The sequence below is a fragment of the Polypterus senegalus genome, chromosome 14, assembly GCF_016835505.1.
Source record: "Polypterus senegalus isolate Bchr_013 chromosome 14, ASM1683550v1, whole genome shotgun sequence".
NCBI classification, from domain to species: domain Eukaryota; kingdom Metazoa; phylum Chordata; class Cladistia; order Polypteriformes; family Polypteridae; genus Polypterus; species Polypterus senegalus.
This window is the reverse complement of record NC_053167.1, coordinates 124,303,141-124,375,229: the sequence shown is the minus strand read 5'-3', so window position 1 is coordinate 124,375,229 and position 72,089 is coordinate 124,303,141. Positions and strand designations below refer to the sequence as shown.

Sequence of the window (72,089 nt, the reverse complement as noted above, 5' to 3'; positions counted from 1 at the left end):
TGTGTTTTCACTGAACTCAAGGCAAATCGAATTGAGTGGGGTTCCATCATTACTATTCGCCATACCTGGATGCTATATTCATTCAGTTGCAACCACATGATTGAATGTTTGGAAGAGCAAGCTGATTGGCTGAAATATGCAGTGAGACTTAATAAAATGGCCAGTGTGCACTGAATTAAAGGAACTAAACAAAAATTCATTTTTGTAATTGTAAAAATAAGAATAACTTCTTACATTTACAGTATATAGCATTTTTCTCACTATTCAAAGTGCTTTACATAGAGAGTGGGGAGCCACTTCAACCACTACTAATGTGTTATATCCACATGGATGATGCGACGGCAGCCATTTTGCCCCAGTACGCTCAGCATACATGAGCTATTAGGTGGTGAAAGGGTGAAAGATAGTTAGTTAATTAGAAACAGGGGATGATTATGAACAAGAATGACTAGGTCATGGAGGGCAATTTAGCCAGGACCTCGGGATACACCCTACTGTTTACGAAGAATGCCCAGGTATCTGTAATGAAAAACAGAGTGCCAGGACCTTGATTTTACATCTCAACTGTAGGACAGTGCCATTTTTACAGCATAGTGTCCCCATCACTGCACTGGGGTATTGGGATCCACACACAGACCACAGAGTAAGCACCTCCTGCTGGCCTCACCCACACCTCTTCCAGCAGCAACCCAACCTTTTCCTAGATGGTCTCCCATCCAAGTACTTGCCGGGTCCAAACACACTTAGCTTCAGGTGAATTACTTGTTCTCAAGTGCAAGTGGTATGGCTGCTGCCATGTTTCAATCCATGTTTGAACACGCCATGAGTCATGTTTAACACCTCTGGGAAAAAGGAGCAAAGAAAGTTAATGAGGCTCAAATGATGCAAACACACACTAGAGGGTAAAACAATAAGAAGGACTGGTTAAGGTAATCAGTTTCAGGGATGCTCTTTAATTATTATGTGACCTTATCATGAAGGGTTTATGTCATGTTCTCAAATTGATCATTATTCATTGCAAACAGTAAGAGACAGCTACAGGTCTGACAATTATAAATACAATAATGGAGCCCATCACTTAAAAGCTCTCACAGTTCCACCAATGTCACCGAATATCAGGAAGTGTGTGAATGCTAAAGCGCTTCCAAGGAGAATCACCTGCTATGCACAATGAGATATTGACAACTTGTTACAAAAGCCAAACAAACAAAAAATGCTTTTTAAAAAATGTTTTTAATGCTGTATACTATGAAAGCTAGAAGACCAGTGAAGTGAGTTAATTTATAGATAGAGTTGGTATGAAGGAGCTCCCACTTTGCTTCTTGACACACGTCTGTTGAATGATTTGTTAGCTAATAGTCCTCAGTGTTTGTGTGTCAGAGAGAGGATGTCAATGTCAATATCAAATTTATTTAAATAGCACATTTAAAACAACATAGGAATGCTGTGGCCAAAGTGCTTTACAATAAAGAAAAACATGCAATTATTATGAATAACATAAACAGAAATAAAATAAATAATAAATACAGTCATGGCCAAAATTATCAGCACCCCTGGAATTTTCCCAGAAAATGCACCATTTATCCCAGAAAATTGTTGCAATTCCAAATGTTTTGTATACACATGTTTATTTCCTTTATGTGCATTGGAACAACACAAAAAAACAGAGAAAAAAAGGCAAATCTGACATCATGTCACACAAAACTCAAAAACCAGGCTGGACAAAATTATTGGCACCCTCAACTTAATAGTTGGTTGCATGCCCTTTGGAAAAAATAACTGAAATCAAGCGCTTCCTATAACCATCAACAAGCTTGTTACACCTCTCAACTGGAATTTCTGACCACTCTTCTTTCGCAAACTGCTCAAGGTCTCTCAGATTTGAAGGGCGCTTTCTCCCAACAGCAATTTTGAGATCTCTCCATAAGTGTTCAATTGGATTTAGATCCGGACTCTTTGCTGGCCACTTCAGAACTCTCCAGCGCTTTGTCTTCAACCATTTCTGGGTGCTTTAAGAGGTATGTTTGGGGTCATTGTCCTGCTGGAACACCCATGACCTCTGACACAGACCCAGCTTTCTGACACTGGGCCCTACATTGCGCCCCAATATCTTTTGGTAGTCTTCAGATTTCATGATGCCTTGCACACAATTAAGGCATCCAGTGCCAGTGGCAGCAAAACATCCCCAAAACATCTTAGAACCTCCACCATGTTTGACTGTAGGTACTGTGTTGTTCTTTTCTTTGTAGGCCTCATTCTGTTTTCTGTAAACAGTAGAATGATGAGCTTTACCAAAAAGCTCTAGCTTGGTCTCATTTGTCCACAAGATGCTTGCCAAGAAGGATTTTGGCTTCTTCAAGTGCATTTTGGCAAACTCCAGTCTGGCTTTTTTATGTTTCAAGACGAAAGAAGATAAAAGTGTTAGTAGCTTTCTCAAGATCCCTAGAAGATAAAAAAAGGCTTGATCTTACCTAACAGACAAAGCTGGAAAAAGCAACTCTTGATTACAGATTTAATCTGTTTCTCAAAAGAGAGGTTACTGTCAAAGATAACACCAAGATTGCGGACTTGAGGTTTGCAAAAGACAGAGAAAGAGCCGAGAAGTCCAAGACCAATTTGGGCTTTAGCTGATGGACCCACTATAAGCACCTCTGTTTTATTTTGATTCAGATCAAGAAAATTATTAGTCATCCAGGATCTTAGTTCAGAAAGACAGTTGTGCAGTTGATTTATTGCAGAGTTGCAGACGGGAATATAAACCTGTGTATCCTCAGCATAGCAGTGAAAAGAAATGTTAAATTTCCTAAAAATAGCTCCAATGGGGTGACGGTATATAGAGAATAAGACAGGACCCAAAATGGATCCCTGAGGAACACCACATTTAAGAGGAGCAGTAGATGAAAAAGAGGAATTTAAAGTCACTGAAAAGTGTCTACCAGTTAGATATTACCTGAAACAGTTAAGAGCATCCCCTTTAAGCCCAACAGGATGTTCAAGCTGCAACAGCAATAGCTCATGGTCAATAGTGTCAAAGGAAGCGGGCAGGTCAAGGAGGACAAGGACTGCAGCGCCACCTGAGTCAGTAATAATAGAGATGTCATTGAATACTTTAAGGAGGGCCATCTCAAAACGATAACGTCTAATGCCAGATTGGTAGATCTCAAATAAATTATTGGAGTTAAGGTGATCAACCAATTGATTATAAATAATTCTTTCTAATATTTTAGCCAGAAATGGCAATTGGGAAATTGGGCGAAAATTGGCTAAAACTCCAGGATCTAATTCTGCCTTTTTTAGACGGAGACATACTGCAGCATGTTTAAAAAATGAGGGCACAACCCCCGTACTTATAGAATCATTTATAATGGCTAGTGAAGATGGACCCAAAACATCAAAGGTTTCCACTACGAGGCGTGGTGGTTCAATATCAAGAGGACTGGGAGCTGGTTTAAGGGTGTCAGTGGTTCTTTTTAACTGTGAAAGTGAGACAAGATCAAAAGATTCCAAGACAATGCCATGATTAGCAATAGGAAGTTCACAGCCAGTTGGAACAATACCACAGTGAATTTTATCAATTTTATTGACAAAGAATGAAAGAAATTGCTCACATGAAAGAACAGTGCTATTTAATCCAATCACAGAATGAGGGTGAATGGCCGAATTAATTGAATTAAATAAGACCCTAAGATTCTTAGAATGACGGGATACTAAATCAGCGAAGAAATCATGTTTGTCTTTCTTAACTGTAACCTGGAAGATGAATAGAGAAGTCCTAAAAATCTGTTTAGAAACAATCAATCCATCTTTTTTCAGGAGCGGCGCAGCGATCGCGTAGTTTCATTTATCCAGGGAGGAGGTCTTCGCTTATTACAGAGTATCTTGAGCAGAACAATTGAGTCTAAAACCGTTTTACAAGAAGAATAAAATTATAAGACAGAATCATCGATACTATCATATTGGACATGCACATCAAGACTAGAGAATATGGTTTTAAAATCGGATATAATAGAAGAATTTAAAATGCGAGAGCAGCGTAGAGCACAATTAGTAGTAGGGACATCTACAGTAATATTCAAATCCATCATTATAGAAAAGTGATCAGTTAATTTTGGCACTCAGTTTTGTTTTCGGGTGGCATGGTGGCACAGTGGGTAGCGCTACTGCCTCGCAGTTAGGAGACCCAGGTTCACTTCCCAGGTCCTTCCTGCATGGAGTTTGCATTTTCCCCGTGTCTGCGTGGGTTTCCTCCAGTTTCCTCCCACAGTCCAAAGACATGCAATTTAGTTGCATTGGCATGTGTGTGCTTGGTGTGTGTGTGTGTACCATGCGGTGGGCTGGTGACCTGCCCGGGATTTGTTTCCTGCCTTGTGCCATGTGTTGGCTGGGATTGGCTCAAGCAGACCCCCGTGACCCTGTAGTTAGGATATAGCGGGTTGGATAATGGATGGATAGTGTTTTATTTTCATTCTCTCCTTTGCTATGACCTTCAGGGGGTTCACAGTGTGTCTAATAACTGAGCCTGACCTTTTAATTAATGTAGCTTGTTGAGCTCTCTTGAAGTGATGTTACCAGCCCAGCACACCACAGAATAGAAAATCGCTTTGGCCATTACAGTGTTATAGAAAATGTGAAGGATGTCACTTCCAATATTAAAGGAATGCAGTCTCCTATGGAAAATAGCCTGCTCTGCCCTTTCTTCTACAGTTCCTCTGTTTTTTATGAGAACAGTCCAACCTGTCATTGATGTGGACCCCCAGGCTCTTGTTGGAGAGCACCACCTCTACATTCATTCCCTGAAAGACATAGAGGCTGTTTGGTGTGGCACAAGTCAATAACTAGTTGCTTGATTTTGCGGATATTAAGATACAGACTATTCTTGAAGCTCTCCACCTGACTCCTCTCCTCTGTCTCATTCCCTTTATCAATAAACCTCGTAAGTGCAGAGTCATCTGAGAATTTCTTTAAGTGACAATATCTGCTGTTATACTTGTAGTCAGAGGTGTGCAGAGATTTAATCAGATTAAATAAACATTGTTAATCCCAAGGGGAAATTTAGATGTATGTTCATGTAAAATAAAACAAAGATAAACTTAATTGTAATTCATTTGCCTTCTATCACATGACTGGAGGCATACAGGCCAAACAGACATCACTCATGTCTAGTCTTATGTTGCTCCTGTGCCGTCACTCTCCTTGTCGAAGAATGCAATCCTGGGAAAGATTAATGTTCTCTTGCACATGGATGATTGGGTGATGGCCAAAACTGAATCATCCTTTAGTCGCTTAGATTTGAACCTGCCACAGTTCAAGTAACATTAAAGGAATACTCCAAGTAAAAAGAATATTTTTTGATATGATACTTGCCCCATGTCGGTTGTAGTGATGTCAGGGGAAATTGTTAATCTCATGCTTTCATACAGAATGGAGATAACAAATTAAAGTAGTTTGCCATGGGTGGACTCCATTCAAGTTCTAGACATATCTCACGGATAATTAAAGCAAACAGGATGCAAATATTGATACTGAACATCTCAGTCCACTTCACCACTTATATATAAAAAACGTTCTTCAGGCTCCAGCAACATATAAGTGTAAGACATTTGTTTAATAAAGACGACTTCATGGCGCCCCTACAAAATGTGCTATTGTTGTGTATAATTGTGGGCCTTGTATCAATCCTTTGTTAGATAAAGCCTTTATAGTGTACAAGAGAATATCTAGCATATGACTGACAACTTATTAATCTAATATACAGTAAATATGTCCATATACAGGACATTAGATCATCCTGTATTATATTACGTGGAGAGATACCTGATACCGGAGTAATCTTAAGGGACTGCATACTGGAATAAACTCATTACCTGCTTAGAGCAGTTAGACAAAAATCAATATAACTGAAAAGCTTAACAGACTAAAAATGTTATATAAAGGTTTTCCGCTCCACTGACCACAATCTGGTGTACCACAGCAAAGGGTTGAAACACTTACAGAAATGAGAGAGTTCAGTGTGTGAGTTTTAAAAAATTTGCAGACCTCTCCAAAAACATGCTTTCTCTTTCTCATTATGGACTATTCAGTGTAGATTATGAGTGAGCATGTCACATTTACCTTTTTTAAAATTATATCAGTAACACAATAAAATGAGCAGAAAGTAAGGTGGTCTGAAGATTTAAGGAATCCACTGTAGACTCGATATTGGGACAACTTTGTAATTTGATGACTAAACAAGTCTGATGAACTCTGTGTTCCAGGTCGATTGCCATATCATGTTTTTTTGTCAGGTTCTCCTTGTATTTGTCACCTTTTTATATTGTTATATTCTTTGGATGTAAAAAGACATCAGCTACCTAAAAGATCATAACGCTTGAATAAATACACATTTCCCCCCATCATATGTTTCCTCAGTTACCAAAGACCAGTCAATCTTTCATTTTATTTAACTTCCCAGTTTCCTCTTTTCTTTTCATCTCCAAATCTAATATTTTTGCAGATCTCTATTTTCAGTCGACTTTTGTGTTTCTGGCCCATTTCTCCACAATACACACCACACTTCTCTAAATTTAGGCTCAGTAAATATCTCACAAAACCGTAGTGTATGACCTACTTTTTCTATCCCCCATTTATTTCTGTGTCATGACCAACAAGAGAGCTGGAGTATCATATCAAAAAATATTTTTGTAGAACAAAATAATACAAAAGGACAGCAAACAGTACGAAAAGTCTTTCTTTGTGGGCTGAAAAGGGGAGTCATCAGTGTCAGTAGTGATGGACGAAACACATAAATTGTTACATCTGTACCCAGAATTAAAAGGACAAAACATAAATCACAGACTTTCTTTAATGATTTTATGTGGTTCTTTGAGCACAAGTCTGTTGCAAGTGTCTTGCCTTTAACTGAATTCAGGTTTGGATGCTGTTGAATGTAACACACGCCTAGTGGCCACATAGCGTCATATCGACCAGATGCATAAAATAGCGTCTTGTAAAAGAGCTGAGGCTTTTCAGTTTAAGCAAAAGGAGATTAAGAGGACACATAATTGAAGTGTTTAAAATTATGAAGAGGATTAGTCCAGTGAATCGAGACTTTAAAATGAGTTCATCAAGAACACAGTGACACAGTTGGAAACTTTTTAAGGGTAAGTTTTTCTTTACACAGAGAACCACAGACACATGAAATAACTTACCAAGTAGTGTGGTAGACAGGTGGAATTTAGGGACCTTCAAAACTCGACTTGATGTTATTTAAAAGAATTAAGTGCTTGGGACTGGCGAGCTTTGTTAGGTTGAGTGACCTGTTCTCCTCTAAATTTTTCTAAGTTCTAAACGTCTCCCATGCAATAGAAATGCTCAAAAGGGAACTGCAAAGTGACCAACAGCAAAACATCAAAAATTTACACAATAAGAATAACAAAGAAAAAAGAAAACAGCAAAAATGAATTAATGCTCTACTCTTGACAGCTGATTAGTAACACGCTGTCTACATACGCAAACACCTTGAGTTATCGCTTCAATCTTTGTCTTTTCTTATCCTGCATGTTAAAGGTTCAGTTGCAACACACAATGAATAAGGCAGATAGGAGGCATCCACGTCCAGTTTCAGTCTTAAGTTCCATAGTTTTTAATTTGCTGCACTGGTTTTCTTCTAGAACCTAAGAATTTTGATAAACAAGAAGAGAGCACTGAGTCCATCAAGTCTACTAGTTTAGCTATTAGATAAGCTTCTCCAATATCTCATCCAGATTCTTCTTTAAGGTTGGGAAGGTTTCTGCTTCAACTATATTTCTCAGTAGTTATCAATACAATAATAAATAAGAAGAGTGATGTACAGTACATAATTTTTAACCACTGAAAGTACTCATGTGCCAACTTGTTGAAGGCTTTCTCTAAATCTCAAGAAAGTCATAACCTATTCCCCCTCTTTTGCTAGCTTTATAGAGACTCTTATAGCATCAGATTGTGTACTTCTTTGATTACTGTAAATTACTTTATTAGTGACTCCTCTAATTCTACTTGTCAAAACTCTTGCTAATATTTTATGATCTCAGAGTAATAATTTTAAAAATATCCCATTCTTTATGTATTTCCACATGATGCCATTACCTTCTTTCTTCTGGTTTATCTTTAAATGTATCCACTATATCTGTCTTTAGCAATTTATATTTTGGTATACAATTCTTTCAGAAGGCCATCAAAGCCTGGCAGCTTTCCCAGTTTATTGTACTTGCCTTGGTCACCTTTACTGTTTTAGTTTTATATGTTAAAGGTTTGACTACACATTTTTAATCTTTCTCATTCAACACCCTACTAGTTTTTGGGGTTTTTTTTTTTGCTCTTTTTCATTGATAAGTAGTAATTCTTTATAAATCACTTATCTGTGACATCCATTATAGCTTTATTGCTAGATAGATAGATAGATCTTCATTCATCCCAATGGCAATTGGGCAATTTTGATATGATATTGTAACTAATTCAGCTTTAGGTACAGTAACATGTAACCCTCCTCAGGAACCTTTTGCCATCCTGAGAGCAAATGATTATAATATGTGGCAGCGATCCCTAAAGTGGCAGCAAAAAGGAAAAACATTATTAAATAGTCCAGTGCGCGAGTGACCAACACTACTTTCCTACTAACCACAAAAGCAAGTATACAGCACACCAATAAAAGCAAATGTAAGCATTAAAATAAAATTATTATTGTAGACATTGAGAAATACACACAACAAATACTTTGGCTATCTACAGAATCCCATACTGCAGAACATCCCACACACTCATAAATTACAATACAAAACACTTAACAAACTAACAATACACAAATATCAATTATAGTAAAGAATTAACAGAGAATGAAAAATGTGGGTAACATTTTAGTTTAAGTACTACAAAAATGCATCTCTTACTCTTTTACTATCATGTAACAAGACCTTAACAAACACTCATTTGGGTCTTTATAATGTACAAAGCATTGGTGAAGTGTTTACTCATTTGTGCAATGTGACCCACTAACACAACTTCACTTTGGAGTGGTCTTGGGTGGCTTATCTGAGACACTTTTCTCTTGATATTACATATTGTGGTCAATGGAAATGATGCAGGTCCACAAGTTGAAATGGTGTGGCAACCGCCCAATCATCCCCATTTAATCAATGCATGTTATAAACAAAATATGTTCTCAAAGGAGCCAAAACATATAAAAAACGTATTACTTACTTCAGGAACCTCTCTTGGCTAACAAAGCCTGCTTTACTTATTGTAGGAAGGACTACCATCTTGCTGTGCACTCTCGTATCGAGTGACGCCACCTTCCAGGTACCATTGGGTGTAGAACTGGAAGGGGCGGAGCCAATTGCCCGCACTGAGTGTCTTAGCAGTGTGGAAGGAATAGAAGGAGATAAAGTTAGTGGCAGAACCCCCTCTCAATCAGAGGTGGTAGTACATAATTTAGTTAAGCCCGGCGGAGGATCCAATGATGCGCATCTGTGACAGTATTTAATACAAGACCTGTGAATCCATATTAACAAGTAATTTATATGTCAATATACCACACTGCACAGAGATTAATAACCGATCTACTGAAGTTTTATATCTGTTATAAAGATTAAAAGAAGCCATTGTTAAGGTCTTTTTCCATAAGAGGAAATGAGTAATAGATGCTTTTTTCCATTACCTAAACTAAAGTGTTACCAAATAGTCATTTAAATGTCTATCAGTAGAATTATTATTTTCTTCATTTCCATTATTGCAAGGGTTTCACTAAGTCATACCTTAAATCCAGGGAAACATTTATTACCCACCATCTCCTCTTGCAGGCGCATCAGGCCTACTCTGAAATTCACCTTGAAATGGACCTTCCATCTTTTGTTTCACTAGGTGGCACAGTGGCAGTACTGCTGCTTTGCTATCTTCCCTGTGTGGAGAGCGCTTTGAGTAGTGAGAAAGGTGCTATATACATGTAAAGAACTATTATTATCACTGCCACTTTCCCCTTTTTAGGTATGATCAGCTCCTCTCCTTTTAGCTTTCATTGGCCTATTGAGTCTGGTGCTGCTTCTCAGGTTGCCCACAAGCTTCAGACATTTTTCTATTTACAGCAAAGATGAAAAGGTACATCCAGACAATGGCACAAAACACACATGACGACTGTTACAAACAAACACAATATAGGCTCATGGTTTACCATAATATTACGTTGCTGAAAAATTGATATTTGTTTATTTTTTTCTAAAACCTATATTTTTTTTATAAACATACAGAGAACTGACATGAATATGACATGTAAATATTTACAATAAAAGCATTGAAAAGTGCCAAATTAAGCTAGTGGCATCAGAAAAGCATAGGGCATGGAGGCTACTGTGATAGATTTAAACACGTACAGTAGGTACAGTGCCTATCAAAACTATTAACACACTTGGAAATGCTCACATTTACTTCTATACAACCTTGAATCTCATTAGATTTAATTTACCTTTTGTAACACTTTTTAAAGTAAAAGTGAAATTTAATTGCAAACATAAAACACAAAATAAATGATGACATAAGCATTCAGCCCCTTTACTATGACACATCTAAATCATTAACACTCTCAGTCTCTAGTTCAATGGAGATCACCTGTCTGGAGTTTCAGCTGATAGAAGTCTAAATACACCTGATCTGGAAGGGCCAACTTGTGATGAGTCAGTATGGTGGGCTAACCTTTAAGGAACTCCATTAAAAGGGGACTGAAAAGCACTAGTCAGGGGATGGAAACAAAACCATGGACCGTAACAGGTCTCTAAAGGTTCATCTTCTGCATTCACACTTGGAACTTCTTCTCTGCTAATTTTGGTGCAGTCAGCGTTGGACATGCTGATGGGTTTCATTAGGACATTTCAACAATGGAAAAGTGTCATCAGGACAACTGGAATCCTTGATGCTAGCTACTATTGGCCACGAAAAGGAGAAGCTTTAGATGTATAAAGTCAAGTTTCAAGAGGTTTATTTGTCACGTGCAAAATCATACAGGAGTATAAAATGCAGTGAAATGATTATTTCTAGCAGATTTCCAACTGTGCCTAAAAGAAAAAATCTAATACTAACCTATACCAAACATATGCCACAGCAATAGTAAAATCAAAATGGAATCTAATACTGCTCTTTATTTCACAATCAGATGGAATATGGATAGAAGCTTGTATAGAATCCTTCAGAGTTTTTAACTCTGCAGAGACATCTGCTTAAATTCAGCGGCTTAAAGAGTTTATTTCTGGGATGACTGGAGTCATTGGATATCCTTGGAGAGCTGACCAGACACCATCTCATGAGGATATCATATAGAGCGGGAAGTGGAATCTCAATAGTGAGCTCAGCAAAGAACACAACCCTCTGTAAAGATTCCCGTACTTGGAAAGTACTGCTGCCATGCCAGGAAGTGATCCACTTGGTGCGGTTGCTCTCACTGGCTCAAGCGTAAAAAGTCTTTAGAATGTGAGGAGAGAGTCTAAACTTCCTCAGCTGCCTAAGGCGTTCAAAGTCTCTGCTATGGTTTTACTGATAACAGACGCTGTATGGTGATCTATGTCAAGTCCGCAGCAATATGAACCCTGAAGTCTGCTTACTGTCTCCACAAGTGCCTGTGGTATAGTGGGTCCGCAGCTCTGAATGAATGGCAGTTTTTTAAATAATAAATTTGGCCGCGTCAGTCTCCGTGGGTGCGATCATGCATCTGCACGCAAGGGTACAATCGTTCTCAATTGCTTAATTGGCTTCCTGCATTGCGAGATTGAGACGCTGCACCCACGGAGCCATATAAATACAGGCTGGCACAGAAGAAACAAAGAAAAACAGAAAAGAGAGAGAATGAAAGAAAGAGAGTGTACAAGCCAGCCAGCTGAAAAAGAGAGTTCAGCGCGGTCAGGGGTCCAGTGTTAGAGCAAATGATCGGCACTCGTGGTACGGATTATGTAGAGGAGTGGGTTCGGTCAAGGTGGGATCCTTCCTAGAGATCCTAGGGATGACTGTGTGTGCGAGAAGGAAGATGGGAGTACAACTGACCCCAATGGAGGCAGCCAAGACAGGGGTCGGTAGCGTGAGGACCGTGGCGGCTGAAGTCTCTACAGCTGAGCAAGTCTTGGGTGAGCAGGAGAGACAGGGTTGGCTGATTTGCCCCAATGTCTGCTGCAGGTTTTTATTCTCATGTTTTAGCCTTGTTTTAAACATTTAGGATGTTTACCTTTTTTTTGATTATTTATTTATTGAACTTTGAAGCACTGCATTTTGGACAGTATTTTGATTTTTGGTTTGATTTTTATTGAATAAAAGTACTGTTGCTCTTTTCCACCATCCCTTTACTCCGTTTGATTTGTCCCCATCAGACCAGCTCATCCAGTTACATTACCAACGGTGTTGGGTTCAAGGGCTACCAAATCTGGAAGAGGAAGTATGGAGCAGGACCCACACACCGTCACAAACCCTCCAAATATTCACAACTTGCTCACATTCACGTTCAAATAAATGACCCACTGACAATGCACGAGTTTGACCACTTCATCCAGGTCAGTAGTTGTCGTCCTCCCCTGAGATACAGACAGCCACAACTGTGTTATCCGTACAAAACTGCACAACAGAGTTAGCTGTGCAGTCACAAGTATAGAGGAAATACAGCAAAGGACACATCCCTGAGGTACCCCTCTATTGAGGGTCATGGTGTTTGAAGTGATACTGCCTGCACTTACCAATTGAGGTGACCTTAATTAGAAAATCCATGACCTAGTAGCATATCCCAGGTCATCGAACCTAGCAATTAGAATGTGGGGCACAATAGTATTGAGATATAATCTATGAAGAGCAGTGTCACATTGTGCCCACATACACTGTACAGGTGATTTAATGTGGTGTGCAGTACCCTGAGATGGTGTCAGTATTCACCCAATTCAAGTGATAAGCAAACTATTGAGGATCTAAAGTGCTGGGTAGTGATAAAGAGATTATGGACTTTAACAAGCCTTTCAAAGCATTACAGATGGCAGTGCCACAGGTTGATAGTCAGTCAGGTGGGGTTGCTGGACTTGAGGAGAGGAATAATGACTTTTTTTTTAAAACAAGTCAGGAATCATTGAACATAGAGGTAAATAATGGTGCAGGCTGGTCAGTACTCATCTTGGAAAGCTGTCCATTCCTGCTGCTTTCCAGATAAAAATAGGCAGCAAAGCAGTTTTGGTCAATTAAACTAATAAAATGTAGCAACATCACTAGGTGATTAAAACACTAAATTATGAAGTTAATTTCATATTTCTCCAAATTGCTATGTGATGCAGAAAGGAGTATCAGAGAAGTTTGTGAACCTTGTCCAGGAGATGTATGAGGGAGTGAGGATTTGATTTAAAAGCAGTGTTGGGCTCACAGACAAGATCCCAGTTAGACGAGGTCTGCATCAGGGATCTTCTTTATATCCTGACCTCTTTGATCCTGTTATGGAGGTGTTGACTCGTGCGATAAAAGACCAATACCCAACAGTGCAGGCTTTTTGTTGATGACATTGTTTTGTGTAACACCAGAACAGAGGAAGTGGAGAGGAAGTTGCAAGAATGGAGAACGGCTTTGGAAGATACTGGATTGAAATTAAATAGTAAGAAGAAGAAGACAGAATATATGAGGTTTAATGAGGATTAGGAGTCAGAAGTTAGCCTACAGGAAAAGCTTTTGAAAATTGTGGATACATTTAAATATCTAGGATCAGTGGTAGCTCAAGATAAAGAATTAGATACTGAGATAATCAATAGAGTGCAGCATGGATGGAACAACTGGAAGAAGGCATCAGAAGTATTGAACAATAAAGTGGTAAGACTAGCAATGACATATGGAGCTGAGACACAGGCGGTGAAAGAAGTGCAGGAGAAGAAGTTAGATGTAGCAGCAATGAGAATGTTGAGATGGATGTGTGGAGTTATGAAAAAGGACAGAATAAGAAATGAGACAATCAGACGTACTGCACAACAAAAGTGAGAGAGACATCTAAGAAAGAACAGGAAAGTAGGTTGTAGTGGTACGGACACATGATGAGAAGAGACAATGAATAGGTGGGCAAAAGAGTGATGGGAATGGAAGTACAGGGGCAGGGGGAAGCATAGGAGGCCAAATCAGAGGTGGATGGACAAAGTAAAGGAAGATATGAAGGAAAAGAGGAGGTGCAGGACTGTGGTTTTTGAAGGAGGATGATCAAGCACATTGACCTTGCATAGAAGTGGGAAAAGAAAAAGAGAGAGAAGAAGAAGAAGCACATAATCAGAAATGGCATGTGTGTCTATCACAATCATCCATGCAAACTATTTATCATAATCTTTCTATCATAAGCTCTCTATCATAATCATCAATAAATCTTCAGGAAGTAAACCTTTTGAAAAAATATCTTGTCCAGCGTGACGGAAAAACTGAGGATATATTAAAAAAAAAAAAGTCAATTTAAATGAATACAAAAGAAGTTTGTTTATTATTAGCAGCAATTGACTATTAATGAAGAGAGTGGCAGAGAACAAAACCTATAGCTACCCCACACCTTTAATGAACCTCATCTTGCTGTGAGAAGGACACTAGAGTACCCAGAGATCATCCAATACCGAAACAGGGAAGACAACTTAATGACAACTGGATGTCAAAATCCTCTCTTGGAAGTCTCAGTGCCACCATACTGTCCCCTTCAAATCTAGATATCGAAAAAGTTTAAAATGAAAATAGCCTCATGCTTCTCTAGGGAACTCTACATGGAACACACTTGTTATTAGCATTTTTTTAATAAATCTAGATGATACGAGCCAAAGCTGGAGCTGGCCTGTTAAAGAATCATGCAACAGCATTCTTAAGGGTAACCATAACATTAATAGTGCTTGGTTGCCAGCAGTTGCGTCATCTGTACTTGGGAACTCAATCCCCAGAAGACTACAGTTCATAAAGATAAAATCATGTCTCTAGCCGATGTTATTTTAGATTTGCTCTTCTGTGGTGAACTTCTGAGTGAGATTCAATAAGCCATTCCTAATTGTATTTATGAGGTGAATTATGAAAAACAGATTTTAATGGATATCCTTATTGTGCTCCAAACATGAATAATCTAAGTTTTGATAATACTGCTGGCATCCACCCCTGTACTAGAGGTGCAATTGAAGGATGACTAAGAAAGTCTAACGAAAGGAAGTTCACAGATCAGCATAGCAAAGCACTTTGAAATTTATGTGTTCGACACTTTGTGTCTTTATGAGTTCTCTTATAATCAAACCTTATGAATGGCTGAGCATGTATATTAAGTTTTCTTAGGCCTTTTATGTTTGGTTTTACTTAGCGATCAGACAAAAGTAATTGTCTAATAAACAAGAACCATCTGCTCCAAAACAGAAGCAAAGCTTTATAAATTTCAAATGTCAACATAAGCTAATCAAGAGCCCTCTCTCATTCTTTCTTCTGTAACAGGCAATGCATTTCTGAAAGTTACAAGTTGGCTTCCTCCTACATCTCACTCCTCCCGAACATGCTTTTGTTTCTTAACACAATCCTGGGATCCAACTTGTATAAATGTTTCCAAGCACCAATTCTAGAACTTTCTTAACAGTCAATCATAAGAACAAACTCTTGCAAATACATACTGTACACACACACACACACACACGCATGCACACACACACACACACACACACACACATATATATATATATATATATATAGTGACAAAAGCTGCTATACCAGCACTCAAACCCGACACAGACAGATGCAGGAGGCACACTGATAAAACAAATAAATGTTTTTATTTCTTTTCTTCACCTGGGGTAACGCCTTCCCCATTCCCCACAGACACAACACAGTCCCACAAGCACAGTACCACACGATTTTTCTTCTCTTTTCTTCTCCACTGCTCTTCGGCAAGCTTTGTCTCCCTCCTCCCAACTCTGGCTCCTGGAGTGGTGGCTGCCGGATCCTTTTATAGCCCACCCGGGAAGTGCTTCAGGTGTTTGACAACCTATTTCCGGCTGCACTTTCGGGAGTTTTGGAAAAACCGCCCACATGGCTTTCAGCACCCCCGGATCCCAACAGGGTTGTAGAGAACTCCATCTCCCATGGAGCCTTGCAGGAATCCGAGGCACCACTGCCACCCAGGGGGGTTGCCATCTAGTGTCCCAGAGGAGGTACTGTTCAGTCCATACTTGTTCTCCCGGACCATATATAGAGGAGGCATCCTGGCCGTCCTCCACAAAATATATATATATACACAGTGGAACCTCGGGTCACGACCGTAATTTGTTCCGATTTGGTTGTGACCCAAACTAATCCAAACCCATAGGATTGTATGTAAATACAATTAATCCGTTCCAGACCGTACAAACTGTATGTAAATATATTTTTTTAAAGATTTTTAAGGTCAAAAATAGTTAATTATACCATAGAATGCACAGTGTAATAGTAAACTAAATGTAAAAATATTGAATAACACTGAGAAAACCTTGAACAGAGAAAACTAACATTGCAAGAGTTCACGCTACAGCCTTACGAACTTCTCGCTGTAAACACTTTTTTTAATGAGTTTTAAGCACAGGGAAAAAAATGAAAATTTGAAAAATTCTTAATTTATACAAAAACTAACCATAAAAAAACTAAAAAAACTAACCTTGCATGCACACACGTTTGACCGTGAACAATGTACAGGGAGAGACTGAACACGTGCAGAAATCATCGGTGCATACGAACCAGAAGGGAAACTGGCTTGTTAGTCACCCGAGTGTGTGGTCGTGAACAGATGCAAAAGTTTGGTGACCTTTTTGGTCGTAACCACTGGTTCCACTCTATATATATGTATATTATGGTCGGCAGTTTATCCTGGCCAAGACCCCTAAGCCGCCAGATGGAGCCCTCCCTGCAACATTGAGATGCCCCAAATTCCAGCAGGGCATCATGGACTTTGGAGTTTTAATGTACAGCCCTGCTGGATAACGTCGGGGCCACCAGGGGACGCTGCAGTACGTCCCAGTCACGAGAACAGAAGAAATGACGTACTTCCGGGTTGAAGAAAAAAGGAGTTTTGATCTGACCCGGAAGTGATAAGAATCACATGGACTGAGGAATCAGAAACACTTCCGGGTCAGGGACTATAAAAGGACTATGGGAAAGTCCAGTGGGTTGAGCCAAATTGGGAGGAAGGGTGACTGAGCTGCTGGGAGGTGTGGAGGATTATTGTTTATTGAGAATTGAGTGTTAGATAATTGTATACTGTGGAGGTGGAGGTGCTTTGTGCACACTTATTTAAAGAAATTAAAATATTTCTGACTTTTATCTGGTGTCTGGCATCTGGTCTGAGGGTTCAAGGGGACGACAGCGCCCCCTGTCACAATGTACAGTATTGTCAAGCTTGGGTCACAAAGTTGCACAGGAGAGCACAGAAGGGTTTCCAAGGAGCAGAAGCTTTATTGCAGTTCTAGCAGATAGAAACTAGACCCTTTCTGAACCTGTCCGACCACACAGGGTACAGCTGTCACATTTGACGCCTCTGCCCCAACTCCTGGTCAAAAGAACATAAAGTCTTCCTCTTCAAGGGGGTACGGCAGTTCAAAAGCAGCAACCGGAGCAGAGAGAGTCTTGGGGAAGAGAGGACAGCAGAGTGAGACCTTAGGATGGTTTTGGAGTGGTCTTTTAAATGTTTGAAGCCCGGTGCAAGGAGCACATTGTGCGGCAAGTCTGCAGGTGATCCTGCAAAGAGGAGGTGTAAGAGTGGGTTTGTTTTCCATTGAAATAATGTTTACGAGGGAGTTTCTGTAGAGCAGCCACATCCCCCTGTGGCAGCAGTCACAATATATATATGTGATACAGTATCTGCCAAAAAATACAAAGAATACACAAAACATGTTTCACCCTTATTGAAGCTCTTCAGATGTATACACTTTTGCATTCCCTTATGGTGTTCAAATCTCAGGCCTCTCCGATAAGGAGAACTCATGTTTTGTACTCTTTGTATTATTTGGCACTTACTGTATCACATATCTATGGTCTGTTTCTCACAACTGAGAGGACATAGTGGATGTCTGCTGACTGGCCGACCAACCACAAGTGTTAGCTGGTAGGTAACCACCTAATAATCAGATTGAGATTTAGACTTAAAAAGAAAGTTTATCTAATCTAATATGCAGTATATATATATATATATATATATATATATATATATATATATATATATATATATATATATATATATATATATATACACACACTATCTTATATATAAACGTCCACGCATGGAAGTGTGTGTCTGTGTGTTACTATCTGGTGCTCACTTGTTACTTTCTGGAGTGCACCAGAAAAATACGCAGAAAAAAAAATTACACAATGTCCCCTTAGGGGCTCCATAATAAATAAATAAATATAATTAAATAAATGTTTATTGTGCAGATATTTCAAAGTAAACTTAACAAGTAGGTTGGGAGGAGACTGATGGTAGTTGGCAAAAAAGCCCCCCAAAGGTGTTTCTTAGCACACCATGTTGGAATGAGCTTGAGGCTAAAAGTGCTCTAAGAGTGTGCCTCCTGGAGGGGATGGATGGGATTTTTCATGATGGCATCCAATTATGCCACCATCCTCTTTTCAACAACATCTTCCATTGTGTCCAGAGTTCTCCCTGTGATGGAGTAGACTTTCCTGATATGTTTTTTCAGACATTGTGCTTCCCCAGGAGACTGTGGGCTGGCTACTATGAACGGGTAGAATATTTCCAGCAGCTTGCTGCACTCATCATAAGACCACAGTCTCCTTAGGTAGTCCAGTCCCTGACCCTGAGCCTTCTTGTCCAACGCCAGTGTCTGGTCAGACCAGTCCATTTTGTTGTTTATATGAACCCCCAGGTACTTGCAGCTCTACACCATTTCCATGTCCTCCACCTAAATGGTGACAGGTCTTAGAGGCTCTTTGGCACACTGGAAGTCCACTACCAGCTCTTTTGTCTTGCTGATGTAGAGTTGCAGATTGTTCTCCCTGTACCACAAGACAAATTCCTCCACAAGCCTCTGTCACTCTGACTGGTCTTCATTATTAATGACGAGGAATCATCTGAGCATTTCTGTAGATGGCAAGCACTGGTATTGTACTGGAAGTCTGTTGTGTAGACAGTGAACAGAAATGAAGACAGGGCAGTTCCCTAAATTGCTCCAGTATTACACCCCAACATTTCTGACACACAGTCCCTCAGCCTCACACACTGTTGTCTGTTGGTCAGGTAGTCCATGATCCAGGAGATTGTTGGGACATCAAGATGCAAAGTTTTGAGCTTTTTCCCCAGTCGAATGGTGTTAAAGGCACCAGAAAAATCAAAGAACATGATTATGAGTGTGGTGCCAGCTTCGTTCGAGTGCTAGTAGACTCTGTGGAGCAGAACATCCTGTGTCTGATAGGCAAACCGCATAGGATCCAGATGTTCTGAAACCAGAGGTCAAGCTGTTTTAGGACCATTACGATATATATTGTAGTCAAGTGAGATACTACATGGGACCCAAAATAAATTTTAGGGTACCAGCCGGGTGGCCCTGTTTAATAAAAGAATTATCTATAACAGAAATAGAGTTTGGTGGCACAAAAGGCTGCAGTGCCTTTTCAACCAATGGGTCACGTCTAGAGCAAAGCTCCATCCTGGGCTGAGCTTACATCCAAATGAAATGCCACCTTCTGGAAACATCTCAAATGTATAGTTCTCTACCTGAAAAGGGCGGAGTCAGTTGCTCTCATTGGGCATCATCTCAGTGCTATGGGAACAGAATGATATGATACCGTTAGCTTCTCTGAGCTTAAGACAATCCCAGGCTCCGTGTAACCATGTAACAGGTTAAGAACAATCAACAAATGGGAGTTTTCATTTTGTGTTCCATGTTTTCATATTGGTTTTGTAGGAGACAGAATAAATACTTTCTCTTATACTTCTGCCGTAATAAGAACAAGCAAGCACTTCTGTTTGGTAATAATGTCCATGGTTTGTATAAATCATAAAAGGCGACAGTGCTTTTTGTAGAATTTAATGGCTTGCTTAGGAATTTATAATGTAACTTCCTCAACCCCATTTAATTCAATTTTGGGTTATGGGAGCTGAAGGCTATACCAGCAACACCAGACACAAGGCAGGAGCCATCAAATGACCCAAGCATATTCAAATAAGGCCATATTAAAATCACCAGTTAGCCTAACACACACGCACACACATCTCACTTGTGGAAGTGGACAAAAGAATGAAAGAGAAAAATCCATTCAGGCACAGGGAGAACAAGCAACCAAAGGCAGAGACTCATCAGAAATGCCTGATTTGAAGCAGCAGTAGAAACCAAGGTGCCTCCCTGCCCTAAAGGTCAAAATGAAAATGTAATATTAATAAAAGTAAACTATTTTCTAACATATTTTTATTTTGATTTTGTAGGAATCACCATTGCCTTTGTTTTGGCATTAAATTGCTTTCAGATAACTGGCACTATAAACATCCAATTAAAATGGACAGCACCAGAAGCTGGATAAATATAATTTTCCAAAATATTGTTCAAAACACTTAATGACATATGAGAACATAAAGTCACACATAATGACTAGAATTTAGTATTTTGTTTTTACTAATTTTCAACAAATTCAGTACATGAAAAACAGTATAGTTTATATTAATACAAACTAAAGAAAACAACTCTGGCATATTAAAAGAAAAGAACAAGTTCAAAGTAAAAGTCAGCATTATCCACTTAAAAGTAGAATAGCGCTGCTGTCATGTTGCATGCAATGCTTAGTTCTGATTTGTGTAAACTGCAAAGGTTACAGTGCCATCTACTGGTGTGACTGGGATAAGGCATTAATGCTAAGAAACAAGCAGTTCATATTTGTTGCAGTTTCCATTTTAAAGTAGAGTGTTACAAATATATATTAGTAGGTATCAGTTAAATATGCATGGATATACTTTATATATATACGTTATAGTTCAGAGTGTTACAAATATATATATTTGTTATAGTTCAGAGTGTTATAAGTATGTTTCAGTAGGTATCAGTATAATATGCATGCACATACTTATTATACAGGTATATATATATATATATATATATATATATATATATATATATATATATATATATATATATATATATATATATATATATATATATATATAATAAGTATGTGCATGCATATTATTCTGATACAAATATATTTCAGTAGGTGTCAGCCAAATATATAAGCCAAATACCACTAATTCACTCATCACAAAATCTCCCGAACAGTGAGGACTTGGGACTTGAAATTTGGAATGTGGGTTACTAAGTATCATAGTTCACTTGTGGTAATGATTTATTTGCGCAAATCAGAGAGAGAGTCATCGGGCTGTGGGGATGGGGGCAGTGCCCATGTCTGCCTCTGGGCATAACCTTAACTCCGCTTAGCGAACGAGAGAACAACTTAACGGATTTAGATCTTTTGTTTTCTATAATTTGCTTGAACATTCCGGTTTATTTTGCGACTTCTCTCATTGCGCTAAGTAGAGGAGTAGAGAGTTGGGTGGGGCCCTCATCACTGTCCTGTTTTACTAATACACAGGTGTAGCTGTGGCTAGAATATATATATATATATATATATATATATATATATATATATATATATATATATATATATATTAAAGTAGAGAGTGTTACAAATATATATATCAGTAGGTATCAGTATAATATGCTTACACATACTTGAATGTGCACATGTACAGAACATATACATATACACTGCACCTCACAGGACAGTGGCTGAAGTTCTCTAAGCAGGTATCACTTTCAACTGTAAATAGAAGACATCAGGCTGCAGGTTTGACAGATCAAATAACAGTAAGAAAGTCGTTGCTAAAACTTCAAAAATAAAAAAAAGAGGCCTGGGGAAGGGACCACTGCTGTGCTTGAAGCTGTTGTTCCTGTGAGGCGTCTATCACTCAAGCTGTTGATTCTCAGACACTTGTAATTTGAATCTTCTTGGCTTTGGGTCCACCAGACCTGTTCCCGTTAGACTTGTCAGTTTCCAAGTTCTTTTTGATGGTGCAGAACACTGTACCCACAGACATCTTGGTTGTCATTGCAATTTTCTCCACCGTTAAGAGCTATAATGCTATTCCAGTGATAATCACCCTTTTCTTGCCATTATGATAACAATATACAGTACAAGATTGTCCAATTAATGCTTCAGAGGATGTAGTGACACAGTTTATTCCAACATCACTGCTTTTTTACAGACACAGGGATTGTAAAAAATCAAAAAAAAAAATGCCAGGGCACTTGTAGAAGTTGTCTGCATCAGATTTCAAGGCTTTTAACTTCTAGCAGTCCATATAGCATCCATCCATCCATTATCCAACCCGCTATATCCCAACTACAGGGTTACAGGGGTCCGCTGGAGCCAGTCCCAGCCAACAGCGGGTGCAAGGCAGGAAACAAATCCCAGGCAGGGCGCCAGCCCACCACAGCCAGTAGAACATATACATATATAATGTACTGTATATAGCTACAAATCTACAAAGGGAGAAAATGAATAACATATCTTAAAATAGTGTTTCATTTATGAGCTTTCGACACCTATCACGTGTCATCATCACAGGAAAATGACTAGACAAATAGGAATCAATGGCAATATATAATATAGCAAATGAGGAATGGGGGTTAGGTGGGTTAGTAAGGTGGGGTTCAGAGGATGTTGGTCTTAAAGTCTTTTTTATTATTTGGGTGTTCTTCTTTCCAAGCCTGCATATGCTGGGTTCCAAATGTCCAAATGTCTGTTAATGGCGCTTTCATCTGATAGCCACAATTCAGCCAGTTCTCTGGCACTCTTAGTATTTGTCCTGAATCTTACTTTCACTGTGTCCCAGTAAAATGTGTTTTATTGGTAAAGCTCAGGAATAAAGACTATTTTAAGATATGTGATTCATTTTTTCCCTTTGTTGATTTCTAGCTCTAAATATGTAAACTGTATCACAGACATTTTTTTTCATACATATAGTCACTTGTGTGTGCATAGGGAACTGTTTAGGTGCTCTGGTGATGGTAATTCTCCTCCGCTCCAGGGGTTGGCGCTGTATGATACCACATTCTCTTTACCTCCTTCTGCAGACCTCAAGATTGACGGCTTTTCCACCACTGGCATTACTGCTGGTGTCTGGCTGTCTGGACCCGCCTCTTCCTGCCTGAAGTCTACTTAAGCAGAAGCTCCGTCATCTTCTTGTCAGTCAGAACCAGACTCCCGTCTGAAAAGACGTTTCTTCAATGCAATAGTGTTTTGTTTTTCTTTTAAAACTTAATTATATCAGGTTTACCCACAGGTGCCTCAACATTCCTTATTGTGTCCTCTTATTCTTATGTTACCTGGTCAGGTTTCAAAAGGAAAATATAACTTTGTTTGTGTAAATAAAGTTTATTGAAGGAATTGGGATACAAGTTGTGGGGGTTGGGTAAAGTTGAGTATATATATGTGTCGCCTGATTGGCGAGGGAGGGAGTTCGTTGCCAGAAGAGACTGTTGAGGCAGCACACCGATACAAGAACGAAAGTGGCAGAAAGAGTCGTAGTTGAGGCAGTACGCCGAAACAAGACGTAAAGAAAGTGTTGCAGAGAGAGTCATAGTTGAGGCAGCACGCGGAAACAAGACAGAAGGAGAAAAGAGTGGCGCTGTTGAGGCGAGACGCCGAAGCAAGACGGAAAGAACGAAAGAGAAAAGAGAGGTGCCATTGAGGCAAAACACTGAAACAAGACAGAAGCAAGACGGAAAGACAGAAAAAGGAACTAACTTTAGCACACGGCTAAAACATAAAAGGAGTTGGGTGATAAAGGGAAAGCCGGCAGGCAGGACACAAGTGCAGAAATGGCGATCAGCGAGTAAAGAGGGTGTTTGAGAAAGAGGGAGATGGAAGCATAAAGGAGGTACCCGAGTATAAGGAGGAAGATATAAAACAAGGTCGGTGTTTGTTTTGTTTGTTTGTTTTAAAGCGGCTTGAATAAACTTTCAAGTGAAGGGGCCAGCTCTTGTTTTTGTTTGTGTGGCCACTACGCACCCGAGCTACGTTTGGGGCCCCCAACGGAGTGAGTAATATTTACTGACTGGGTTAATAAGTCCTGGGTGAGCTCACCAGTAGTTTCGAACACAATATATGTACTGTATAGTTGTAAATAATTTAGCGTTTGTGTTTTATGTATTGTATATATCTATATATATATATATATATATATATATATATATATATATATATTTGTAGATACCTTATGTTTTGGAAAACTTTTCATGTTCCAAGTAAGTAAAGAGAGTTTTGTTTTATTAATATCTGAGTAACAGTGCTTGGATTGGGTATTACCAGGCTTAAAGTGGGCTATAGTGAACCTGCCAACAATAGAGGTGGCAACACCGTTATAAAGAGCTCAGGCCTTTGCCTACCGATAAAGGATTGGTGGTGCAAGGGGGTTACACTTACAATATAAATATATGTTTTCATATATATGTGAATTCATTATGTATGTTTGGGATTTATATTTGAAAATAGCAGCAATATTAATATGAGGCAAGTGCAATGCTATAATGTGACTGATTTTCATAAAGAAATCTAACATTCAGAACTGTGTAAGCCAGTCTTGGTATTTTCTAGCTGAAAAGGTTGGACTGCCATCTAGTGGTGTCACTGAGAAAAAATATAATATTTGGTTCTCCTCAAGTCTTCAAGGTTTGGTCACTCTGGGAGAACCCAGAAAACATTTGTGAAAAGTGTAGAGAGAATCACAGTGGTAGCACTTCATATTATTATAATTTGCATGTGGCAATAAAGAGAATTTTAAATATATCTATATCTAGCATAGTCTAATACATAAACCTGATTGTTTGTTGGTGTGATTGTACCGGAATGCAAATCTATATCAGTTGAGCCCACCTCTGACAAATTCCCATTTTGTATAAAGACAGATAATTGGCTGTGTTTCATTACAAACCATTTCCTTTCGAAAACTTGATTTAGTGAAAGTGCTACGACTTATTGGGCACTTTTGGAACTTTTGTTGGGTTGATTTGTTTGAGGACAATGTTTTTTCTCAAGGTAATGTCTAGTGACTTTGCTTTTTATTCCACCTGAGTAACCCTGGTAGTTTATTTTATATGTACGAGGGACATTCAAAACGTTTCTGCACCTTTTTTTAATTTTATTTATAAAGAATTTCAAAAACAAATGACATCACTTTTCCACATAGTCACCTTCCTTTGCAATGCAAATTTGTAGTGTCGTTCCCACTTTTTAATGCCATCAGCAGAAAATGTTTTTGGTTGAGCACGTAGCCACTGATGTACTGCTGCTTTCACGTCATCAGCATCACATGGCTGTAGCTGGATATCCGTAGCACTCTGCATCTGTCACACTAGCACGACCATTTTCAAACATTTCAATCCACTCATAGACGACTCTACGAGAGAGAAGTTTATCCATACTGAGCACACATGCGGGGATGAATTTGTGCTCTCGGCACACCTTCTGCCCACAAAAAGTATATGACAGAATGCTGTTCCTCTTTGGTGCAATTTATATGTTTGGCAGCTTTATTCACCACAGGGTGGCAACTCTTTAACTAAACTGCAAGGGCTGCTCGCTTGCCAGACAGACCAATTGCTACTCCTCCTACCTTCACCCTTTCCAACAAAAACAGAAAAGTGTAGAAACTTTTTGAACATCCCTCGTATATAGTCACAAATGGGGTTGCCTTCCAGGCTTTGCTAAGGTATGTAGTACCACCCTGAAGTGAGAGGTGGCACTGTTGCTAACCTTGTCACCTGTTTCTGCCACCACAGCTCTGAGAAGACACACCCTGTGAGGGTTACTGACTGTGCCCCTTCTGGGCCATGTCCTGCAAAACTGAGCATCCCCGGGAGGAGGTGTCTCAGTTGAGCTGATGTAGAAGACGGAGCTCCACAAGAAGCAAAGACCTGCTCAAGTAAGCAACGCCATTACTAGAGAGTAGACTACCGACTGTATGGTTTTTTTGTTGGAAAACTTAAATGGGACAACCCATCTTTCATTCTAAAATGAGGATTTCACTGCCGGTATATATACTGTATATATTTGCTCACTTACAAAGAAATTAACAGTCTCTAATTTTTATGGTAGTTTCATTTTAATGGAGAGAGATGGGATATCAACCAAAAATACAGAAAAAAACACATTACATTAAAGTTATAAATTGATTTGCATGTCATTCAGAGAAATAAGAATTTGATCCCCTACAACCCAGCCAGAATTCTGGCTCCCACAGATTGGCTGTGTGCCCACGTGGCACACAGATCCCAATCAATCAATCAATAAATCAATTACAGATACTCCTGACTTCAACTCGTTATGTGTATAAAGCACACTTGTCCACAGAATCAATTTCTTCCATTCCAATCTCTCCACCACCATGGGCAACACCACAGAGCTGTCAAAGAACATCAGGGACAAGACCTGCACAAGGTTGGAATGGGCTACAAGTCCACCAGCAAGAAGCTTGGTGAGAAGGTGACAATTATTGGTGTGATTATTTGGAAATAGAAGAAATATAAAATGACCATCAATCGCCCTCGGTCTGGAGCTCCTTGCAATATCTTACCTCGTGGGGATCATCAGGAGAAAGGTGAGGGATCAGTCCAAAACTACACGGTAGGAGCTTGTTAATGATCTGAAGGCAGTTGGGATCACCACAGTCACCAAGAACACCATTGGTAACACACTAAACTGTTATGGATTGACATCTTGCAGCACCCGCATGCCCCCCTGCTCAAGAAGGCACAAGTACAGGACCATCTTAAGTTTGCCAGATAAACTGCATTTTTGGTTGATATTCTGTCTCTCTAAATTAGAATGAAATGACCATAAGTGAGCAAACTTACAAATTCAGCAGGGGATCAAATACATATTTCCCCCACTGCATTGTCACAACCAACTGGGGGCCAGACCCAGCCGGGATGCCATGAAGGACCAGGAGGTGGCATTTATGTCTTTCGGGGCACGAGGGGGCAACCACCCTGGATCGGAGGAGGACCACGGGAGAAGAGCAAGAAGGTTCAAGCCCATTGGGGCCTGTGGCCACCGCCAGGGGGCGCCCCGAGTCTCAGAGGGCCCGGGAATCCTCTACTTCTGCTACACTCGGAAAGATGGAGGGTGATCCCTCCAGGGACGCCTGGAGTGCTTCTGAGTGCTCTCCTGACACTTCCGCCACACCAGGAAGTGCGTCAGACGGAGCACCTGGAGCACATCCGGGTGAGAATAAAAGGGCCCACCTTCCTACAGTCTAGGAGCAGGAGTGGGACGAAGCTCCCGTGGAGAGAGGAAAGGTGGTCCACGGACATTTCAAGAGAGGCCCAGATTAAAGGTGGTTAGTGCTGGGAAGCACTGTGTACTAAGTGGGACTGTGTGCAAAATCAAACGTGTATTTTGGATAAAGATATGGTCTCAGTCTGGTGGTGTCCTGGCGTGTCTCACAGCATATATACACATACTAGGGGTGTGTGTGTATTTGTATTTATTATATACAGTATATGTGTATTTTGGTCCTGCCTTGTGCCCTTTGCTTGCTGGGTTTGACTCCAGCCCCCTGCAACCCTGCTCAAGATTAATTGGGCTTGGAAAATGATATGGTATATTATGTGTATTTTATGTATTATTTGTTTTATATGCAGTATTTGTAACATTTTGGTTATTTCCAAGCTGAAAAAAAGGTAAAAGTCAATGTTTCAGGTTTATCTCCATCATCAGGTGAGATCAAGGCTATACAGCTGAAACTTTATTGTCTACCTTCTTCTTTTTTCAGCATGGAAATTACCTTTTTATATTATATATGCTTTAATTTCAATTTGAAAATGTCAGTGCATTAATGACATCCAACACTTTCACATCTAAATCCCCTGCTGTTTCAACACCACGTAATGTAATACAGTATACCAGTGGTTCTCTACCTGTGGGACGGGCCCCCCTAGGGGGGCACGAATTATAAAAAAAGGGGGGCGTGAAGATGTGAAAAAAAGAAAACAAGAATCAAAAATATGAAAAAAAAATCTGTTGAAACCAAAACAAATTAACTTAAACTACATTCTGATACTACAACAATAAATATAGAATTAGATAAATGTCGATAAAAGTTAAGTAGGTATAATAAAATATGCATCTACATTTCAAAAAAATGTTAGGGGGGCGCGATTAAAACTGTTATGAAAACTCGGGTTGCAAATACTTAAAAGGTTGAGAAACGCTGCAATATACGCATCTTCAGGATCTTCACAGACTGGTGATTTGTGTCGACTCAGTGACAATTGCGATGATATTGTTGTTTATATCAGTTCTTTGGCAGACACATTTTTTATTGATCAGTATATAAATCCCTCTTATTAAGAAGACTGCAGCAATAGTGGAAAAGAAACAGCCATAGATGAAATACTGTGAAAGAGATAAAAAAAAGAAAATTATTTATTACAGTGACCACTCATTTACTTTATTAAATGAATATCATCAGTCCCATTTGGATGGATGCCTACTGATCTTATTAGCAGATCGGCTAGCTGGGATTTAATATGTTTTAATAACGTCCTTGCACGCTGCCATCAGAAGCTTCGAGTGACTTGATTTACAAAACAAATGACAGAATTAGGAGCTTAATTTAACATAAAAAAACAAACCATACATCTCTGTATTATAAAAAAAAATCTTTGAAGAAGACGAGACATGATTTTCTCAGAGAGACATTTGCATGTCCCGCGAGACTTTGTGCCAAAATGTTTAACCACGCCCAGGGCCAAAAATATAAGACAGAGTAGAACATCGCAAAGAAATAAAAAATGTTGCCGTGGTACACATGCAGAGCAGGTTAGAGATAATGGAAGTACGAAAATTCAAAAATCTCAAAAAAAGGATAATAACAATCGCATTAGCGCAAACAAACGGAAATTATTACTCAGTGAAATAATGGAACAGCGACAACAGATCGAATATATTGTTCAGATTAAACTTTAAGTCGGAGACTTGTAGATCGTCAAATTTGTGTTGCCATCAGGGAAAAAAAAGTAGTGTTTCTTCCCAATGAAGAAGGCATATCCACGATAATTAAAAGAGTCCAAAAACATTGGTGTGATACACATGCAGAGCAGGTTAGAGATAATGGAAGTACGAAAATTCGAATGTCTCAAAAAATGGATAGTAAAGATCACATTTGCGCAAACAAACAGAAATTATTACTCTGTGAAATAACGGAATAGCGAAAAGAGATTGAATATATTGTTCGGATTTAAACTTTAACTTGGAGAATTGTAGATCGTCTTAATTCGTGTTGCCATCAGGGGAAAAAAAGCAGTGTTTCTTCCCAATGCGAGAATTTAAAGATTTGTTGTTTGGTGAAAGTAAAGTCATGTGAAAGAAATTTTCAAGCCCCGTGAGACAAGAGCTTATGCAAAGAGACTTGAAAAAGTCCTGCCCACATAACCACGCACACAGTTCAATCATTTCTCATTTGTGTGAAAGCTATTGTCAGACACATTTCTTGTAGAGAGGAAGAAACAATATTCACTCACGGGCAGTTATACGTTGCGTTGTCACAGTGTATTCCAAACATGGAATCCAAATTCAATGCGATATTGAAGAAAAGGTAAAAGGGAAAAGAGATTGAATATATGGACATAGGTGATATGACAGAAGTATGTAGATATTGTTTGGCTTTAAACTTTAAGTCAGAGATTTGCAGATTGTCTAATTTGTGTTGCCATCAAGAAAAGTAATGTTTCTTCCTAATAAAGTGGCCTATCCACAAGAATTAAAAGTGTTGTTGTTTGGTGAAAGTGAAATCCACATACACGAGCGACAGAGACGCAAATTAGCTAGCGCAAAGCACAGGTGGGGGATTGGCGAGTAAAGCGAGCAGGGGGCAAATCCCCCTAGTTTTTTAAAAACTCTATACCATACAATACCTTTCAGCTATGCAAGAGCCAGTCTGAGCAAGTTATTGTTAAAGTTTAACTTTGTAAATTCTAGCTTGTCATACAGGTAGAAGACACAGGTTGATTGGCACCCCAGTTGTGGTGGATGGTTCCTTACCCAGCAAGGAAGCCATAATAAAGGAAGGACATACATGGACTAGTTAGTTCGAGCTTCCTGGTTGGGAAGGTATTATGAGGGAAGGCCAGAGGGCGACTGCCTCCCAAGGTTTTGTGTTCCCTCTTTACACCTGTTGGCAGTGCCCCTCTGGTATGGCTCCCCTGTTTGGACACCTGCAGGGCTGGGCAGCCCTTTTGGGGTTTTCAGGTGCTGCTAAGGGGAGTTGCTAATCCCTGTTATGGAGAGGTCCCACCACACTGTCGAAACACTTTCAGGTGGCAGTCCTGTTGCACTGGGAGTTCTCCAGGGTTTGGGTTGAAAGGCAGCTTCCCCACTTCATCCAGAAGTCAGTGTTGGGTGGAGGTGAACAAGGCTTGCTCGGAGGATAATGGAGGAGGAACAGAAAAGAAAAGTAAAGAAGAAAAATGGAACTGAACTGTGACTTATTTATCCAGTGACAAAAACCTGTAGAAGGTATATTGTTTTCAATACAAGCTTCTCTCCTTGAATCCATGACTGGCTGGTTTGGTTGTGTCTGGGTGTTTGAGGTGCAAATGTGCCCTCTACAGGTCACCAGGTACATAAATAATGGAGGAGTCTGTATTACCAAGTTATGTTAATGGAACTTTGTTAATATCCTGCTGTATTTCTGATATAACATTACAAATAGAAAGGGTAAATGAATTTGAAAAAGGAAAAGTAAACAGGCATAACCATGAGCATAAATTTAAACAAAAATATACAGAAATTGTCTTAAACAGAAACATCATTTGTAAGAAGTTATTTCCTTTTTGTCTGTGCATTGTGAACTTTTCTCCTCATTTTTGTGTGAACTGTTTGGCTTTGATTTTCACTAAAACAAGGACACTTAGACTGTGGAATCTTTATTTACGTGGCATACTTGATGCTAGGACCTTTCTAGTAGCTGAGAATTTTGGAAACACCGAAAAACGCAGCTACAAGCTACACTAACTTTTAATTTCAGCACATCATTTTCACGGACATATAATTGCAGACGTGTTTTAAATAATTAGGATTTGCTTGATGAAGTTACGTTTTTGCTGCTTCTCTTGTCTGCTAATTTAGTGTATCGCAGCAGGTGTCCTTAATGATACGGTTTTGGTTTGCAATTATGTTCCAGCCCCGTCAGCACAATTTTATTGTATTTATTTTATTATTTTTGTTGATTGACTGCATTGAAAATATCCTGGATAAGCATACATCATAATAGATTTTTAAAAATTTCCAGGTCAATTTTAATATATATGTATTATTATAAAGGTGTTCAAAAAGGACCCAGAAGAAATGAAAGGCATTATATACAATAGATCACTATGAAAACCACTATTTGAGATAGATAGATAGATAGATAGATAGATAGATAGATAGATAGATAGATAGATAGATAGATTGGCACTATATAATAGATAGATAGATAGATAGATAGATAGATAGACAGATAGATTGAGACTATATAATAGATAGATAGATAGATTGGCACTATATAATAGATAGATAAATTGGCACTATATAATAGATTGATAGATTGGCACTATATAATAGATAGATAGATTGATAGATTGGCACTATATAATAGATAGATAGGCACTATATAATAGATAGATAAATAGATTGGCACTATATAATAGATAGATAGATAGATTGGCACTATATAATAGATAGTTTGGCACTATATAATAGATAGATAGATAGATAGATAGATAGATAGATAGATAGATAGATAGATAGATAGATAGATTGGCACTATATAATAGATAGATAGATAGAGACTATATAATAGATAGATAGATAGATTGAGACTATATAATAGATAGATAGATAGATTGGCACTATATAATAGATAGATAGATTGGCACTATATGATAGATAGATAGATAGATTGGCACTATATAATAGATAAGTAGATAGATAGGCACTATATAATAGATAGATTGGCACTATATGATAGATAGATAGATAGAAAAGGCACTATATTATAGATTAATAGGAATGTAAGGCACTATATAATAGATAGATAGAAAGGCATTATAACAAATAGGACAGATGCTATATACAATTAAATTGGACTGACATATGATTTGATAAACTTACTTGCTGAGTGATGCTTAAATGGATGCTGTTTGTGTCGATCACCACTGCCGTCAGTATCGTCTGAAGAGTCAATGCCACAAAGTTGTTGATTCCAAACATTAATGCATAGCGTTCCATGCTAATGTTGGTCGCAATCTGAAAGCTTCACAACAATAAATATGTTTTGAATAATACTAATGCCTTTTTAGCGCAAATTATTTAAATATAGTGACAGGTTTTCAAATCACAGAAAAGTTGGCATCATGCTGTGGAGACTGCCAGCCTTGTAATAATCCTGGATGCCCTCAACAATCTAATGAATTCTGAATGTGCCACAGATACAAGAGCTTAACACTCGTACAGAGGGCGATGCCTCCGTGTTCACATTTAGATTCCATTATTCAGTCCCCTAAAATGATAGACAGCACCCTGAAAACTAGTGTTGTGTAAGTTGCTTCAGCAGCATTTTACATTTTTCCAAAATCGTAATTCCTTATTCTAGTAATAATAAATTAAACTAATTTCCAAAAGAAGAAAAGACATTTCATTGGTGATGATTTCACTCTGTACTAATGGATCACATTGGCAGCTGTAAAGTGCAATGCCTCAACTACTAGATAGCCACACTGCCCATTTAAAATGGAGATTTGAAACATTGAAAATGAAATATAATATATAAAACTGTATGGGTGTGTTTGTCCTTTTTACAATTCCACACCTTTGATCCAATCTCATCAAAATTTTGCACACATATCCCACTTTGTGGGGAAAAGACAATACACTACATTGGAACCTAAAAGTTTGACCCTTGGGGTACCCTTGAGGGTGAGTTTCCTTTTAAGAACAGTACCACCTGGTGGCTCAGAGCAAGTGAAACACCAGAACTGACTGCAGCCAAGCTAGCACACAAAGGGACCAGAGCTTAGCACTTTGAACGAGTTATGTCATATCTCATTGATCCTGTCAAACTACGATTTAACTTGTATGTCAGCATCCAGTTACTACAGACACAGCCAGTTTACTGGTGAGCTTTACTGATAAGTTTCAGGTATTTAGTATAGTGCTGCCATCTAGTGGATAGCCACAGAATTTTTTGCTGCCATCAAAAAAGCACCTAAATTTATTGTAAGATGAACATTTTGATGATAATGATGGTGACTGAGATGTTGACAGTCAATTGGATGATGTGGACCTTTGTACGCTCTTACACAGATGCAGATAGCAGTCCCAAAGGTGTTTCTTCATCACGAGGGGTTTGACTCATCATGACTTTAAGGACATCACTACATGGACATTGTGCCACTCACTGAGTGCAGACAATCATCAACTAACAAACACAAAGAGTGCAAAGAAACTCATTATAATTGTGGTCCATGTGCTTCTAAGCCTGTACTCTGCGTTGTGCCATATTTCTCCTTCAAATACTGACTTTTAGTCATGTTGCTAATGAAAATAAAGTAATTAACAGTTTCTTTACATTTTGATGCAACTATTATTGATAATAGAACTTATACTTCTTCTTCTTTTGGCTGCTCCCGTTAGGGGTCGCCACAGTGGATCATCTTCTTCCATATCTTTCTGTCCTCTGTATCTTGTTTGTTCTGTTACACCCATCACCTGCATGTCCTTTCTCACCACATCCATAAACCTTCTCTTAGGCCTTCCTCTTCTCCTCTTGCCTGGCAGCTCTATCCTTAGCATCCTTCTCCCAATATGCCCAGCATCTCTCCTCTGCAGATGTCCAAACCAACGCAATCTCGCCTCTCTGACTTTGTCTCCCAACCGTCCCACAAGAGCTGACCCTCTAATGTCCTCATTTTTAATCCTATCCATCCTCATCACACGCAATGTAAATCTTAGCGTCTTTAACTCTGCTATCTCAAGCTCTTTCTCCTGCTTTCTGGTCAGTGCCACCATCTCCAACCCATTTAACATAGCTGGTCTCACTACCGTCTAATGCATTTCTTTAAATTTTGACAGAGTTCACTATTTACCTCAAATGCAGATATACTGTATACTCTAGAGTTCTGGTAATATATGGTCCAGCAGACAATGTGTTAAAATTACTTACCTGGACAATGCTGGGTGCTGTAGCTAGTGTACTCTATATATATAAAATCTTTAACGATTTTGTGCAACAATTTTATGTCAGATTTTTTTGTCACACTTTTTAATGGGGCTTGTTTTAAAACCTACATATATATATGTTTGGTATCATTCTTCTGAGAATTTATCAAACTTTAATGTGATGTTGTTAGATTTTCAGATTCTTATTCCGTTTTTAAATTACAAACTAAAAAATATCAGGAACTCACGTCCCACGTAACCACACCTGGGGCCAGAAATAAAAGATAAAGAGTAGGACAGCTGCTGTACATGCTTTTAAATGTTCAAAGCGCCCCGAGATGCAGATCACACGGCACAGCAGCAGCAGCTGATCAAGCAAAGAGGAGGTAAAAAAACAACTGTATTTGTTTCCTATTGTATCACCATTTAAGAGGGGGTTTCGGATGAGCACCTGGGTCTCCTTGAGGTGCGTTCAGCCCCCCCTCTTCACAACGCGAGCAGCAGAGACGCAAAATGGCTGGCACGTAGCACAGGCCGGGGTGGTTGTCAAGCGAAGAGATCAGGGGTAGAACCCCCTAGTATAGCTACAAATATCTTATCAGCAAATTACAAATCTAATGAGTCACCACAGCTTCAATTAAAACTTACGTGCAAATTGTTATTAGCTGCATATATGATGATTTAAAGACCACATATCCGGCATAGCAGATCCAAATGTTTGTGGTGACTTGCATAACATACAAGGACGCAGCATCCACGACAGAAAACAAACCCAAGGCAAACTCCCCCCAGGTGGACCAATCAATCTTCACATGGCCTATGATGAATGAGGAAGCTGCACCTGAAATGAAAACAAGATCGCATTTAGACCCGAGTTTTTGAATGTAAAATAACCTTTCTTTCAGCAGTCCGGAGTTTATCTGTATGTCTGGTCACTTTCACACCTGTCTCCGGTAAAACATTTTCTTTGCTTTTTTACTAGTCTGAGTGACTTATCTATATATGTAAAAGTCAATGTATGTGTGTATGTTTCAGCATCATTTCCAAACGGCTGGAGCGATTTTCATGAAACTTGGTACACATGTTTCTCATTGGCCGACTAACAATACTGTCAGGTCAAATCAGCCCTAACCCATCTTGTGGTCTTGTATGCACGTTATCATCCAGTTGACACTCGGAACGACCACCAGAGGGCGGACTGGAGGTGACTGCCAGCATTCTTTATTGGCGCTTTTCCACTGCATAGTACGGCACAGCACGGTTCAGTACAGCTTACCTTGGTTCGGCTCAGTTCGGCTCGGTTTGCGTTTCGACTGCAGTTTAGTACCGCTTTAGAGTGGGCGGGATTATTCACGTGTCGTTATAGTTGCGCCGCCTCTACTGCCGTGACATCATCGTAAACGCGCCACAAGCGACCTCCTGAAAAACTTTTTCATTCCGTGTCGCCCCATCCAGCTCTCGCTGGATCCGCTCCTCGGCTACCAACGAGAGGAACGTCTGTACTTCCTCAATAGACCACGAAACAGCCATTTTTGGTTAAAACAAAATGGTGCGTCCGAACCTTCGCTGGCTGTGCTAAAAATCTAGCGGGTCTGTTGTGTCTCGTGTCGCAAGTTCAGTGATGCAGTAATGATGATTTTCTCCGGCCAATCAGTGACCAGCAGAGTTTACATGTCACGTTTTGGTAACAGTTCGGCACGCTTGGAACCTTGGCTGAGGTGGTACTAAAAAAAGGACCAGGTACCAGGTACTGTTCCCAGTGGAAAACCCCCCAAAAGTGAGCTGAACTTAACCGTGTCGTGCCGTACTATGCAGTGGAAAAGCGCCATATGTTTGAGCACAACCGCGCCCCTGTTGCTTTTGAAATTAAATAGAGTTGGCCGGTTACGAGCATCAACTGGATGATAACATACATACAAGACTGCAAGTCAAGCACATTAGTGAGTCTTCATTGTTTGTTAATTTATTTTTAAAGTTGTGGGTTTTTTTAATTATATTTCTCTCAAACAATTAAAAAAAACACTTTATTTTCTTCCCGGGCAATGCTGGGTATTTCAGCTAGTTGGTAATGAAGTAGAAGTAGGATTGTGACGGGTAACTTGCTGGGGTGGGAATGTACACACACTGGCTGTTCTCTGTTGCGCACCCTTTCTACCATTTAGTTTTTCTGTTCCTCTATCGCTGTGACAATCTGCCTGTGATACGGTGTGTGATGATTGTAAGTGGAAGGTGCAGGTTACTCAGGGAATCGTGCAGTTAAAGTGGTGCTTTTAATGAGTGTAGAGCTAGACACATGCAAGCAGGCAATTCGCATTAACAGCTTCATGAGTCAAGTACCAAAGTGGGGTACTGTTTAAGTAAAATAATGCCTGAGTAATGCAGGGGGACATTGGGAAAAAGAGCATCAGTCAATGTGGAGTTTGTAAAGGATAGGGAGAAAGGTGTGGTGAAGCTGATCAGTGTAGGAGATAAATGATGAAGGGCCTGAACGTGTCATTCCTCCATTAATAATGGGGTGTCTTCTTGGAAGAACCATGTCAAACCTGTTCCACTGCAGTAAGGAGTGGGGGTGTTGATGGTGAGCTGGAGTGATCCTTGTGGGTACCAAGGGAGGAGGCTTGGAGTGAGATCTCATGAGTCTGAGGTTAAAGAGTGTAGGGGAGATGAGAGAAATCATTGCAGACTTGTAAATTGTGAAAGCAATGAGGTGTGAGGAAGGGGTGGATGAGCAAACAGAAAGTCACTTATTTATTCATCAGGTAAGTGGCGATGGTTGCGATGATCTCCATCCATGGACTGAGTGTCAGTGAGACTTGTTTGAAAGATTGCTGCACTGTTTTTATTTCTCCTACTGATTATAAGGGTGTTTCATTTTTTCATTTTAGCTCTGTAACCCTGGTAACTTTGGTTTGAAAATTTATTTATTATGAATTTATAAATTTGTCCGCTTTGCACAATGGCAGTTGTTGTTATTAATAAACATGCACGTTTTGGCACCTTAATATTGTTACGGGGGTCCTCGTGTTACAACACAGTCCCGTTCCTACGACAGTGATGTAACCCGAATTTTGGTGTAAGTCAAAACACACCCTAGCCTAAGTCACTTACCTATCCTAATACAGTTGTAAAATCATAATCTAGAGCATAAAAACACAACTAAGCCACAGAAAAAGGAAAAGGACATAAATATACTGTACTGTACACTGTATTGTAGTAACAGAAAAAAGACAAAAAATGAGTGTAAAAAAATATTCCTTACCTTTTTTCCTGTGGTTGGCTTGCACACCATTGCAAGGTGGGAGAGAGTGGCCTACTGGGAGGAGAAAGCTGGAGAGGCAGGAAAACCTTATCCTTATCCTTGATAATTGTTGCTACAGTAGAGCACCTAAGGCCTAGCAAGTGGTCGATATTTTTCATTGATTCTCCTTTTTCAGATCTCTCTACAATGTCTAATTTCACTTCCATTGTGATGGCTTTCCTCTTCTTTGAAGCAATCCCATCTGAAGACTCTGACTTTCGTTTAGAAGCCATGATAACGGCCAAACAGTCGCCAAACAAAGCAACACAAAGGGACACGGCACACTTGTGCCGTGTGCAACCAAACTAGTTTGCCAACTCCCTCATTCATACACCACATACTTCTGCCACACGCAACCAAATTAGTTCGCCAATTCCCTCACTCATACTCCACATACTTCCGCCACGTGCAACCAAACTAGTTCACCAATTCCCTCACTCATACACCGTGTACTTCTGCCACACATAACCAAACTAGTTAATCAACTCCTTCACTCATATGCCGTGTACTTCCACCGCACGCAACAAAACTAGTTTACCAAGTCTTTCACTCATACACCGCATACTGGTGCTGCACGCACCCAAACTAGTTTACCAACTTCTTCACTCATACGCCGCGTACTTCTGCTGCACGCAACAAAACTAGTACGCCAACTCCCTCACTCATATGCCACATACTTCTGCCATGCACAGCCAAACTAGTTCGCCAATTCCCTCACTCACTCCCTCCCCGCGTACTTGTGCCGCGCGCACCCAAACTAGTTTACCAACTTCCTCACTCATACGCCAGCGTACTTCCGCTGCACGCAACCAAACTAGTTTGCCAACTCCCTCATTCATACACCACATACTTCTGCCACACGCAACCAAATTAGTTCACCAATTCCCTCACTCATACACTGTGAACTTCTGCCACACATAAGCAAACTAGTTCATCAACTCCTTCACTCATATGCCGTGTACTTCCACCGCACGTAACAAAATTAGTTTACCAAGTCTTTCACTCATACACCGCGTACTGGTGCTGCACGCACCCAAACTAGTTTACCAACTTCCTCACTCATACGCCGCGTACTTCTGCTGCACGCAACAAAACTAGTTTGCCAACTCCCTCACTCATATGCCACATACTTCTGCTGCACGCAACCAAACTAGTTTGCCAACTCTCTCACTCATATGCCACATACTTCTGCCATGCACAGCCAAACTAGTTCGCCAATTCCCTCACTCATACGCTGCATTACTGTGTATTCTTCCGCCGTGCACAACCAAACTAGTTCACACACGTAGTCCATAAGTGCAATGCTAACAGCGTAAGCAGAAACACATCTCAATTTTTGTAAGTTTTTATGGAAGTAAGCGTCGTAAACTCGAAACGTCGTATGTCGAGATGTTGTGCCTCCTCACTTGCCATATTCCACCCTTTTTCACCTAGTTTACTGCGTATTAAATTTTTAAGTTGTGTTTAGGGCTGAAATCAGCAAAAGGGATAGCTCGCTCCCAACTGGATGAAACAATCAAATATCCGCAAGCTGAAATTACTGAGGGGCACCAGCACCTCCCTCTTTGCTGAAACAATCAAGTGTCTGTGGGCTGAAATCACCATGGGGGGCACCCCTCCTCTTCTGACTTGATGAAATATTCAAGTGTCTGTGTGGCATTAATATTAGGAATTACTGCGCTGCATTAAATGGCAGGGTGTTTTCACGCTGCGTTGTTTAAAGTATGGTCATCTCTCTGTTAATGAGCTCTATTCATCAAGCCACCAAGCAGCCTGTAGGGTTCTTAATCCAGCCTTGGTTACCACACTGGGTGAGGCCAACCTTAGTGAGACCACTGAGGTGGACTATGCTGCGTGATGCCTCGTTGGCATCAGTGTTGTCAGTCTGGCTGAAGTTAGCTGAGAGGTTATCATGAATCATGGGCTAAAACTCAGAAAATCTGTACTAATCACTGCATATTTCAGCCCAAGAACCATATTGCTAATATCAATGAGACCTCCTACAGACCAAAAGTCACTTTATATTGTAAAAAAAAATGAATCTGGAAATTTAACAATTAAAATGACCACATGTATTATCCTACATGGGTGGCACAGTGCTAGTGCAGTTGCCTCACAGTAAGGAGGCCAAGGGTTTGTGTCCCGGGTCTACCCTACGTGGAGTTTGCATGTCCCCACCATGTCTGTGTGGGTTTCCTCTGGCTGCTCTAGTTTCCACCCACCATCCAAAGACATGCAGGTTAGGTGGATTGGCAGCACTAAGATGACTCTATTGTGTGTTTGGGGTTTGGGTGTGTTTGCCCTGGCATGCTGTCCAGGGTTTGTTCCTGCCTTGTGCCCTCTGCTAGCCGTGTACCTCAGGAAAGGCTTCAGCACTGACCCCCATTCCTACTCTGGATTAAGCAGGTTAGAAAATTACAAAAATTATCCTTTCAACCTCCACCCTGCTGGATTTGCTTTTGAGAGCATCAGACTGAAAAACTGCCAGGCATTGTGAAATGCTGCCATCTGGTGGTTAAAGCTTTTTTCCCCTAAAATGTGATTTAATTTATTTAACAAAAACATCTTTTCAGGGTTAAAAATAAAATAATCATTCTAAAGAAACTTCAACATCTAAAACACCTTCAGAAATATGTCTCAGAAGGATAAATAAGTTAAGATATAACTATAAACATAAATAATTAACTGCAGATCGACACAGTATAAAACTAGTACTGTTATAAATAAACAAATGTAGAAGCAATTTTTTTTAATAATTGTGTAATGAACATTATCTTTGGATGTAGAATAATGTTCTAATTTTAAAAGATAATTTGAAAATATTTGGTTTGACATTCATAGGTAAGTTTAAATTGCTAATCAAAGAAATGCTGCGTTTCCTCCAGGACCTCTAGGGCCCTGTAATGGTTGCCAGGCTTAGCCCATTATCCCATTCTGATTTGCTTTCTAAAATTGCTGCTTCACATTCTTCCCTCATACTGTTTATGTTGTGTGATGTAGGAACATTGAGAAATAGGATGGATTTCTGAGAAAGCAACTGATGAGCTTGATTACCCATTGCAGAGCCGGTCAATGCATTAGGTGATACAGGTAGCTGCTTGGCACGCTGTCATCTGAGGGTGGCATTTATGAAAGTTAAGGGGCGCGCACTACAGACACTGAGTGGGAACCAACCCCAGTCTTCGAAAACTGATGTTACAGAGTGGGCACTGTTACCTAGTGTCTGCCGTTCATGGAAATAAATGTGTGTATGCTCTGTATACCAAGGCACACATGCTCTGTAAAGTCTGTTGTGTTACTGAAGAGGCATGTGCTCTGCACACCTAGGGGGATACAACCTCAGTCATTGAACTCCGAGTGGGCACTGTTACCCACTTTACTGCCATTTATGAAAGTAAAAGTGTGCATGATCCATACAACAAAGGGGCTCATGCTCCAAAGTCTGTTGTATATGCAAAATGGGGTACCATTAGTGCTGCTGAAGAGGCGTGCGCTTCAGACACCAAGGGGGACAACAGGTCAACAAAGTTTAATAATACTGTCTACCAACTATGGACAACGAGGGGCAACATTCATCCACCCCGCCTAGGGTGCCAATTGGGCTTTGACTGGTACTGACCCACTGAAACACATATACATATACTGTGCATTCAAAAAGTACTCAGACCCCTTCTCATTTTTCTAGTTTTGTGACTATGCAGCCTAATGTTAAAATCATTTACATTTTTTTTCATCATGAAATATTCAATCTCCCAGAATGACAAAGCAAAAATGGGATTTAGAAATAAAAAACTGAAATATCAGACCCTTTGCTCAGCTAGTGTCTGAAGGCCCCTTTGCCAACGATTCCAGCCTGGAGTCTTCATACACCTGATTTGGGGATTTTCTGCCATTCTTCTGTGCAGATCCTCTTAAGTTTGGTCCAGCTGGATGGAGGCATTCATTGGACAGCTACTGTATATTAAGGTCTTTCCATAAATATTAAATTAGATTCAATTCAGCCTCGGGATGGGCCACTCAAGGACATTGTTAGAGTTGCCCTAAGCCACTTCTGGTTTGTCTTTGCTTTTTGATTTGGGTCATTGTCTTGTTAGAAGGTGAACCTTCATCGCAGCCTGAGGTCCAGAGCATTGTGGAGCAAGTTTTTATTAAGGGTATAACTGCAAATAAATAGACAGACAGATAGATAGATAGATAGATAGATAGATAGATAGATAGATAGATAGATAGATAGATAGATAGATAGATAGATAGATAGATAGATAGATAGATAGATAGATAGATAGATAGAATGTTATTTGTCCTCTGCTTTGTTCCATTCAGTTTTCTCTCCACTCTATCTAGTCTTGTGCTACCATCACCATGCTTCACCACTAGAATGGTATTGTGCAAGTGATGAGCAGTGCCAGGTTTCCTCCAGACATGACCCTTAGAGCTGAGGCCCAAACGTTCAATCTCATTTTCACCAGACCAGAGAATTTTATTTCTCACAGTCTGATTGTCCTTTACGTGCCTTTTTGCAAACTCTAAGTAGGCTTTCAAGCTTTTATTAAGGAGAGGATTCTGTCTGCCATAAGGCCCTGATCATATGAGTCGGTGCACATGTATGCACTGTCTAGGAATAGGTCGAACCTTGCACCCAGTGATTCCCAAAAATCAGCTCACTAGAAGTATAACATACACAGGTAAAATCTGCTAATTTCTGGAATTAACTTTAATAAGATGTTTGCTCACCTGTCAAAGTTGCCACTGCTTCAACTGCCCCATTGTACACTGTGACATTTCTGTCTGGTTCTTTATCTTTCCACAACACCTGCACATAATTTGCAACTTGATAATAGCCACAAGTGGCCAGAGCCCACCACAGGGAATAATAAAGCAGAACCGCTGAAGAGTAGCATATCTTAAAGTCGGCCCAGAGCTGCAGGGCTCGTTTGAGTAGAAAGTCACCAATCCCTCGATTGCTATCTGCAGTGATGTTGGCTTTGTTGCGGTCATTTGGAAGTTCACCTGTCTGTTTTGAGTCAGCTGTCTTGAGGCTTGTGACACTTTTATGAAAAAACAGACTCCTTTGAGGCATAGGGAGCCAAAATGAAATAAAAAAGGCTATGGTGACAGATACAAGTGAGATTATGTTAAGATCATAATAAGACACTTTGGCCAGAGACACAAGAAGCTGCCCTAAAACAGAACCGATGGTGTAACCCACCAAAGTGACACTCCGGCAGTAACTTGTGACCTTTGTGTAGTATTCCAGACTAACCACACTGTAGATGTAGGAGTAATAGCCGACCTCGGAGGCGGTCACAACCCCATAGGTGAACTGCATGAACTGCATCGCCAGCACCCCAGGAGCGAACAGGAGCAGGAGCCAAGTGATGATGTAGCCAAGGCCTTGGAGGACAATAACTGGTTTATATCTCAAATAGTCAGTCACTAAAAAAATTGGGACTAGGATTACAAAATTGGAGTAGGTCCATACTGGGTACACTTGTCTGGAAACCTGAAATTAGAGGAGAGAAGAATAATTATGTCTTGTAAACCCCATGTAGTGGGAACTGGCACCATGCTACAGTTGTAATTCATGGACCGAACACATTGTCTGTGAGAGCAGAGAGACACAGATAAGATTTATAAAAGTGGAAAATAAAAAGTGATTCCAACAAAAAAGTGCTATAATGATATTCCCAAACATAATGAATCTGGTTTCATTAATAAAAACACAGTCTTAACGACACACACAAACCAAAAGTAACAAACAACAAATTGTTTTGGGATCCCCCAAATGGAACGGCATGCCGAAGCACAACTACTGTGTCTGTGGAGGGCTGCTTGTCTGTTGCTGAGACAACCGTAGGTTCTCAGTGCAGCATTATAGCACTGCGGAAATAAATACAAGCCGATTGTGGTCACGCTATAAGTACCTGTTGTCGATGGGTGATGTAAGGAACATTTGTAGTGTGGTTACATAATAGTAAGTATTTGCTTTTTGTCTATGCTAAGTGCGTTTTGTTTTCATCGTCCCGTTTACTGTCCGTTATATGTGCGTCAGTAAATGTTGTCCCCGTAAGTGAAGAGAGGAAGGATGATGGAGATAGACTGCAGCACTGAGATGGAAATCACCTGTTAATCTCACCAGATACATATGGGACAAGTTGTATTTTAAAAAAAAAAAAAAAGAGGCAAGGGGAAACAGAGAGGAGAGAAATCAAGAGGAGAAAGGAAACAATCGACCTGTTCATTTACAAACTCGTCACTTGTCGTTTATTGCATCATTCCACTGCTTGCTTTTTCAACATCTGATTTATCATCACGACAGCTAAAGCCGAGAAACTCTGGGGTTCAGATTCATACCAGCCAATGCCAGGACTTTTCACGGTGAGGTCGTTTTGTATTCAGGAAGGTCAATAATGCCGGACTTTATTTTGGACTCATTTTTCACCACATTTCAATCGCTGTGTTTAACTAATTTGTGTTCCATGTTTCTATTAGTTGTTTAGGCGCAAAGGAGGGTTTTTTGTAAATATTTGTATGTTCGTGTTTTATATAGTAATTAGTCACTGGTATCATTGGGATAGTGGTATTTTGCATGCACATATCTACATTATTGAATATTTGTTTGTCTTTTTCATTTACAATACATATATCCGTGTTTGATTTTACATTCCTATCCACTGTTTGCTGGTTATTTCATCATGGAGGAAAAAAGGTACAACTTGTAAGGAGTACGGCTTGTTATTAGAGCAAGAAGCCTCAGGTTATCCAAGGAATAGTCTTGGTAATGTAGTGGCCTGTCTGGGTAGGGGGTCGGCTGTTACACATTATAAATGCAGGGAACATTATAACTTGGCCACTGACCTGCCCCGACCCTGTCCATTTGCTGTGTCTGTGTATGGGATAATGGTAGACCATGCTGCTCCTGTTTCATGCTGAATAAAGTTGGTTTTGTTAAAGTATCAAAACTCAGCCTCGTATTTTGGAGTGCAAGACAGGGACTCACGCATCACAAAATATTTACAAAAATGTCATCTTTTTGCTTTATCCTGTTCCTACTAAAAATCAGGAAAGGAAGAGAAACAGAAAAAAGAAATAATAATAAATGTTTGCTCAAAACACTATTTACACAAAAAAAACAATCAACTTACTTCTTCTCCCCAAATGCAATAATCAAAAGTATTGTCACACGTGTTTTCATGGGAGACGGTTTACAGGCTCAAATAGTGTGGTTTCTCAGCCGAATTAGGGGTTAGTGCTGTCATCTGATCCTTTCTACTTTTGTCCCACTGCAGTCCAGCTGAAGACCATGTCTCTCAGTGACATCACTACTGGTCCATCCACTGATGACATCACTCTCGGCCACATGTGATGACATCATATCCAGTACCCAGAAACCATCTACCTACCACATCAGTTCTTGTTTTGGCATCCCTGGTTCCACCTTTTCCTGTCTTCCATCATATTTATAACCCTATTTCATCATGTCAATCAGTTCTGTCTTGAACTCATGTTTGTGAAGACGTTTTATCAGTTTGACTGCCTTTTTTTTCCCTAAGTATACAGAGTGCCAAATTCCCAAAACTTTTTCTGTCTACTGCCTATTTTATTATAATACAAAAATCAAACATTACACAGTGTTAAATGATCAGGAAAAAAGTAAACAAAAGGTTATTGAAAAAACAAAACAAAAAAACAAACCTACTGTTAAAGTCCCCTTCCCATATTTAAGGACATTAACACTAGAATTACCAGAGCCTACGAAAAAACTCGTAGATCCGTCCCACCTTAAATCGCTTCTTAAAACTGTTCTCACCTCTCCGCCAGCGTCTTTTGTTGATCTAAATTGTGCTGATAAACACAAGCTGCAAGCAGCTGGCTATTCTATTCCCCCACCGACTCAGAACGTGCACAAACTTTTCCAAGCTCATGCCTTGATTGATTACCTGGGAGTGAAGTGAAGTTTTAGAGTGGAAATAATAGATCGTTAAGATTTTGTCACTCAGAATGCAGCAGACTTGCCGTACCTCAGAGACATGAGTTTGATTCCCTGCTGGGGAGAATTTTATTTTTTTATTTTTTTAACCTTCGCCGTTCTGCCTGCCTGAACTCCCTGTCTATCTATATAGTAATAACAGTAATTTTATTATTATATAGCAGCATCCCTGTCTGCCTATCATATAGTGCCTTTCCTTCCTATCTATCTATATATCTATCCCCTTAGCTGTTTTTTATAAATCTATTATACAGTGCCCTATGGGGTGCCAAACAGGCAATTACAATGATTTTCGGAATATATAAAGTCATTCCTAAATATATAAAGTCAAAACTTGAATATATAAAGTAATTCCTGAATATATAAAGACAGAGTTAGAATATATAAAGTCATTACCAAAATATAAAGTCACTCCCGAATATATAAAGTCAAAACCTGATTATATAAAGTTAGCGTTGGAATATATAAAATCATTCCTGAATATATAAAATTTCCATACTAGTGAAAGCTAAACTTTGACAGAAGGCAGTCGATCTGGCTTGTGAGGTTTGTCCAAAAATGCGGCCATACAAAAAGAATAAATAAATATAGTGTTCAAAATGCTGGGCACATACATCATTTTGAATGAATTAACTGAACAGTAGGGTTTTTAAAAATATTTTTCTGAAGATGTTTTTATTAACTTAGTTCTTTACGTTGTAGTAGGAACTCATTGAGATTACTAAAAATGTCGTTTCAATCAATATCAATATAATCTGACTTTAAATTTATATATTCAAAAATGAGGTTATATATTCCTATGCTGACTTTATATATTCGGTAATGACTCGTATATATTCTGATGCTGACTTTATATAATCAGGCTTTGACTTTACATATTCGGGAGTGGCTTTATATATTCTAATTCTGACTTTATATATTCAGGAATGACTTTATATATTCCGAAAATCATTGTAAGTGCCTGTTTGGCACCCCATAGGGCACTGTATAATAGATATATAAAAAACAGCTAAGGGGATAGATATATAGATAGATAGGAAGGGCCTGAGAGAAAGATGAATGTGAAATCCAAGAGGTCGGACCAGCTGAAGACCCCTGCTGCTCCTTGATTCAGTAACTCTGCCTGACAACCAATTGGATTGCAGGTGTTTGCCACCTGGTTTACTCAGCTTGAGTCAGATAAGCCTCCCCTAACCCTAATCTTAACCATAATGTAACCAGGTTTTAGCACTGACATATAATGAAAGGCGACAACCTCCTCAATGCAGTGGAGCCCTGGAGGTCCACAGCTGGAGTCTATTGGCAGGAGAATGTCCACGTTCATTTGACCTTGGCTTCAACTAGACTAACAGCAGGGCACTGTGCCGTGCATGTTTGAACTACCCATAAGCAATTGTGAAGGTGTTGTATTGAGTCAGCCTTTATCCACTGTAGTTACCGCGTAATTTTCTAATTGCCTTTACGTTACGTTTATTTAACATCTTGTAAACACTTTCAACTACATCCAGTGAATGAAAACGTGCTTTAGAAATGAATGTTGTTCTCTTTGTTTTTAATCAAGTTAATCAGCTCCTTCCCAGTAGGTCATGGTGCTATTTGCCCACACTGTTTGACTACTTTTTCTATTGAACTAATATAACGTGTTGTATTACGTTTTTAGTCATGTGTACACATTACAAGTAGATTTCCTTGTAGAGGTGATAAGAGGCACCATAAATGGATATAAGAGAACAAAGGAAACACAATGAAAGTGGGCCAGCAATAGTATAATGCAGTAACATAACACACGTTTCTTAAACCCGCTTAGTTCAATTCTGGGTCACAGTGGGGCAGAGCCTATTTCAGCTGCACTGGACACAAGGCAGGAAACAGCTCTGGACAGGATGTCAGTGTATCTGTTTTATGGTCCACTCACACACACACCCACACTCACATTCATACTGGGCTAATTTGGAAGAACCATTGGGTCTTTGGAGACATAATAAGAAACAACACAGATGTGAGGAGAAGTGTAAATTACAGAGAGAAAGCAGCTGAACAGCAGATTCAAACTCATGGCGCTGGAGCTGTGAGGTGACAACATTACCCACGGACCACTGTACAATACAGTAGTATAACATAAAAATGACAATGAATACTGTACACCGTACTTTAAATACACTATAGAGTAATAAATAAAATAAAAGCACATTATGTTTGTTCATGCAGTTGATGGTAAGAATGGCTGTGGAGTAGCCTTAATCAGAATAAGAAAAACTTTATTAATCCTGAAGGATATTGCTTATGTTACAACTGTACAGATAGACAAAGGCACAAGTAACACGAAGAGAAAATATAAAAAATAAGACTATAAAGTAAAATCTATACAGTATATAAAAGCCAAATACCACTGACTCACTCATCACAAAATCTCCTGTACCATGAGGACTTGGAACTTGAAATTTGGAATGTGGGTTACCCTTGGCTCATAGGTGCTTGCTAAGAAACAGTTTTAAAAATTCCGTGGTCCAAGTATGAAATTTCGTATAGTTATTTAGTCCCATTTGTATGTCTGTCCACTTTTCATGAGAGAACTACTTAACGGATTTAGATCGGGTTTTTTTCTATGATTTGCTTGAACATTCCGTTGATTTTGCAACTTTCTCATTGCGCTAAGTACATTGTTCGCTTGCGGTACTGATTTATTACCGCAAATCTGATAGAGACTCATCGGGCTACGGGGAGGGAGGCTGGGCCCTCCTCATTCATGCATCTGCCTTGAGGCGTAATCTTAACTCTGCTTAGTTAGCGAACGAGAGAACTACGGAATGGATTTAGATCTGATTCATTTTATGACTTCTCTCATTGCGTTAAGAATCATAGTTCGCTTAGTTCATAGTTCTGAGTATTAAAAAAGTGTCAACGCTATGGAAAACATCTTGTCTGGTTCCTGTTCCAAAGAAGGTACATCCTAATGCTCCTTCTGACTACAGGCCAGTGGCGTTCACCACACACATCATGAAGTCTTTGAGAGACTAGTCATGGAAACACTTTGCCCCCAGGTTAAGTCAGCACTGGACCCTCTCCAGTTTGCTTACCAGGCAAGGACTGGAGTTGAAGATGCAATCATCTGCCTGCTACACCGTGCCTACAGTCACCTAGACAAGCCAGGAGGAACTCTCAGGATTCTGTTCTTCGATTTCACATGTACCTTTAACACCATCTGGCCAGCCAGACTGGGGAGTAAAGCTATTGGAAATGCAGGTGGATGCTCCCTTAGTTTCGTGGATCATGGACTATCTGACGGGAAGGCCACAGTTTGTGCGGCTACAGGGCTCTGTGTCTGGCACCGTGCTGTGTGGCACTGGTGCTCCAAAAGGGACAGTTCCGCCAGCATTCTTCTTCACCCTGTACGCTACAGATTTTACTTACAACACATAGTTAGTAATAGTTGGTAGTATCAGACATGGAGACAAGATGGAATACAAGAAGGTAGTGGACAGGTTTGTTGACTCATGTGAGATGAATCAACTGCAGATCAACGCCAGCAAAACCGAAAAACTGGTAGTTGATTTAAGAAGATCATGATCTCCAGCCTCTCCCCTTTCTATTAGGGGTGTGGAGGTGGAGATCGTTGAGGAGTACAAGTATCTAGGGGTGCATATGAGCTAGACTGGTCCAGGAACTCACTGGCCATATACAAGAAGGGTCAAAGTAGGCTGTATTTCCTATGCAAGCTTAGATCTTTTAGTGTCAGCAACACTATGCTGCGGATATTCTACAACAACGTGGTGGCCAGTGCCATTTTCTTCGCTGTGGCATGCTGGGGGAGCAGCATGAAAGTGTCAGACTAAACAAACTAATTCACAAGGCTTCCTCTGTGGTAGGAGAGAAACTGGACAGCTTGGAAACTGTGGCAGATCAGAGAATGTTGCCTAGGCTTAGGTCTATTATTGAAAATGCTAATCACCTACTTCATAGTGTTGTGGTTGGACAGAGGAGCGTCTTCAGCAGTAGACTGACTAGCATCAAGTGCTCCACTGAACATCACAGGAAATCCTTCCTCCCGACAGCCATCAGACTCTAGAACTCCTTTTCTGGTCACTCACTGACACTTTAAGTTATTACCCTTTTTCTTTATTGGATATCCAGGTACATATTTTCAAGTACTTGAAATGTGCAACATACTATCTGTTCTTGTGCAATGAATTGTCTGCTCTTCACATGTGAATAATAATATTTGTTCTCAAAATGTGCAATATTAACTTAAGATGTAACACTCTGTACTTTAGTTTGATACTTACATTTATTATACTTTATTATATTTACATGATTACTTTTATATGTGCTCTTAGTGTAACATGTCCCTTGTCTGTGGTTAAGTTGTAACATAAGTAATTTCCTTTGGGAATAATAACGTTTTCTGATTCTAATTCTGATTATAAAGCCTCTGTGTTGGCCCTTATTACTAGCTGGGGTTTGATGGCAACATCACCATCTGGCTAATTTTGGAAGTGTTTTTGAGAGTGTGTATTTTGGAACTCCTAATTCGTAACAATGGATCTAAACCTAAGTCTAAATTGACTCATTATGAGCAAAAAAATCAGTGTGCTCCCTGAATACTCACTCTTTGTGCAACCGGCAACTGGTGATATCCTACAAAACAGCTAGCACTGCCATTGCCAGTTGTGTCATACAACACACAGCATGCTCTTTGCATAAACAAAATAGATAGACTTCCATTACAACATTAAAAGCAATTGACATTAACCGTAAGCATTAGGTGTTATTAACAAAGACAGCTATAATAAGAGATCATGTCAGTTAACTGTAATATACTGTAAATAGTACAAGAACATCAGAATGTCACTGATACATGCACAATGAAACACAATTTCAGTTCTTTTGTCCTGCTGCCTGGAGTTGCTAAAATGGAGTAGGACTTACAGATGGTTGAAATGTGCCATAATGTTAAGCCAATTTTCACAGCAAGTTCTGAGTTTTATAAATCCTGACTTTTGCATGAGAAATGGCTAATGCACATTTCCAAGAGTAAACACATTTTATACACGAAGCCCTCCAGGTTAAATTCTCAGATGCTGTCTATAAACTGTATTTTGTCAAAGCAACAACAACAACATTTATTTCTGTAGCACCTTTTCATACAAATGCTGTAGCTCAAAGTGTTTTACAGGATGAAGAAAGAAAAAAGAAAAAAATATAAAAATAAAATTTGGCAATACTAATTGACAAAGAATAAAATAAGGTCAGATGGCCAGGGAGGACAAAAAAAAATAATCTGCAGGGGTTCCGAGACCACCCAGCCCCCACAAAGCAAGCAGTTTTTATTATCCAGATGTGTAAAGATAGCATGAATTACAGGAGAACTGGCATCCGCTGTGGAGAAGTTTTGGCAATAAGCAAAATGGAAGTATTTCATATTGTGTGGAATATTCTATTTGATGTGTCCCAACAGCAGTGTCTCGAAGGACTTTAATTGAAGTGAGTGCCACTGGTCTGTGACAGTCCACTATTTTTTCTTTGGTAAAGGGATAATGGTTACCTTTTTAAAGATGACAGAATCTGTAGACTTTTTCAATGAATCATTAAAATATAAATATTTGGGAGTTGCAAATTTATATTATTTTGCAATTATACTGTAAATATGAAAACTATAAGGTTTTTATGAATTAAACATTCAGTTCAAAATAAATTCATAATGTAAAATAACAATCCTGCTTAATCCAATTCAGGGTCACAGGGAGCAGAAACGCAATTTAATAAAGCTAGGAGACCATTCACAGATAAAGCAACAAAAGTGTAAAAAGAAAACTTCCTCACTATTTAATTTAAGGCCCCTTGTTGGTTATGTAGCTGTTTAGTGTGCAAATATGATCATTTTATGATAAAGTTTTTTTTTATTTTTACTCTACAAAAACTGAGTTTCTGAAAGGAATTTTTCTTCTCTTTGTCTTTTCTGTTCATTCTCGTATGCCACCGCCACCGCGTAATATTCACCAAGATCTCCATGAATGCCATGGCCACTGGTCTCTCCTCTACATTTCACTTTCACGGTCCTCTAGCCTCCCACTTCTCTCTCCAAAAAAACACAATAATCTTTGCTTGCTTACAGCTGAAAGGGCTTAGCAGAATTAAGACACAGCCGTCTTTCCTTGACCAACATCACACTCTTTTTTGTGTTTTTAGTAAAGAAATATTTTTTTCATCTATTCACTCAATATTTAAATCATAATCCTCCCTTTCTCACTCTATCTCTCTCTTTTCACCTTTCCCTGTCTCCCACTGCTTCACTCATCTTTTTATTTCATTTCCATAGCTGCTGAGAACTCAAAGTGTTTATGGAGCTCTTCATCTCGTTACTTAGTGGCTCACCCTGATATTTGGTTTGGATGGTTCAAACTTCACTGTCAATTCACTGTCTCATTCCTGACACTCATTCCCACATCTCTCCTACATTCTCCCTCTCTTCGCAACCTTATTTAATACATCTGTCATTTTTAGTTGAATTCGGATATAATGCAAAAGAGCACCTATTGTGGTTGCCATGTCTGTTTTCTGCTCATCTATCTGTCCAAATGTCTGTCTACATGAACCAGCTTTGCTCCCAGTGGACTGATTTCTTTAAAATGTATCTGAAAATGTCAATTTTTATTGAGACATCTCAAATTGAGCTACAGAGTACAAGTGTTGGAAATATTAAAACTCCCCATTGAAAAGCATTGGCGGATTTAGAAAGTCATCCATTTTAAAACAGAGCAACATTATATGGAACTCAATTACAGATTTAGTCTAATGTTTCTCTCCCTTGAGAATCACTTCAACTTCTGTATGTTGTAGATTTTCTTCTTTTACTCATCCAATAGCTTCTCTTAACAATAAAACCTCAATACAAGTTAGTTAAATTCCGGGAGATGCATGCACACGCAAACTGCTTGTTCACCACCTCACTTCCCCTGTTGTTTCAGGTAAGATAACAATAAAAGCAAAAAAGAAAAAAGTCACTTATCTAGAAATGAATGTTTGATGAAACACATCATGTAAGCTTAACAAATGTGTGCCGAGTATTTAAGTTAATCTTAAAATAACGTCATGGCTGTATTATCATTACAACATAATGACTCAGTAATTCTTGGAAACTACAATTTATTGGAAATGCTCCAGATGAGGTGCCTTTTTTTACTGTATATTGCTTGCATACGCACAAAAAGAGACTTGAAATGTGTGTAGGCAATTTCCCACGCAAACCATTGGAATTTATAAGAGAAAATATGAAGGGAAGTTGTGCATATTTATGGCAACTCTGACCCAATGCATGTCAGGGAAAGTGGGAAATGATGACAGTTTTGATCAAGTAGGGAAATGCAGCCAAACCAGCTACATGACGTCTCACGGATATAATACTTCAAATCACCAACAAACATGTTATTATAAAATCCATTGATGTGACAAACATCAAAGCTCAAATGTTGTGAACATGATGTACATACTGTATTTCAGTTTCCTTTTAAGAGGGCCAATGCTCTGTATTTCTACTGATGACGTTTTTAAATTTTTCGTTGGTTTATATCGAGTAACTGTGATTACTTCTCAGGGAACTGGCCGACAGCTCAGCAATATCTTAGTCAAGCATCATTCTGTCACATCTGGCATACTGGAAGCCATTTACTAATCAGGAAGTTTCTACATCCAGTTTTAGTATGGTGTGGATACACATTTTTTGTGCAATGGGTGATTTTTTTTTTTTTTCATTTTCTCTTAGGCAAAAAAACATGTAATATTAAATTTAAAGGCCTGTAGATGAAGAGGTAATAGGCAGCCATTGTTGGGACTGGGGTGATAAGTTGAATAGCAAATTTCCTGGCTAATCCTGATTATGCTGATGACAAGGAGGCCTGCCATTGCCAACCATCCCAGGAAATGAAGATTAAAAGGGAAATGATGTGAAGCAATATTTGTCAAGAATGAGTTGCAGGAACCTATCTAATTTTTGTATTTCAGGGCAAAACTGTAGCTTTCAAAATGATAAGTTTGCACCTTAGCACCAACTATAACACACATCACACTATCCTTTGATAGCCAAGCCACCTGGAGACAGTTTAAGCTGGTGTCCTGTAAATCTTAATGGCTTCTTGTCCTTGTCTTGACTAGCACCCTTTTACACTGAGAGTTACCTGTTTGCTGCCAACACAAGATACACCCAGACTTACATCAACAGGTCTGACTTTGTTACTTTACACCCTCTTCTATGTTTTGCCACTGCCAAAACTTTAAACCATCCACAGTCCTGAACAACATGCCCCTCACTGTCACATGCACACTCATATACACACCTGGTTTACTGTGAGGTTTTTATAAGGTCCCGTCAGGTAGGGTGTAAGAAACGGTTCTGAGGGTCTCATCATTGAAAAAAATCCATAAGAGCAAAGCAGCAAGGTGGGATGAACCCAACTGTGTCGTCTCCAGCAATTCATTTTTCTGTCTTTAATGCCTTACATGATCCGCTTGAGGCCCCTTTGAAGAATGGCTCAGGCCTCCAAAGCACCTTAAGTATAGGCTCTGGTATTTCAAGATAACATGAAGGTGGAGTCAGCTTAAAGTAATATTTATTTAGCTTTCACCTTTTATCCAAAAAGCTGTGTTAATAACATTGGCACTTCAAATTCAAGTTTTTAAACTGGAGCATTGACTCATATAATGGTTCCTCAGCAGCTATTGAACTGGCATCCATGTGTTTTACAGCCTTTCATGCACAGCATGCTGATAAAAAGCAACCTAGCATTCAGTTATTAGGTTTGTAAAATTATTATTTGTTATTTCATTCAGTCATTAAGTGTGCCGGTAAGGTAAATCCTACCCAGCAGTGTCAGACTAAAGTCCAGAACCAGCCCTGAATGGGTCACCCAAGCATTACAAGCCACACTCACAGATGCAATTCAGAGACAAGAGTTGCCACGAGGAAACAATTCAGGGTCAGAAGAAACTTCTATTGGACAGGGCGCATCCTTCCGGCAGCCCCCCCTAGTGGCACCCAAGTAGTTCTGCAGGGCAGAAAAGTGGGGCAACAGATCCCATGCTGCCCTGCAGACATACAAATAGGAGGCCCACCAGTGGGGTGCTGCCACTGACAATACTGGGAGGGAACTCATATCCCCTACCTCCATCTGTCCTTATGCCTCCCAAATGGGAAACCAAGAAAGAGAACACTAACCATACCAGCTGGGACACTCATCCATGTCCATAAACTGTATGTATTGGTGTGGTAACTCAAAGGGATCACAAAAAATATTTGGGGCTGCCAGCTGGGCCAACCCATTTAATTTTGTGGCAAATAAGTGTGCGATAACGCCATATAAATAAAAAGACCCCGGCTCATTAGCCACCTATAATGCCTTAACTGGCTTCTCCCCTTAGTAGAGCAGGTTGTTTCAGGAGCTCAGTTCTCTTGAAATTTCGGGTCCGAAAATGGTAGGACAGTTATAGGGCTCTGACTTCTGACTAAAAGGGGCGGGACCATTTCTGAGGGTTGGAGGCGGGTCAAATACCCTCATTGGGCATCTTCTCCTAGGTGTGGAGAGAAAAGACATGACAGTTATTGACAAGGTGTGTTCTGGCATAGTATCGCACACCTTGAAAGAGCCATAAAGGTGGTTCTACAGCACCCATGTGTGACAATACATATACAAAAAAAAAAATACAAAAATAAACCGCTAGGCTCCTTGATGGTAGTTTTGTTTTATGATTAATGCTATTTACAACTTCATCTTTGTAAACTTTGAAACAATTTCTTTTAAATCTATTGTTTGGGCTAGGTCATTTTCCACTGGCAAGGTTGCTAAGAATGATATGAATCCTAAGGATGGTTGGTATATATAACAACCATGACTGCTATGTTGTATGATAGGCTCTTTTAATAATGTTCAGAAATTGCTCAAACTTTTCACATTAATACTAATGGACTAATCATAATTATTACAGTAATATAAAACAGGCATAAGATACACAGTGTTAAATATGCAATTCAAAAAATCCAAAATTTGTAAAGTGTTTGCTAATCAATTCAGTGCTTATGCAGAACTCCAGCCATGGGTCACCTGTGCATTACAGGCCAGACTCACAGACAGAATTTGGAGATAAAAGTTAACCTTAAAGGAATACTCCATCCATTCCAAAAATGCTAATTAGAAGGGGAAACTTCATCAAAAAACCCTGGCTAATAACACAGAGGGCCATGCGGAATCTATTAAAAGATTTATTCTTAACAAAAATGGTTTTCAAAAAGAGTGCAGCGCAAAATGTCAAAAAGGAATTAGTTCCGGTTGCTGGCTCCTTTCTCTTTCTCTTGGGTGGGGGGTTGAATTTTGCTTTGATTTGTTAAATTTGATTTGACTGTATGAAATGTTATCTGTTTCTAATTAAAATCAATTAAAATATATTTTAAACAAATCTCATTTTTGGGTGCAGTATTAATTGAACATGCACTTGTTTGGGATGTGGAAGGGTATCAGATTAGAAAAAGAAAACCGCACGGGCAAGAAGAGAATGTGTGCATTCAATGCCGAAGCAGAAGATGTCATATTAATATTTTTTTAACATTTTATTGAATTTATTAAAATCAAACAACATTCCATACAAGCAAGTCAAATTTTACAAAATTTGTCAAGCCGCACCCATGAGAAAGAGAGCTACGCCAACATAGTGAAACTTGAGTAGTAGAAAAGATAAGTAAATAAATACAATAAAAAGGGGAAGAAAATCCAGCTCCTCAATTTAAATGCTTATTCTAAATTATTATTAATTAGGTCCTGATAGGTTTTATAAAAGTTTTGCACAGATCCGCTAAGTGAGTATTTAACTTTGTCCAATTTCAAGTAGTATATAACATCGGTTACCCATTCACTTAACAGAGTGTGGGTGAGGATTCTTCCATTTGAGCAAGACAAGTCTACATGCCAATAGTGTAGTAAAGGCCATTACAGTTTGTTTGTCCTTCTCCACTTTAAGACCCTCTGTGAGCCCACCAAACAGAGCTGTTAGTGGGTTAGGAGGGATTGGGACTCCAAGGCTGTCTGAAAGGCATTTAAAGATTTTTGTCCAGAATGTTGTCAATTTGGCACAGGCTCAAAACATGTGGCCCAGTGAGGCTGGGACTTGATTGCAACGTTCGCAGGTTGGATCTTGCCTGGGAAACATTTTGGACAATTTTAAACGAGACAGATGTGCTCGATATTTAATTTTTAGCTGAATAATTGTATGCTTTGTGCATATAGATAGGTAGATATATACTTTATAATCCCAAGGGTAAATTCACAGGATTTGGAAATCAAGCATATGGAGCTCGAGTGAATTTTGTACATTGTTGCCTCCCACTCCTTTTCCGAAATGTTGAGTGAGAGATCCTTTTCCCACTGTACTCTGGGATCTTTGAAAGGGAGGGACTGTAAAATGGTTTTATATATTAGAGAAATGCTGTCTGAGTCCTCAAGACTGATCAATATATTTTCCAGAACAGAAGTATGTAGTAGATGAGGAAAGTTGGGCAGTTTTTGTTTAAAATGATATGTCATAATAATCTAATAAGGGGAACTCCAGTGCAACATTAGCCAGCACAATCAACATAGCATAATACACTCTCAGAAGAACACAAATGACACACGGAGTACAGACTACTTAAAAAAGTCCTTCATGATTTAGACATACTACACAACCCACAAACATGTCATATAACAAGCATATACATTTCAACACTTCAATTAGAAATGTACCCAATGAATCTTTATGCATTGCACACCCTAACACAAGAACACTACCAGCATCCTACTACACACATTGAAGGACCTAAGCCTGCTGGCCCTTGACATACATGGCTTCAGTAACCTTTGATGCTGTACCACTAGCCACTGCCTGAATAATAGAAGCCTAGCAATTCTACCATGCTGCCCATCAGCACCAACACCCTGAAAAAATGTGACCATTCATGGTAACTCAAAATTGAGCAAACCCAAAGGGAGTGATGGCTCCCTCTGTGTCCATGTGAAATGGTCTTATTTGTAGTAAGAAACTGGAATGTTTATTGGCAGTGGAGATTTAGTGGGGCTCACGAGGGACATGAGGAACTTGGGTCCCTCTCCAGACCGAAACAGCGTGGTACAAATAGTAGCATATATGTTTATCCCCTACATAAGGGAAATAAAAGAACAAAATCACCCCTCAAAGATCCAAATGAAGGTGGGTGAAGGAGGGCAGCTGCATGTCGCTGTTCACCCATCAAATTATAGTTGCACCAGTTGTCTCTACATGAAACCAACAAGGACGGGGCTGGGGAATCCACTTTCAAACTCCTCACAATGGGCACCAGAGCAGGTATCCAAACTGAACTTTAAGGGCTGGGAGGTGGCAACTCCCCACTGTCTACAGTAAATTCTGCCACCACCGTGCTTCAGTCTAAGGATGGTGTGGGTTTGATAATCTTGATAATGATTTAGTCTAATGGCCAACAAGCTCAAACTGAACCTTATCAGTCCACAGCTCCTTCTTCCAGCTGACTTTAGAGTCTCTTCTGTCTCTTCCATTGAGACTTCATGTATACTGCTCAAAAAAATTAAAGGAACACTTTTTAATCCAAGGATAGCATCAAGTCAATGAAACTTCTGGGCTACTGATCTGGTCAGTTAAGCAGTAGAGGGGGTTGTTAATCAGTTTCAGCTGCTTTGGTGTTAACGAAATTAACAGCAGGAGCACTAGAGGGGCAACAATGAGACAACCCCCAAAACAGAAATGGTTTAACAGGTGGAGGCCACTGACATTTTTCCCTCCTCATCTGTTTTTTCACTCGTTTTGCATTTGGCTACAGTCAGTGTTACTACTGATAGTATGAGGCGATACTCAGACCCTACTGAAGTGGCACAGGTAGTTCAACTTCTCCAGGATGGCATATCAATACGTGCCATTGCCAGAAGGTTTGCTGTGTCTCCCAGCACAGTATCAAGGGCGCAGAGGAGATTCCAGGAGATAGGCAGTTACTCTAGGAGAGCTGGACAGGCCCGTCGAAGGTCCTTAACCCATCAGCAGGACCCACCAGTACCAGGATGAACACTGCCAGAGCCTGGAAAATGACCTCCAGCAGGCCACTGGTGTGAATGTCTATGACCAAACAACCATAAACAGACTTCATGAGGACCCGACATCCTCTAGTGGACCAGACCTCTACAGGCTAGACAACAGCACCTTGACTGCAATTAGGTATCAGGATGAAATCCTTAGACCCATTGTCAGACCCTATGTTGGTGCAGTGGGTCCTGGGTTCCTCCTGGTGCACGACAATGCCCGGCACGAGAGTATGTAGGCAGTTCCTGGAGGATGAATTGATACCATTGACTGGCCCCCATGCTCACTCGCCTGGCCTCAATACAATAGAACACCTCTAAGTGTGACATTATGTTTCAATCCATCTGACACCGCCAGGTTGTACCTCAGACTGTCCAGGAGCTCAGTGATGCTCTGGTCCAGATCTGGGAGGAGATCCCCCAGGACCCCATCCATCGTCTCATTAGGAGCATGAAACCCCCCGATGTTGTCAGACATGCACACAAACACGTGTGGGCCATACAAACTACTGAGTACAATTTGGAGTTGTTGCAATGAAATTTTGACAAAATGGACGAGTCTGCCTGCTGCATCATTTTTTTCACTTTGATTTTTGGGGTGTCTTTGAATTTAGCCTTCTGTAGGTTGATGATTTTCATTTCCATCAAACAATGTGGCATCCTTTCATTCCTAATACATTACCATATCAGTCCATATCAGTAGAGACAGCCAGCAGGATTTTTATTCCCATTGAGATCTGATGTGTTTTTAAAGTGTTCCTTTAATTAGCCTAAAAGGTTAAACTGAATTAAGGGTCTGACTACTTAGATCAGGGGCAGGGCCAGGCATGGAGGGCTGCAGTGGCTGCAGGTTTTCATTCTAACCCTTTTCCTGATCACTGACCAGTTTTCACTGCTAATTCACTTCTTTTCCCTTCATTTTAATCGCCTTGTTTTTAAGGATTCAATCTTCTGAATTTATTCTTTACTTCATTAAATGACAGCCAAACAGAATTGAGATGTGAAACAAGCCAACAGTTGACCAGCTAAACTGGAATTTCAAACTCCAACCAATTTCACTCCAACAGATCTCCTAATGAGAAGCCGATTCTTGCTGTTCATTAAACCCGTTATTTAATTCCATGGCTTGTTGCTGCTCTCATTCTGCCACAGCAGACATTTCTAAAACTGCTGATTTTTCTGTTTTTTCTAAGAACACTGTCAAACTTTGGTGACCTGAGCGATTAGCCTTACAGAGACCATCACCTTTCTTTATTTTCAGCTATTGTGTGAAGGGCACAGGTGTGCTGGTTATGTGGCTTCTTGTTTTGGGTTTAGCTGCTAATTAAGCAAGAAGAGACAACTAAGGAACCCGTGTCAAGTTAATTAAAAATAAGGCCAAAGACATTAATTAGCAGGAAAAACTGGTCACTAATGAAGAAGATGGTTAGAATGAAAACCTGCAGCCAATGCGTCCCTCCAGGACCGGAGTTTGACACCCGTGACTTAGATGAATTAAGAGATTTCAATTTTTGATTTTTAATAAACTTTCAAATCTTTCTGACAATATGTTTCTTCTTTGTCATTATGTATTACTGAGTGTACATGAAACAATTACAAATGTATCCATTTTAAACTAAATCTACAGCAAAATAAAATGTGCCTAATATAAAGGGGTCAGAGTACTTGCTGTACCCTCTGCACTGATAAACCAATCAACACTAATCTAATAATAAGTTGACCTAATGTTATATAACCTGCTCCAGTTGCTAAATATATATGATGTATGGTGCAGAAAACAATTTGTTGTAGGGTAAGCAGAGGACAGCAACTCTAAAAATATTAAAGTGGAAGGTTGTGCAGAAAAGACAGTCACCAGCTATACCAAAATGAGCCTCTAGATGGAGATGTGAACTTAGTTTTGCAAAGATTGTGCAATTGTTTCTGCTTCCAGTCATTTCATACTGAGATATTCTAAAGAATATTATGGTATTTTTATATTAGCTCTGTCCTTGATAGGCACCACATACAAACCAAGACTTCTGACACAAACTGGACACATGTTGGCTAACTCAAGAAAAGGCAAGTAAGATAGTCAAATTAATCAAATGCATGCCGACATGACAAGAGCCATCTTCATTTTCATTTCAAAGTCGACCTGCGCCAGCTATGAGAGCCGGAGAGCTGTCTGACATCCCATTTGTGTGTCTTCATCTGACCCATAAAACATTTCATGCTATTAAGTCTATCAAATATATTTCCTAATTTCTTTGTTTTTCCTCTTCTGGAATAATGCATAGTGTAGTTCAATTACATCCGCCTTTAAAGAAATGAAGATTTTGCATCATCATGCATTGTGATCTGTAGAAAGACTAGGGAGCAGGTTTAGGAGACCCTGGACAGGTGGAGATATGCTCTAGAGAGGAGAGGAATGAAGGTCAGTAGGAGCAAGACAGGATACATGTGTATAAATGAGAGGGAGGTCAGTGGAATGGTGAGGATGAAGGGAGTAGAGTTGATGAAGGTGGATGAGTTTATATACTTGGGATTAACAATACAAAGTAACAGGGATTGTGGAAGAGAAATGAAGAAGAGAGTGCAGGCAGGGTGGAATGGGTGGAGAAGAGTGTCAGGAGTGATTTGTGACAGATGGTTATCAGCAAAAGTGAAAGGGAAGGTCTACAGGACGGTAGTGAGACCAGCTATGTTATATGGGTTGGAGACGTGGCACTGACCAGAAATCAGGAGACAGAGCTGGAGGTGGCAGAGTTAAAGATTCTAAGATTTGCATTGAGTGTGACGAAGATGGACAAGATTAGAAATGAGGACATTAGAGGGTCAGCTGAGGTGGGACGGTTGAGAGACAAAGTCAGAGAGGCGAGATTGCGTTGGTTTGATGCTGGGTATATTGGGAAAAGAATGTTAAGGATAGAGCTGCCCGGCAAGAGGAAGAGGAAAGCTTAAGAGAAGATTTATGGCTGTGGTGAGAGAGGACATGCAAGTGATGGGTATAACAGAACAAGATGGAGAGGGCAGGATGATATGGAAAAAGATGATCCGTTGTGGCAACCCCTAACGGGAGCAGCTGAAAGAAGAAGATGAAGAAGACACGGGCACAGAGCAGCCGGGACATGTTGGCCCGAATGCCAAGAGACCACTTGCTTCAGTATACCCTTACTTCGAGGCTGCTTCTCTCTCTCTCAGGGTTCAGCTCCATTCTGGGGATCAGTGTCATTTATGTGGCAGTAACAAAATGACATGCGAAAGGCAATACGCTTCACAACACTTTTCAGTTTTCCGATTATGCTTTCTTTCTAACAAACTCTGTCCCTGCACCTTTCATTTAGATGAGTCTTTTACAAAATGGAGATCCTAAAATGAATAATTAATTAACATGCTTTAAATGTTTAACCCCTTCACCTAGAAGGGCACAGGCAAGTGGTGTCCATGGGCCTCATGTATAACGGCGTGCGTAGAACTCGCACTATAACATGGCGTAAGCACAAAAGCCGAAATGTGCTTACGCACAGAAAAATCCAGATGCAGGAATCTGTGCGTACTCCAACTTCCACGTTCTTCCGCTACATAAATCCCGACCAGCGTGAAAACTAACGCTCGTGCACACGCATTATGTAACGCCCCAAATCCTCCCAGAATTACACCTATTTGAATATGCAAATCAATATAAATCGCCCTTAAGCGCAGCCTTCTGTGAAAAGACAATGGGAAAAGCAAGGAGAAAATATAAGAATTTCAGCGAATACCAAGTGGAGGCAAAGGAAAAACATACTATTTGTTCAAATAAACCGTGGTATAATCAACAAAAGGAAGTTGATTGAGTGACATAGCGTGTTGGAGAAACTTGAAAGCTCACATTCACAAATCGCACAGTGCCGGAAATAAAAAAGAAGTCACATATCAAAGTCGCCGTGAAAAGCCGAGTTGTAAGCCCACTGTCTGAGTGTCATATGAAAGCTTATTAGGGTACAGAGAAAAAAGGCACACAGTGAGGAAAAAGCACGAAATGTCAACTTCAATCTCGACATTTCCACTTTAATCACGTAGTTTATTTTGTCATTAAAGTAGAACATCATAAACTTCATCTTAAAATCGTTTAATTAACCAGTTTCTCAAATCACATCGTAATTAAAGTTAAATGCTTTGTTTTGTATTTGATCTTCTATGTGTGTGAATCACTACTTGCTTTTTAAACCGGCTCTCTTCCTCCAACTGGACACAGAGTCAATTACATTCGTAATATTACAGTTCTCTGAATAACTAAAATACTGAGATGTATACGTGATATCATTTTCATGATGATAGGAGTTAAAGCACGTTATTAAACATGTGTTTCACTTCGATGAAATAATTTATTGCAGCAGTACAATCAGGGGCGGCTCTAGGCTTGTGGTGGCACTGGGCAGAGGAAGAATCGGTGGCTCCTTAGCCGCCCGTCAGTAAGGTAGCTTATGCATAGTGGATGGCTGCAAAACCGCCTCGTGCTCATGACACAAGCATTTAACTTTTGCCGAAATCTGTCGCTGTGTTTTTAGCTGTGTTGTTATTTTCTCTTTCTGTTTTATATTCAATATATATTGGCGTAGCCGTCACTGCAGTCAGTGCTTTTCTTTCCCCAAGTAACCGATCGCCATACAATCAGCTCTGTAATAGATGTTAAGCCATCTGTAAGCTTAGCGCCGATTCTTCAAAACGTTTAAAGAACATTGAAATATCTTCGTAGTACATGTTTAATTATTCTATCCTTAACGACACTCCCAGTGAAGAATATAGATTATTTAAATGAAGTTAAAGTTTTATCTGTATAATTTAATAAACATATTTTGCTGAATTTCACCTTATAAATGATATCGTTTCTGTTTCTGAACCGCGAGGTCCGTACAGGAAAGGCTTTAAAACATTTTGCAGTGGCTGAGACAGCGTGTCCTTGAAGCTGTATACCGATAATTCCCTTTCCGATCAGCTGCTGCTGTGATTCACACTCAGATACAGTGATATAAATACTCCGAGTGGTGCAGTGAGAGAAATATTGAAAAAGATGATCCGCTGTGGCAACTCCTAACAAGAGGAGCTGAAAGAAGAAGAAGAAGAAGAAGAAGAAGTGAGAGTAACAACGCTAAAGCAGTTATGGTATTTGGAATACTATGGCTATTCCCTCTACCATTATATTGTTACAAGTTAATTACAATCAGATGCATTACACTAATAAACAATATGCGGTTAGTTTCTGTGTATTTATAAAGCCGCGTCAGGAAAATAAGGTGTAACCACACAGGAACAGTAGCACTGCTTTGACGCTGGGTGCCGCCAGTCTGCAAAACCGAGCGGAGAACTTGCATACGACAAGGCATGAGGTACCGTGGAAAAGTGTGTGGATTTACGCCAAGTGTAGGTTTTATACATCGCGATTTGAACGTGGAAAAGTTCTTACGCAACATTTCTGTGCGTACGCACCGTTTATACATGAGGCCCCAGGTCTGTCGGTCATACTGCATACAGCACACATCAGTTGGTCCCCAGCCTCTCTTAGGCAGGAGCAGATATAACACACACTGCCACTGCCTAAATCTTCCAACATCCATTATCTAACACCTGCTATAGTGCCTGAGTTTTCAGTTGCAGACTTCATTTATATAATCTTAGTGAGTCAGGGGCTGTTGCAGCACACTCCAGTGACCACCATTCATGTAGTCTAACATCCCCATTGATTCAATCAGAATGGCCAGCAAATTCAAGCAGGTTAGTCGGGGCGGGTCCGTGTTTGTACACCCAGACTTATAACGAACATAGCCAGTGCCTTCAGAAAGTACTCAGGCCCCTTCTCTGTTTATACAATTTGTTATTTTGCAGACTTGTGCTAAAGTCATTTAAATTTATTTTCCACTCATTACACAGCAAATCAAAATGACAAAGCAAAAACAGGATTTTATCATTGAGATGTTTCTACAACGTGTTTGGAGTCCACCAGTGGTCAGTTTATTTGATTGGACCTGATTAGGAAAAGCACACACCCCTCTATAGAACGTCCCACAGATGAGCAAAATTCAAGTGATGAGGTCGTAGGGATTGATGGCAGAACTTAGAGACAGCATTGTGTCAAGGCACAGATCTGGGCAAGCCAGTACTGATAATTCTCAACTGCACAGTGACATCCATAATTATTACATGGAACAAGTTTGCAACAACCAGATTAAGCAACTGGGGTAGCTGGCCCTTGGTGAGAGAGGTGACCAAGAGCTGAGTATACTAGTCAGGTGCAGAACTTTGCTTCTTCACGCAGAAAGAATTATGTGCAACTTAACATCAGCAAAACCCAGGAGCTTGTTATTGACTTTCGATGCACCAAGGAGGCTTTATGTCAGGGTGTGGCTGTAGAGTTGGTTCACTCCTACAAGTATTAGGGGGTCCACATCAATGACAGGTTGGACTGGTCTCATAACACAGATGAACTGTTTAAGTAAGGGCAGAGCAGGCTCTTTTTCCATTGGAGACAGCATTCCTTTAATGTGGGAAATGAAATCCTTCAATTTTGTCTACAATTCTGTGATGGCTGTTGAGATTTTCTACACTGTGGTGTGCTGGGCTGATAACATCACTTCAAGAGAAGCCAACTGAATCATCAAGCTAATTAAAATGGCAGGCTCAGTTATTGGACACACACTTGACCCCTTAAAGGTGGAATTAGATTAAAACAAAACCATTAGGAACAAAACTGCACATCCCCTCCCTGACACACTAACACTGAGGACTTTCAACCAATGAATAATTCAGCAGAAGTGTGTCAAGAAACACAATGGGGGCTCCTTTATACCAACAGCAATATGTCTGCATAATGTCTCACTGGGACTGAGGTTTTCCTTTTTACATTCTCGTATACAAAGTATAGGGAAAGTATTGTAATTGTCCAAAGATTCAATGTCAAGATTTTGATAAATCTCAACATTTTAGATCTCCCTGAGTCTGAAAATACCATTTTAGGAATTATGTCGATCTCTCTGTCTGTCTGTATGTGTGTCTGTGTGTGTGTGCGTAAACACGATAACTTCAGTATGCTTTCACTTAGGTTAACCAAATTTTAAATACAAATATTAGGTACAAAATGTAGTTTTCTATCAATTTTTGGGCTATTTCTAAAGTGGCTACCTTTTATTCATGCAGCTGCAGAGTCCAATTTATTCAACTTTACTTTAATAATAATTGTTCAATATCTTATTAATTTGATTTATTGTTGATGGTTCTTTAATGTACTTAATATAAAATATAATAGTTTACTCCTCAAATATCCATCCCAATATCTGAGAATACCAGAAAGTCAAGGGGAGACCACTCACGATTTTTTTCTTACTGTTTCTCCCTTTTAGTCATTCTTGTGTGTGTGTGTTCAGACTACAGTGTGTGTCTATCTATATATTGAAAAGGCTTCATGTATTATATAGTGCCTTTCATATCTATCTATCTATCTATCTATCTATCTATCTATCTATCTATCTATCTATCTATCTATCTATCTATCTATCTATCTATCTATCTATCTATCTATCTATCTATCTATCTATCTATCTATCTATCTATCTATCTATCTATCTATCTATCTATCTATCTATCTAACCTTATGGTAAGCAGGGGAAAGATAACCACAACTGCAACACACCACCAGTCTGACAGAAGTAGCTCCTTAGTTAAAAACACACAGCAGTCCACTTGGAGTTTGTAAAAAGATACCTACAGAATTCTTAGACTGTGAGAAACAGTATTCTCTGGTCTGATGAAACCCAGACTGAATAGTTTGGCCTCAATTATAAGTGTCATGTCTGGAGGAAACAAGACACTGCTCATCACCTGTACAATAACATTCAAACAGTGAAGTGTGGTGATGGCAGCATCATGCTGTGGGGTTGTATTTCAGCAGCAGGCACTGAGACTAGACTAAGTAGAAGGAAAGCTGAACAGAGCAAAATACAGAGATATCCTTAATGAAAACCTGATCCAGAAAACTCTCGACCTCAGACTGGGATGAAGGTTCACCTCCCAATAGGACACAGAAAAGAAAACACAAGAGTGGCTTAGAGTCAACTCTGATGAATGTTCTTGAGTGGCGCAGCCAGAGCCTGGACTTATACCCAAAGGAACATCTCTGGAGTGACCTGAAAATAGCTCCCCACTGAAGATCTCCATCCAACCTAAAAGAACATGAGAGGATCTGCAGAGAAGAATGGCAGAAAATCCAAAAATCCAAGTGTAAAAAGCTTGTCACATCATATCCAAGATCAATTCAAACCGTAATCACTTCCAAAGGAACTTCAACAAAATATGGAGGACAAAGGTCTGAATATTTGTGCCAATGTCATATTTCAGTGTTTTATTTTTAATAAATTTGTAAAACATTCTAAAATTCTTTTGTCCTTCTGGGGTATTGAGTGTTGCTTAATGTTGAGAAAAAAACAAATGAAATAACTTTGGCAGAAGGCCGCAATGTAGAAAAATATAAAAGAAAAATATGAAAAAAATGAAGGGGTCTGATTACTTTCTGAATGTCCTGTATGTATATGTATATGAAAGGTATAAAATATTAAAGAAATATGTATGTGGTAGATTTCTGATTGGACAAATGGTATACACGATTATATGTATACCTCCATGAAAAACGTAAGGGGTCTAAATATTTTCTGAATCCCCTATACTGTATATATATATATACAGTACAGGCCAAAAGTTTGGACACACCTCCTCATTCAATGTGTTTTCTTTATTTTCATCACCATTTACATTGGTAGATTCTCACTGAAGGCATCAAAACTATAAATGAACACATGTGGAGTTATGTACTTAACAAAAAAGGTGAAATAACTGAAAACATGTTTTATATTCTAGTTTCTTCAAAATAGCCACCCTTTGCTCTGATTACTGCTTTGCACACTCTTGGCATTCTCTCGATGAGCTTCAACAGGTAGTCACATGAAATGGTTTTCACTTCACAGGTGTGCCTTATCAGGGTCATTTAGTGGAATTTCTTGCTTTATCAATGGGGTTGGGACCAGCAGTTGTGTTGTGCAGAAGTCAGGTTAGTTGAACGATCATTTATTTTTCAACTGGACAATGACCCCAAACACACCTCCAGGCTGTCTAAGGGCTATCTGACCAAGAAGGAGAGTGCTGTAAATGGTCATGAAAATAAAGAAAACACATTAAATGAGAAGGTGTGTCCAAACTTTTGGCCTGTACTGTATGTATGTATATATGTACAGTATACATGCAATGCTGGCCTTTAAAATTTCAACATCAAGAAAGGTTTACATTATTTTTGATTGATAAAATGTTGCACATGATCATATGCATAGCTCCTTGAAAAAAGTGAATGGGTCTGAATACTTTCTGAGCCTGCTGTATATTTATAAATCTGGATAACAGAGGGGATTTAGGGGCTAGGGAATCGTGTGGCACAGTGACTTTATTGTCATCAGCAACTGTGAATACGTATATAGTGAGAAGAGAAAATGTATGCCCGTGAGCTCTGGTGCAACATATAGCAACATACAACAAGGTGCAAGGTGTGAGAGAAACAATACTGTAAAGAGATAATACAGCCATGTAACAGTATAGTGTGAAAGGGGTTTAAACCTTCCAGAATAAAGTAATTTTGCACTATAAGTAAGATATTGTACAGAAGCAATTTGTAGGATTGAACAACATTGAGTGAGTGATAAGTATAAGGATACTGAAGCACATAACAGGATATAAGTGTGCCTCTTGCAATAGTAAACAGAAGATAAAGTGCAGGCACTGTTGAGAAAGTGCAAAGTGTAATATGATAAGAATATAAAGCGTAAAGTGAGATAGTACACTGGAGTGACAATTGGTTCAACAAGAACTAGACACTATCTATTATACACTCACCTAAAGGATTATTAGGAACACCATACTAATATGGTGTTTGACCCCCTTTCGCCTTCAGAACTGCCTTAATTCTACGTGGCATTGATTCAACAAGGTGCTGAAAGCATTCTTTAGAAATGTTGGCCCATATTGATAGGATAGCATCTTGCAGTTGATGGAGATTTGTGGGATGCACATCCAGGACACGAAGCTCCCGTTCCACCACATCCCAAAGATGCTCTATTGGGTTGAGATCTGGTGACTGTGGGGGCCATTTTAGTACAGTGAACTCATTGTCATGTTCAAGAAACCAATTTGAAATGATTCGAGCTTTATGACATGGTGCATTATCCTACTGGAAGTAGCCATCAGAGGATGGGTACATGGTGGTCATGAAGGGATGGACATGGTCAGAAACAATGTTCAGGTAGCCCATGGCATTTGAACAATGCCCAATTGGCACTAAGGGGCCTAAAGTGTGCCAAGAAAGCATCCCCCACACCATTACACCACCACCACCAGCCTGCACAGTGGTAACAAGGCATGATGGATCCATGTTCTCATTCTGTTTACACCAAATTCTGACTCTACCATTTGAATGTCTCAACAGAAATCGAGTCTCATCAGACCAGGCAACATTTTTCCAGTCTTCAACTGTCCAATTTTGGTGAGCTCGTGCAAATTGTAGCCTCTTTTTCCTATTTGTAGTGGAGATGAGTGGTACCCGGTGGGGTCTTCTGCTGTTGTAGCCCATCTGCCTCAAGGTTGTGCGTGCTGTGGCTTCACAAATGCTTTGCTGCATACCTCGGTTGTAACGAGTGGTTATTTCAGTCAAAGTTGCTCTTCTATCAGCTTGAATCAGTCGCCCCATTCTCCTCTGACCTCTAGCATCAACAAGGCATTTTCGCCCACAGGACTGCCGTATACTGGATGTTTTCCCTTTTCACACCATTCTTTGTAAACCCTAGAAATGGTTGTGCATGAAAATCCCAGTAACTGAGCAGATTGTGAAATACTCAGAACGGCCCGTCTGGCACCAACAACCATGCCACGCTCAAAATTGCTTAAATCACCTTTCTTTCCCATTCTGACATTCAGTTTGGAGTTCAGGAGATTGTCTTGACCAGGACCACACCCCTAAATGCATTGAAGCAACTGCCATGTGATTGGTTGATTAGGTAATTGCATTAATGAGAAATTGAACAGGTGTTCCTAATAATCCTTTAGGTGAGTGTATATAATTCACTAAGGCAAGACGACCATGGAAAGCACGCCGGAAGGGGCGTGGATTCACTAAGCCGCCGACAAGTTAGACACCTATGGCGCACGCAGGAAGGAGCCACGCCCACCAACTCCAAGACCATTGGATACGACGACAACTCGCAGAGCCACGCCCACCAACTCAGACGCGACGACACAGAAAAAATGGCGTCATTTATATTCGTCTGTCGTAGAGGCAACATGTACCTCTGACCCACGCTGACTGTTAATAGAGGCATGTTTCTCGCGGAGGTGAATCGCCATATGCAGCGTGTAAAACGGTTTGCGAGGGGTATCCCATGGGATCCTTAAAACATTCCTTTACAACTGAGGTTAAAACACAATAAAGTAAGCAGTCTTTAAAAAACGAGTTTTCGGTTACGACGCACGACCGCGTGCACCCTGGCAAACTGTTTTACACGCTACATATAGCAATTTGCATCCGCGATAAACATGCGTCTTCTTAGATGCTCCTGCACTTTGTTCACACCCCCCTCCCACCTCGCTACTACCGTGGTCGGGTGTCTTGGTGGATTATATATAGAAAGGCAGCCAAAACCGCACAGAGCAATGAAAAGTCTACGTGAGTCACAGGTGCATCTGGACTGTGCAAAGATGACAACGACTCGAGTGACGAGTTGAAGGTGGGCACATGAGCAAGCAGTGCATACTGAATTAGAAATCAGCAGACTAGCATGACGGAGGGAGCGGAGTGGATGTCCTTCTCCTCTCCTCCCGTTCCACCCTCCGCGCCACATGGACGATTGTGTGTTGGTTCGTTCCGTGCATTGGTTAAAACCCAATGAAGGAAGCAGTCTTTAAAAACTAATAAGCCCTGTGCCTCTGTTTCATTACCGTCTCACCTGCTTCACCAATGCAGGCGCCGCAACAGGGCAGCCAACCGGGTAACCAAAGTCTTTGGGTTCAGGGAGGAGTATGGTTACAAAGCTGAAACTTAAAGGAATTGACGGAAGGGCACCACCAGGTGTGAAGCCTTTCGCTTCATTTGACTCAACACAGGAAACCTCACCTGGCCCGGACACGGAGAAGATTGACAGATTGATAGCTCTTTCTCGATTCTGTGGGTGGTGGTGCATGGCAGTTCTTAGTTGGTGGAGCGATTTGGCTGGTTATTTCCGAAAACGAACGAGACTCCCACCTGCCAAATAGTTACACGACCCAACAGCGGTCGGCGTCCAAATTCTTAGACGGTGTAAGAAGAGGAGACCAGAGACGTAGAAAGGTTTGGGGCAGCCACCCGTTTAATTCGGTTTCCCGGCTGCAAAAGTCTTTGAGGCATAATTAAACAGTTGTTACACAACAGAGTCCAAAACAGAACTGCCTGCCTAAGCAAAGGCAGTGAGCTTTATAGCACAGAGGGCGGAAATGATGTCGTCCTCTGGGCCGGAACTGAAGTGACATCATCCTTGGGGCCGGAACCGGAAGTGACCTCATTCTTGGGGCCGGAACCGGAAGTGATGTGTCCTTCCTGGAAATGGCGGCTCCTGGTGGGATTTCCCGGGTAAGACCTGCAGAGAACTCAGAAAGAGCGTCAGTGCACCCCGCCCCCCCCTGGGCAGATGTATAAACAGTATTTCCTAAGCCCTTCAGCTGCTTCCCATGCACACGTGTGTGACAACGGACAAATGGCTCTCAGCCACGTGAGATTGAGCATTAACAGGTCTGTGATGCACTTGTATGTCCGGTACTGCACGCGCGCTACACTGAATGAATCAATGTGTGTCTACCCGGCGCGGGGAGCCGTGCGTAAGCCGTTGAACCCCATTCGTGATGGAGACCGTGGCTTGCAATTGTTCCCTCCGAACGAGAAATTCCCAGTACGTGCGGGTCATATGCTCGCACTGATTACGTCCCTACCCTTTGTAAAAGGGTCAGGTGATTATATATAAAAAAGCAGCCGGAAACCGCAAAGAACAATGAAAATTCAACGTGGAAACCGACTGAGGCGGTGTTTGGAAAATTAACAGTCAACGTGACTCACAGGTGCGTGTGGACTGTACACAGACGAAAGCGACTCAGGTAGGGAGTTGGGGGCGGGCACATAAGCGGGCAGTGCGTACTCCAGTTTTCAGTCACAGACAATTGTATGTTGGTTCGTAGCGTGCATTGTTGCAATGTTACTTTTCTTGGTGGTTTATTAAATTACGGATTTTTCAAATGTTTATTTTTTCCTCTGTGCTTAAAAATCATTTAAACAGCGGCCTGATTATGCGGCGTATGCTATGCCGCGGGTTGGCTAGTTTTTTAAATTCAGAAAGCTAAGGGCCTGTGGTATGAAACTGTTACTCAGTCTTGCAGAAACAGAGTGGAG

The 72,089-nt window shown here is 40.0% G+C and overlaps 1 protein-coding gene across 1 annotated transcript; it reads right to left on the bottom strand.

The window, feature by feature from the left end:
* Positions 1-28,272: 28,272 nt before the first annotated feature.
* Positions 28,273-53,995, bottom strand: LOC120514347 (thiamine transporter 2-like). Its single transcript, XM_039734666.1, has 5 exons — positions 53,855-53,995; positions 42,269-43,037; positions 34,885-35,077; positions 32,191-32,332; positions 28,273-28,431 (listed from the first exon to the last, which is right to left on the bottom strand). Exons 1-5 carry the CDS (start codon positions 53,993-53,995, stop codon positions 28,273-28,275), a joined length of 1,404 nt encoding a protein of 467 aa, XP_039590600.1.
* Between the last annotated feature and the right edge of the window lie 18,094 nt (positions 53,996-72,089).

Bases quoted from the DNA above. Each gene is read 5' to 3' on its own strand.
- LOC120514347 (XM_039734666.1), bottom strand. From the start codon at position 53,995: ATGAATTGCTGGAGACGACACAGTTGGGTTCATCCCACCTTGCTGCTT. The intron at 32,333-34,884 runs GTAAGTTTTAAT...ATTGTTGTGAAG, and splicing joins CAGCTAATAACAATTTGCAC to CTTTCAGATTGCGACCAACA. The intron at 28,432-32,190 runs GTAAGTTTATCA...TCTCTTTCACAG, and splicing joins ATTTAAGCATCACTCAGCAA to TATTTCATCTATGGCTGTTT.